General features: G+C 35.8%; 3 protein-coding genes across 3 annotated transcripts in view; 2 read left to right on the forward strand and 1 right to left on the reverse strand.

Annotated features, from left to right (window-relative positions):
* Positions 1–15051: 15051 nt before the first annotated feature.
* On the forward strand, positions 15052–29519 carry LOC129277787 (suppressor of SWI4 1 homolog). Its single transcript, XM_064110414.1, has 13 exons — positions 15052–15150; positions 16553–16720; positions 17618–17719; positions 18196–18246; positions 20363–20533; positions 21026–21102; positions 22017–22124; positions 23381–23504; positions 23900–23978; positions 25029–25083; positions 25865–25939; positions 26853–27004; positions 27687–29519. Exons 1-13 carry the CDS (start codon positions 15136–15138, stop codon positions 28010–28012), a joined length of 1503 nt encoding a protein of 500 aa, XP_063966484.1. The 5' UTR covers positions 15052–15135; the 3' UTR covers positions 28013–29519.
* A 3789-nt stretch (positions 29520–33308) lies between these two features.
* On the forward strand, positions 33309–60054 carry LOC129277788 (long-chain fatty acid transport protein 1-like). The gene is made up of 12 exons (XM_064110749.1): positions 33309–33615; positions 37102–37210; positions 38190–38469; positions 42420–42575; positions 43431–43500; positions 49815–50016; positions 51016–51165; positions 51613–51799; positions 52192–52329; positions 52982–53146; positions 54165–54311; positions 55010–60054. Exons 1-12 carry the CDS (start codon positions 33392–33394, stop codon positions 55165–55167), a joined length of 1986 nt encoding a protein of 661 aa, XP_063966819.1. The 5' UTR covers positions 33309–33391; the 3' UTR covers positions 55168–60054.
* Positions 60055–71004: 10950 nt separating this feature from the next.
* LOC129277789 (L-fucono-1,5-lactonase-like) overlaps positions 71005–72089 on the reverse strand; it is a 13644-nt gene continuing 12559 nt past the window's right edge. The window contains exon 7 of the mRNA XM_054913959.2: positions 71005–71390. Coding sequence (XP_054769934.2) covers positions 71187–71390 — 204 coding nt within the window. The 3' untranslated portion in view covers positions 71005–71186. The remainder of the gene's footprint in view (positions 71391–72089) is intronic.

A 72089-nucleotide genomic window follows, 5' to 3' on the forward strand; every position in this document is an offset into this window, starting at 1 on the left:
TATGGAATCGCCTTATTATACATTATAATGGCATGACTTAGTGTGATATACTTATTTTGACCGGAGAGGGGAGGGGTGCGGGGGTATATACTTGCAGAGGTGCCGGTCCATTTTTAAGATTGGGATGAAGGTCAATTGTAAAACAAAACAAACAAAAAATCGTTTTGGGCGCAAAGTTCAGATTTATTTTATGTCTTAAGTTATGCTAAAGTAAATGTTTTATAGTGCTGTCCACCTGTCCACTGCTTTTTAAAACATATGGGCCTATTGCATTGCATATTTCTTCAGACTTTCAAAATTATTGGGGGTCATATCGATATGTTTGCCCCACTCCCAAATATTTTCATTGGAGGTGATCGCCCTTGCCCCAACCCCCGCAGGGTCGACGCCTTTGGGTCTCTGTTTCACTCCTCTGCCATCATGTCGATATTTTCGCTATAGTATCAGGTTTAAACCTCGTGATGGTGATGGATGATGCTCGTAGATGGGTCGTAAATGGATCGTGTGGTCTATAGTATTTAGAGCATTGGACTCATAACCGTATAAGGTCGAATTCGAATTCCCGCTCTGCCATTTATTGTCTCCACTTTGTTAAAAATACCCGAAAGTAATTGCTGACGTATACGATCATCCACATCTGATTAACTATCAAGACGCAAAAATGCTTCATAGGTATAATACCAGCTTGACATTATACCAGCAAAAAGCTGTACGTCCTGTCCTACTGGAGTTACCATCACAGAAACAGAAAATAAAATTCTGCTCACCACAGAGGAGCAGAAACGTGAAATCATTATTTAGCATGTTTACTTCATGATTTATGGTAACATGGTAGTTTACATTTATTTTCTACTTAAAAATGCCATCAACTGCAAATTCATTTTACCTGTTCCCAGTGCAGCAAATAACGGATAAGTTTTATTTTAAAGGAAATTAGTATGCTAGTGAGGTTCGAATTCGTGAACCTAAATATTAAGGCGAGACTCATTTCATTTTCCATTCATTTTTACCACTGCTCCATAAAATTCTGAAAACACGAAGTGAATATAATTTAATTAAGTCAGTAGATTTAAAGAGTAAAATAAAAAACAATAATCAAGGTTGATTTTTTTTCCCGATTTTTTTTTTATATTTAACTTTTCTTCCTTTACTTTTTTGTTTTGTTTTCATAAAATATATTTTGATCCCATCTCCCCGCCATATTGTCCTTCAATTTTCTTTCCGCTATTAACAGCACAGTTGCTCACACGAAAATCACAATTAATTTTTCGATAGCTAAATTACATTGCCGCCATCACATTTTGCTCTGGTTTTTATGAGTTTTGGGTACATTTTCTATCGCAGAATACTAAGGAAATCTTGATTGTCTAGGCCCCGTCTTACAAAGAGTTGCGATTGATCCGATCAACCACAACTATGGAAAGTCAGCAAAGTCAACATCTAAAATGCATGTTTGTGCAAAATATTTCATAGATAAGATACATATTCATACATTCATCATTTCCTTGAAAATTCAGTGTGGTTCTTTTTCTTTACAAAGGACACTGTATCATGACATCAATGGATTTTCATACAGTTGAAGTTGATCGGATCAATCGTAACTCTTTGTTTTTTTTTAAACGGGCCCCAGATCTATAATGTAAGTAATAAGATCCCGGAATCAGATCACCACCCCCCCCTTATACTTCAATAGGTGGCGACGTGAATTTTCTATAAAAACATTCAGAAGGAAATCCAGAATTAAATTAGGCCTAGTTGATATATTTTTCTTTTCTTATTTTCTATGTTTTCCCATATCTATTTCCTTTCGTAACCAAGTGGTAAAGGAGTAATTTTACGTTTACACGTGTCAATTTTCTAAGATAATGGGGTCATCGCATCGACGAGCGCGCCCATTGGGATGTCATGTACTTAAGGCCATGTCTCGTTAGTATGACATGAAAGTCATCCAGACTATTGTCAAACTTGCCTAATGGTTTTTACTCTGATTATATTTGTGGCCGGAGGCTAATGGGAAATGGTAATGCGTAGAAATATGAGCCTTCTAGCGGCCATCGTGGGTAGATAAAGAGACGAGGGTATACGTGCTTTCAAAGGTCGAACTCATCATCATCATCACTATCGTCATTATCTTAATCATCGTGTCACCATCATCAAAATAATAATTAACATCATCACCATGATAATAATAATCATCATCATCAACATCATCATCCATCATAACTGTCATCATCATCATAGTAATAATTAATATCATCATCATCATAATCTTCATCAGTGGCGTACCGTGGGTCACGGCATTGGGGGGGGGGGGGGCACCAGCAAAAATTTCAAGTCATTTAGGAAGCGCGCGAAGCGTGCTCAGTTGCCAGGTATACTGACCTAATAGAGACATTTTAAGGACATGCAGTGCCATTAAACGAATATGTATCTCACTGATTTAATGCGAGCGCGAAGCGCGAGCTGAAAGTTTTTGATATTCAGACCTAAAAAGGGACATTACACTCTTAAAAACGTTGGGCAACATACGGTCCACACAACAATTGGTTAAAACATTATCCAACTCTGGGTAGTTTTCAACCAATACTGTGTAGTTTTCACCAAAAGCACACATTATTGGTTTAAAGCTACTCAGAATTTGATAAAGTTTTAACCAATTGTTGTGTGGACCGTATGTTGCCCAACGTTTTTAAGAGTGTATAAGCAAATTTTTTGTAATCATGATACGTACCTGCCTCGCTAAACAAACAATGCGAGCGCGAAGCGCGAGATGAATTTTTTTTTATTTATTGACCCCAAACAGGGAAATTTTGTATTTTAGGAATCCATTAAGAGTATACATATCTCAACATAGTCATCTAATGCTAGTGCCATCCTATGCTGATTTTGTTAGAATTACATCTAAACACATTTAGCACTTTGTGTAGACATGGTAATCATGATTATTATACGCATCTCACTAATCAAGTGCGAGCTGAAAATTTAGGAAATTCAGACCTGAAGAGGGGCATTCCAAGGCTTATTTGCAGGAATTCACTAAGACTGTACGTATTTCACTAACCAAATGATGCGAGCGCGAAGCGCGAGCTGAAAATTTTTGATATTGAGATCAGAAAAATGGGCACTTTAAGGACTGATTTTAGGAATTCATGAAGAGCAGAAATCTTACCAATCAACTAATGCGAACATTAGCACAGACAGGAAATGTTTTATATTAAGACCTTAAATCGGGCAATCACTTTAAGTAGTCATGAAAAAGAAGCAAATGTCACTACATGATAAATAACTCGAATTGCGAGGAAATATATTTGGTGTACAGTATATTGATTTGAAAACGGGAGGTTTTAGTACAACAGGACTATATATCTCGTTAAACAGTCTATGCGAGCACCAGGAACAATAAAGACATAGGCCCTGAGCAAATAATGTTTCATAAAGTTATGAAAAAATGCTACTTATGTAATATAACATAATTATAACATAATATAACATTTATAATGAACATAATTTCTTCTTTCCCCACTACGTTTCTCTTCCTTTCTCCCTCTTTTTCTCCTTTTCCCCGTTTTTTTTTTTTTTTTTTGGCCAGCCGATTGGGGGGGCACGTGCCCCCCCATGCCCCCCCCCCCGTAGTTACGCCACTGATCTTCATCATCACCAGCATCATCTTTATCATCCTCCTCCTCATCATCATCGTCATCATCCTCTTCCTCGTCACCATCACTTCCATCATCATCATTATTTTCATCACCCTCCTCCTCATCATCATCATCCTCATCATCATCATTTTCACCATCATGATTGTCATCATGAAATCATCTTTTACGAAGCGTTAGCTGTGGCGACAAAATATATTTGTTAATACTTGTTAGTCCTGAAAATCAGAACTTTGAATTCTTCCTCCAATCCCATATTTTCTTCAGCCCATTCGTTTTTTTTTACTGATCATTATAGGGATATCCACTCTCAAAAGGGTTAGTCAAAGTAACCAATTTATGGTTAATATAGCATTTTTGTTCCAAGCAATACATTTTTTTGGAAGGTATAATCCAGGCCACCCCTATACCTGAAAATTTGGGGGAGGAGTTATAGAGTACCGAATCGATGTCGTCAGTTGTCATGGTATCATGGCGGCCTGGTTCTAAACAAATGAACCCGCCGAATGAAAGCGTGTGTTTCTCATAGGAGAAAATGGCTGCTATCAGAATTTGATCGCTTGCAACCTATTTTTCAGACGAGCCAAAATAATTTGCAAAGTACAGACGATCGTCAGCTGCGACTCTGTTTAGAACCAGCCCGCCATGACGCCATGGCACTGACGTCACACTTCGGTACTCTATATCCCCCTAACCATCCCCGGGATCGACACCCATGAACACATTGGATATTTTGACCAACCCTTTTTTGAGAGTGTATAGTCTCACTGTAAATCTCACTGTAAAATTTGCATGGATTTCAAATAAACACATGATTGATATTAGCGACGAATCGAATTCTGCATTTTTTGTTATTCCAAATATTTATTTGTGAGATGATCTTTAAAAATGTAACATTAGATTTCATTTCTTCTTTCACTGTCGTTATATGATTGAAGATTATTTTGCCGTTGTGGTTGTAACTCTGATTGTTATATCATCATTTTATAGACCATCTTTTCGTATCCTGAACATAAATACTTCGATAAGGTTTTTGTAACTTATGAAATAACTTTTTTTATAATACCACATATCTATTATTTAGACTAACGTGACAAAAATCGTAAAAGTATGTAAAAATATCTGCCACTGCTATCATCCTGTCATCCGGTATACGTAATACAATAAAACTGGGATAGAAACTAAAATAATTGAATACAGTATGCGTCTTAAAAAGGCTTTGATTCCGTACGTCATTAAAACCAACGATCAATAGGCAAGTAAACTAGAAAATGTAGGAGTTATCATAGGCGGAAATCCCAGGGGGGACGTGTCCCCCTACCAAAAATAGTAGGGGGGACACAATATCAAATGTCCCCCCTACTATTTTTGGTCTTTTATGATGGAGAAAAATGCATCATTCACATTCGAAATAATACGTGTATTTTGGACTAAATGACCTTACATTTTGGGCGAAAACCTTTGTTTTTTTGCTTGTCAAATTTTCCAGAGTGAATAAAATAAGATGAGGGGAAAACTTGGAAAATAAAAAGAATCTTTCATGTCACTATATAAAATTTTCGCTCGCGGTTCGCGCTCGCATTGCCTGTTAGGTGATTTTTCAATATGGAGCTTAAATATCATGTTTGGAAGTCAATATACATTATACATTTCACCTCGGAAATCAAACTTTCATTATTTTGTGTGATTTACAAACGGATTTTTAAAAAGTGATCTGTAAAAGTTACAGCTTTTATGGTCTGAATATTGACATTTTCTACTCGCACTAAGCGCTCGCAAAATTCGATTTATTCAGTACCTATTATTTTTGTGTATTCCATTTAGTTTGAAAATATCCTTTTTCAAGTCTGATTGTCAAAACGTAGCAGATAGTGCTACTCGTATTTTGATTGGCGATTTATGTATGTCTCAATATTGATTTTCATGATAGTTTATCAAAGATTTTGGCTCGCGATTTGCGCTCGCATTGATGGTTAAAATGTTTTAACTGATGCATTCTATTCCTAATTACAAAAGTGCTTGAAATGTCCAGTTTTCAGGCCATAATATCATCAAATTTCTCGCCCGCTTTATGCATTAATAAATAAGATATCAATTTAATTATTAAATTGTCCCTTTTGTTTCATCTTGCGCTTAGTAAGAGGAATAGGAAGATAGTCATCATTTTCATATGACTTGTCCTAAGGATGGCCCGGTCCTATGTCAAAACTCAAATAATAATGAAAAATATCAGCTCTTTATTAAGTGTGATCCATATCCACCTCACAATTTTCCTACAAAGTGCTTGAAATATATAGCTGAAATTGACTCTTTTTTTCAGATCGGAATATCAAATAGTTTAAGCTCGCGCTTCGCGCTCGCTGGTAGATGTGTAAAATGCCGAGATTCTAGGTCTAAATCTGAAACACGCTCATGTTTATTCAGATATTCAATTTGGTCTCTATTTAAATCATTATCCAGTTTCAGATCACAATATCATAAATTTTCTGCTCGCGCTTTGTGCTCGCATTATTAATGTAGAAAGATTCCCTATTACTCATCCTTTTCATGATTTACAAAACATGAGTAGAGTGTCCCGTTTTTAGGTCTAAATCTCGCTCAATTTTTCTGCTCAAGCTTTGTTTACATCAATTGTTTAGTTATACAGCTACCCTGTTCACGATTAGAAAAATTGATTAAAATTTTCGATTCTTTTTGAAAAAATGTCAAAAATTTTCAGCTCGCGATTCGCGCTAGCATTGATTGTTGAAATGTAACGTCTTCATGGCTAAGTGCAAGCAGTCCTTAACAAGTATCCTTTCGATCAATTCAAATTAAACGTATATGAACATTTTCCGGCTGCATTTTGCACTCGCTTTATTAATGTAAGGACCGGGTGTAAGAAAGACCCCAATTACTCATCCTTTTCATGATTTCCAAAACATGAACAGAGTGTCTCGTTCTTAGGTCAAAATCTCAATTAAACCTTCCGCTCGTGCTTCGCGTTCGCATCAATTATTGTTTAGTTATATACCTATCATATGTTTAAGTTACAAAAAGTGCTTAGAATTTCCAGTCTTTAGGTAAAAATTTCAAAAAATTTCAGCTCGCGCTTCGCGCTCGCATTATTTGATTGTTGAAATATGTAACGTCTTTATGGCTAATTGCAAGCAGTCTTTAACAGGTACCTTTTCCATCAGTTAACCTCTGCTCGCACTTCGCGGTCGTAGTAAATATTTAGTTGTATATACATCTTTTTCAGGATAACAAACATTGCCCAGAATGTTCAAATTTTAGGGAAAAAATACATAAATTTTCCAAAAAAAATTTGCTCGCGCTTCGCGCTCGCATTATATAAATAAGGACAATGATATCATATATTTATGTTGATTTATAAGGATAAAGCTAAAAAGTGACCATGAGGACTACTCCTTCAATGAAACAGACAAAAATTACCTTCGAGCTGCCGATTAACATATGACTGAAAATGTCCCCCCCCCTCCTATTGGCGAAGGCTGGATCAGCCCCGGCCTGTTGTCCCCCCCCCTACCTTTCGGGATAGATTTCCGCCCATGCCCATGGGAGTTATTAAAGAGAATGATATATGATTATACTGAAGAATAACAAATAAAGATCATCATCATTTTGGATACTCGTTCTGTCCCTTGTCTTGGAAGTGATCTTGATAAATTATTGTATGATTGATTATGGGAACAAGAAAAATACAAAAGAATTTATGGCACCAACAATAAAAGCATTACTCCGATCCATCCGTTACAAGCATGAATATTATTGATGTAGATAGGATGTGTATATAGGCCCTATATGATTAAGAGAGGATTTAAGAGATTATTAACACAGGATCGACCAGAACATCAATATGGACAGAAAATTGTTATCAGAGATCCATCTCTAAACGAAATTGTTCTTACCTATTCTTCTTGTCTGTTACTAATTTTCTGATCATGCTAACAAATTTTCCCAACACCTGTCCAAATCCAATGGAATGAATAAACTCCTCAAAAAAAGTTTGGAAATCTGAATTGATCGATAATCCCTTCTCGGTTTTAGTGAATATGAATGTGTGATTGATACCAATAAATATATTATTCAATTTACTTTAAAATGATACCCTACATGATATGATTATGGTTCACATGGAGGTGCAGTGCCTTGAAATGTGGGGCAGGGTCAATATTCAAAAGATGCAAAATGACACAATATTGAAAGTCACTGTTCTTTTTTTCCGCGGTGATGAGTGAGTTTCTCAGCGGTTTCTCTTGTTTTCATGCACCTTATAGTCTAGGATAGAAGGGGTCGAACCTTGTTTTTTTATATATACAATGTTTTTTGATGGTTTCTTGTCAATTCGAGGGTGCTGATTCCGAATCTGAATGATGCCACTCGTGTAACTTTGAGCATTTTCTGCAAATTGGCAAAATCCAATATGGCCGCCAAAATATCCAAATTACCCATGAAAATCATAAAATTGTCCACACATTGGCTATAAAGTACATGCAATTGTGCTGCCGGAGTGAAATAATATCTGAAAAATTTATTTTTGTCAAAATACTTATTTTCTTGATATCAAAATGGCCGCCATCATAGACCCCTGTACAACATGAATGGGGAAAATTAATTTTTACAAACTTGAGCACTGAAAATGCAAGTAATTATAATCTATGAGTGAAGCAATGTCTGAAAACATGATTGCTAACGATATATATAATTTGTTATGTCAGTTATGTGATAAATCCTGTATTTTGATATTCAAAATGGCCTCCAAAAGCCCTAACAATATTATGTACAATGTGAATGGTGACAAAAAAATCACAAGAGTGAGCACTAAAATGCATTTTGTTAAGATAAACGAGTGGAATACTGACTAAAAACATTATTAACGAAATTTATTATTTAACATGCCATGTATGTGATAAACCCTGTATTTTGATATTTAATATGGCCGCCAAAGGCCCTAGAATTATGATCTACGATGTGAGAGAGGACAAAAACAATCACAATGTGAGCACTAAAACGCATTTTTTTGTGGTAAATTAGTGGGATACTGTCTTCAAATATAATTTGCAACGAAATATATTATTAAGGGTTTCATATTTGTGTTAAATATTGCATTTTCACTTTCAAAATGGCCACCAAAAGACATTGACTGTATTATGTACAATCGATCTGGGAAACCAATTTTCACAGGAGTCAGCACCATAACATGCATATAATTGTAATTTAAGAGTAAAATATTGTCTGAAAACATAATTTTTAACAAGATATATCATTCATTCTGCCAGGTAGGTGATAAATAATGTATTTTGAAAGTCAAAATGGCCGCTACAGGCCCTAACGGTAGGCCTATTATGTACTTTGTGAATGGGAACATATAATTTTAACAGAATTTGGCTTTGCTTGACTAAAATGGTGTTGCATGTATGGGTGAAAATATGATTTCTAACCAAATAGATCATTTCTTATGTTATTTGGGTGATAAATGCTATATTCAAAATTCAAAATGGCTGCAATATGTTTTTTTTTTTTGGAAATTATCTTTCCCCATTCAAATTTTACATATTAAGATAAGGGACTATGAAGGCGGCCATTTTTCATTTTTAAAAGGCAGCATTCATCACCTTTATGACACAAGCTATGATATATTTCGTTAGAAATCATTGGGTTTAGACAATACTTAACACTTATATCAAAATTAAGCCATTTTCGTAGTAGAAATTCTGTCAAAATTAGCTGTCCCCAGTTACAATGTACATACTACTTTTGGCTATTGCATCAATTTTGAATTTTAAAGTAAGGCCTTTATTACCTTCTTAACCATTATGTGATGTATTTAGTCAGAAATCATGTTCAAGACCAAATTTTACCTATACATCACATAGTTACGTGCGTTTTTGGTTCTCATTCTGGTGATTATTAGTTTCCCTATACGCATGTTACAGAATTTATAAGGGCTTGTGCGTCCGTTTTGAAAGTCGAAATACAGTATTTATCACCTACATGGGAGAGGAAATGTTATATTTAAAAAAAAATCACGTTTTCAAACAATATTTTCCTTATACAACAGAATTATATGGATTTCATAGTCAGGCAAATCCTAATTCTTTCAAAAGTAATTGTCCCCATTTACATTGTAGATAATACTGTAAGGGCCCATAGGGGCCATTTTGAATTTTATAATACAGCATTTATCTCATACATGAAAAAGGAAATGATATGTTTCGCTAGAAAACATGTTTTTAGACAATATTTCACTCGTAGATTACAATTACATTCATTTTACTGTTTTTAATCTTGTGAAAATTAGTTTCTTCATTCGCTTTGTTCATAATACAGATAGGGCCTATGGCAGCCATTTTGAATGTCAAAATGCAGCATAATTACCGAAATTGCAAGGGAAATTATATGTTTCGTTAGAAATCCTTGTTGTCAGACAGTGTTTCACCAATATTTCGCAGTTATTGGCATTTTAAAGTCAAACAAATTCAAAGGTTTTGAAAATTATTTGTCCCCTTTTATAATGGGTCTATGACAGTCATTTTGAATATCATAATACAGCATTTATCACATTAGATAGTATACAAATGACATAGTTTTGTTAATAGTCATGTTTTCAGACAGTAGTCCACTCGCAGGTCACAATCATATGCAATAATAGTGCTCTTGTTAAAAAAAAAATCCCCATTCATATTCCACATAATAAGGTATACAGGGGTTATGGCGGCCATTTTGAATATCAATAAAATAAATATTTTATCAAATATCGCTTTTACAACGGGTATTTCACTTCTGCACAACAACTACATGCATTTTATAGCTAATGTGTGGGCAATTCTATGATTTTCATGGGTAATTTGCATTTTTTGGCGGCCATATTGGATTTTGCCAATTTGCGGAAAATGCTCAAGGTTACAAGAGTGGCATCATTCAGATTTGGAATCAGCACCCTCGAATTGACAAGAAACCATCAAAAATCATTGTATATCTAAAAAAACAAGGTTCGACCCCTTCTCTATGGGGCCTATCATGGACTATTAACATGGAATCAAACACACCTCCGCACGAGCAAACACATAACAAAGCATGGGTATTTCAAACCATGTTATCTCACAGAACCATCACTACATAGCACTGGCGTAAATCCGTGTTGATGGGTGGGGGGGATGACTGAAATATTTTGGCTTTTTTTTTGCAATCATGTTTTTAGATATGCAAGGAATTGTCATTGATACACAGTGGCGTACCGTGGGTCACGGCATTGGGGAGGGGGGCACCAGCAAAATGTTAGCGGACAGTTATTCTGACCTAATAGAGACATTTTCTGGACAATGTCATTAAACGGATATGCATCTCACTGATCAAATAATGCGAGCGCGAAGCGCGAGCTAAATTTTTTTTATATTCACACCTAAAAAGAGACATTATAATCAAATTTGTGTAATCATGATAGGTACCTGTCTCGCTAAACAATACGAGCGCGAAGCGCGAGCTGAAGTTTTCGTATATTTTGACCCCAAACAGCGAGATTTTGAGGAATATATTTTAGGAATCCATTAAGAGTATGCATATCTCACCATAGTCATCTAATGCGAGTGCCAAGCGCTTGCTGGTTTATAAGAATTACATCTGAACACATGAAACACTTTTTGTAGTCATTGCAATCATGATTATCATACGCATCTCACTAATCAAATATTACGAGCGCGAAGCGCGAGCTGAAAATTTAGATAATAACCTGAAGTGGGGCATTCTAGGGTTTCTTTGTAGGAATTAATTAGGACCATACGTATTTCAATATCCAATGATGCGAGCGCGAAGCGCGAGCTGAAAATTTTTGATATTCAGATCAGAAGAAGGGACATTTTAAGGACTGATTTTAGGAATTCATGAAGAGCAGACCAATCCACTAACGCGAACGTAATCACGGACAGGAAATGTTTCATATATACGAAGACCTTAACATGGGGCAATCACTTTTTGAGTCATGAAAAAGAAGCATATGTCACTACATCAAACAATGATAACTCAAGTGCTAGGAAATATATTTGGTTTATATTGACTTGAAAACGGGATGTTTCGGTACAACAGGATTATATATCTCGTTAACAGACAATGCAAGCACCAGGAACAATGAATACGTAGGCCCTGGGCAAATTATGTTTCATGAAGTTATGATAAAAATGTTTCTTATGTAATGTAACATAACATAATTATAATATAACATTATAATGAATAATATTTTCTTCTTTCCCACTATACGCTTCTCTTCCTTTCTCCCTCTTTTCTCCTTTTCCCCGGTTTTTTTTTTGGTCAGCCGATTGGGGGGGGGGGGGGCACGTGCCCCCCATGCCCCCCCCCCCGTAGTTACGCCACTGTTTGTCCATATGGCAAATACCCCTCCAATATAATCTTTTTTACCCCATGATGGTTTAATGGTTTTATTAGAGATTACATTAAAAAAGAATTGACATTCCATCTTAATTCCTTCCCAAAGACCCCAACATTGATGAATTGCAAGAAACGGGAGTTTCTCTTCAATGTTATTATAAGGACATAAGTATTTCGTTTGGAAATGGTGAACTGGCTCTTTATTTACATTTTATGATTCAATAATATTGTTTTATTTGTTAAGCGGTATTTCAGGAAGAATTTTCACCAATAAAACAATTATCTCTTGTGATTTTTTTTTCATTTCTTTCGTAAAAAGTGGGGGGGATGTTTGTACAGGCCATCCCCCCCTCCTCGAAAAGTGGGGGGGATATATCCCCCCCCCCCCATCCCCCCGGGATTTACGCCAGTGCTACATAGATCACAACAAAACATCCAAAATGAAGAAGCAGGGGCTTGATTTGAATGGATTTTCATCTCTATTGACACAGACAAAAGAATCGTGTTCTTTAATGACCCTTCATGACTATTTCTGCTCGTTTTGCAGCTTTTCAATTCAGACCTCATCCAACACTTTTGAATCCTGCTCTTTGATGGCATGATCATAACAAGCATGGTATCATTTTAAAGAGGATTAAATAATCTTTTGAATGATATCAAATATGCATTGTGTAAAATTGGAAGTTGGGAGAAATTAATAGCCAAACTCGGATTTCAAAACTTTTTTTGAGGGGTTTAATTTCTATCGCGTTTTTTGCATTGAAATCCCATCATGTACCTAAACTATATACAATTATTTCATTAAAAAAAACCTTTCGGGTGCGTATTAATCCCTGTTGGTATGGATTGACTCAGGTGGGGCGCCGGGATATTGTGATGGGGGGGGGGGGCAAGATCACTAACCCCCTTAAAGGTGATTTGATTAAAAAAGTAATAATATGCGTCGTAAAGATTTGCACGACCAATGTCTCTCTTTCTCTCTCTGTTCTATCTCTTCTTTCCTTTTCCTTTTCCCCCTCTATTTTTGTTATTTTCGCTTTTTGTGTAAAATCACAAGTCGCCCCTGTATAAACCTACGTGATCTTGTATTCCAACTTTTTGGACTGGATAAATAGTCAGATGAAATGGTAACTGTTTATATCGTTTAAGAAACCTCTCCCTACCATCGAACAAGTTTTGAAACATAATTATATCCACTGCACCCCCCCCCCCCAAAAAAAAAATGTACTTTTAACATATTGACGTCATTTGGCATTTTGAGCTATACATCCACACTCTCTTGACGTTCCATCGAGTATTTTTTGACGGGACAGTTATGTCCACAGCCAAGAAAAAATGCACTTTTTAACATGCATTGATATATCGACGTCATTATGAGTTGTACACATTTTTAGCTATACATCAACACTCTGTGTGCGTTCCTATTGGCGTCAGCGCATATATAGGATTATTATCTTTGTTTGTTTTTTCAAAGGGACATTCATTGTTGTGTCCCCCCAACAACAACAACAACAAAATATATATATATACATGTATATATATATATATATATATATATATAATCATCCGCGCGCTGACGACCATTATGCGTTCCATCAAGTAATTTTCGGGACCGTCATGGGGCATAATTATCTCTACGGCCAAGAACAAACCACTGATCTCTGTGGAACAAAGATGTGAAAAATGCACCTTTGAACATAATTATCGACGTCTTTGAGGTATAAACATTTTTAGCTTAGTACATTCGTACTCTCTGAGCTTAAGTTCACTCGCATGACTCCAGAGATCGATGTCTGGCTTCTAAATATTTTCACCACGTAATTTGCCCTGATAATTGCTTTCGTTCTCGTATCACGCTCGATAATTTTTTTTTTGACGGAAACTCCAATTTGTGTTTGGAATTCATTATATGCGTGGCTACCTCGCAGATTTTTTGAAACACAAATTATTTGAAAAAGAAATTATTTTGATCGACTGAATACCCGGAATAGAAAGCGAAATCAGTTACAAAAAAACAATTTAAGAAAGCACTTATTTGACATCCGAATGAAATTACGTCGACCTCGAATACAAGCAAGCTTATAATCTTTTTTATTTCTATGTAGAATTTTTCAAATTATTTTGTTTTGTCTAAATATGCATGAATGTATACTTATTTCCGTTTTTTGAAGAGACTATATTGGTGATAAAATGAAGTCCTCTAATGGAATGTACGAAATACTACATTTCGGGTAAAGAAAAACATCCTAGAATTATGAATATATTAGATCAAAAGATGACTGATATGGATAAGCAAAAACATATCGTTACAAGATAACATAAACACGTCTCTGTTCATTGGGAACAAAATTAATGGCAATCACAAAAACCTTCTTTATTTTGCTAAAAATGAGGAAAAGTGTTCCCTAGTTAACAATATTATGTCGTTCAAAATCCTCGATTTATTTTAGTTTTCAACAAGACATATCTTTGCTTGATAAAATATGATTTTAAAAATGCTATTTTCGATATTATTTAAACTAATTGTTGTCTTTTTGACACTATAAAGCCAGTGGCCTAATTCACCAAACTATTTGGGATGCACTGCATGGCGTCTGTGACAAAATTCCCAATTACGCGAGCGAAGCGAGTGATCAAATACTTTGACCCATTTGAAGTGAAAATCTAAATTTTTGATATTATTTTGACGTAATTTTCTGAAAATTATATCACATCTTTAGTATCCCGAACTAATTTGACTTTCCTTTCCTTTTTTTTGGGGGGGGGGTGCGGGGGGGGGGTGCGGCCGTGTCTTGGTGGTAAATTAGGACCCCTAAGCCCCCATCTGTACGCCAGTGATAACATCATTTGTAATATAAATCATTAAACCAAATAGTAATGTTCACGTAACTGTTATATGTAAACGGCATAGACGTGAATATTGATATTTTGTTTTCATAATACAGTCATCATGTCATGATTTAGTTTCCTCGGTGAATAGGAAAGCCTTTGACAAGCACCCCCTCTATCGGTAAATACATTGAAGGCGCAGGCCGAATTGCCCGAAAAAACGTGTGCAGTGACTGAATGGTTTTGCATCAAGACGAATATCATCATGGCCCGTAAAAAGGTAATGAGATATGGATAGGTATAGACTAAGTTGCCGACAAGATCTAAGTAAATTACTATTGTTGATTTCTCTGGCTTGTCTATGCTATAATTGAGATGATGAAATGGTGGTCTAGCATATAGGCCTAGTTATTTTTCAACATAGTCCCGTGTATTGTAAACTGCGTGTGTTGCCTTCTTACAGTAAGTTTTGTTTGTGAGCAGGGGTTTAATTAAAAGAAATAATGATTCAAAGCCCTTAGTCTCTTAGAATAAATTTGCATGTCACGCCCAAGCCCATTGACTATATTATACGAATGCATATGCCCTAATTAACATGGATATGCAATTGCAAATGAAAAAGAAAAGTGTTTCACTGCACTTCTTCAGAGCCGGACTCGAGGACAAAACGACGCAAATGCAGTTTCGCAACGGCCAACTTGGAGCAAATTTCCCCACGAGAAATTTTTTGCAAATGTCATGGCAAGTCTCTCAGTCACATTTCAAGGTCAATAGTCAAATAGACAAACAACTTTCCCAAATATCACGATCGGGAACAGCTGTATTTCGGCTGCGATCTTCATGATCTTGATGATGTTTATCTTCTGAATTATCTGTCAGACATTGCCAATCATGCTTCGCTTGGCTTCATTATTGTAATTTTGACATGGACTGAAGTTAGCTACCAAAAGATTTGTCTACGGCAGCTCACCCGTTTGTTAGCATGATTTTGGTTGCTAACTTCAGTCCATGTCAAAATTACGATGAAGTTGTAGACTAGATCTATATGATATATTACGTCATTCATTAAAACCAGTGTTTTGGCTCAGTAGAGCATCCACACAACCAGGAGGTCCGGAGTTCAAACCCCTGCCGCGTCAGACCAAAAGATGTAAACAGATGGGAATTGCTGCTACCCTGTTTGGCGTTCAACATTTAAGGGATAGAGCAACGTCGATCTGGCGCTGTACAATCAATTGGGCAAAATGAATATTTCAGAATATTTCTACTCTCTGGTTTCTATTTTGAACAATAAATGGATTGGTGTTCTTTCGCCCTCTCTCACCCGCTGCATTTATACCAATTGGTCCAGCAGTGTATACATTCCAGATCCAGATGGTGTCATAATAGTTTGAAATTGTATGACTAGAGTTTTACATATATCAGTATAATATTTGTATTTCATCATCTACTTATATCGTCTCCAAAGACAAATGGCCCTATTTGATCGATGATACAATGTACCAATATGCTGTTGAAAGAGCAACTTAATAGTAAGAACAATACATGTATGTATTCAAATAAATGTCAATTTCTAGCTGCATCAGTTTTTGACAATATTTTCATTGTTCATACAATGCTTATTTGGCTTTGCTTTAGTTTTTATTTATTTATTTCATTTTTTTTTTGCTCCTGAATTGCAGAGCAAATCTAAAAAGGCAGCCCAGAGGAAGCAAAACTTAGCAGAGAATGATTACGGGAAAGCTCCACATACGTTTGTCTTCAATCGAGGTAGGGTCGGGAAGAATGGACTCCAGCTTATGCTTGATACAAGACAAGTGATGGAGCCCTTTACCGCATCAAGTCTTCGGGTAAGTCTCGACACTCTGTCTTGGACAAGTCAATTACACAGAAAACTACCTATTAAACAAAGGCGTTGGTTCGTGTTATGGGCCCATTTTTTTAAACACAAAGCATGGCGATCAATAGTGCAGTTGATTTGTACCATTATTACACATAAATATCATTTGCAGTTAATCATATAAATCAACCCTGCTATTATTTGGTGAGCTTTGTGTTACGGTACCATATTAATTTATTTGGTGCTACAGTGTAAGCCTATTTGTGTTTAAAATGAATATCTTTTTGAAAAAGAGGAAATTACTGGGTCCCTCTGTGTTTGAGCCATGGATTGAAGTTGATGGTACACATGTTTTATTTTTTTTTTTACTGGAGATAATTCTCTCACATAAACATTTTCTTGTACAAAAAAGTAACACATACAAACATGCTGGGCTAGCACATTGAGTGCCTAGATGGTGTGCGTGCTCAAAGTCTGGACCATTATCGATTCCCTCAAATCTGATTATTTCTAGTTATCATCCTTGATTTTGTAATTGTAAGTTATTATTTTTAAAAAGTTATTTGTATGTTCGTGCAGGATTATTGTCTCAGATGTTTAAGTAAACTGATTCTTTTTTATCAGCACCTTAGGCCTACTTGTTTACTCTTCAGATTATTCTGTAAATCCACTTTCCATAATGTACTATTTTGATTACTGAGACAAATGATAGATTGTGGAGGCATTTTGATTTTTCCATCTTTCATTCAGCAAAACACTTTAAACTGTATTGAAAGAATTTTTTCCTGGAAATATTTACATAACATTTGAAGTAGTTTAGAAAATATTGACTTTTAAGTCTTATATGTGTTTTATCATCTTGAACATTGAATATGTTCACCTGTTACCACCATGTTTATTTTCAAAGGCTCGAAAGAAGAACACTCTCAAAGACTTTGTAGGAGTAGCAGGTCCTCTTGGTGTCTCTCACTTTATGTCCTACACAAAAACAGATTCAGCGATTCACATGGTGAGTACTGTATGTCCAGCCCTATATCCAAGTCCACCCTCCACCTCAAAACTCACAATATGTCAAAATGAATTTTGAAATTTGTATTGAGTTTGAAAAAGCAGATTTTAAGCTTTAAAATGGTATGTAGCTCGTCAAAATTGATCAGCAACAACCCACCTAAATTTTAGTTAAGAAGAATTTCAGTGAGAGCTTCAAAGAAAAAACAACAACTAAGATTTAAAGTTTGGGTGCATTCTAGATGAAACTTCTGTGCAGTCCAGGAAAGGTGTAAAAGAAACTCTTGTATCTCATTTTTGGTTGAACAAATCTTAATTTTGACAGGATAGGGAAAAAGAGATACAATTTCTGATTAGGTATTTTTCAAATTGGGTTTTTGGAGACCAATATTATCTTGGCTTATTACATACACAAAACAAGTTATTTCATTTGCAAAATGTTTATTGACTCTAATTATCTTTTTATTTGCATTACAGAGAATAATGAGGCTTCCCAGAGGGCCGACATTGACCTTCAAAGTCCACAAGGTGAGAAATGAATGTAGGAATATATGATTCTACAAACAGCCTACTTTACCCTACATTCATTTTAATTATTTGATCACCCCTTTTTAGCTGGTAATCAGCTGATTTAGCTTCACACAGCTTGCTGTAGGAGTTTTATCAAAGTAACACTCAATGAATATTTTGGATTTAACTTGCCTTATTATTATTGGGCACATTTTTAAAGTGGTACTCTGGCTGAAAACAATGATATCTAACTAAAATTCAATAAGCAAATTCCTGAGAATTTTATCAAAATCTTGTAAACAAATATTGATGTTACTGATTTTCAAAACATGGCAATATTTTGTTCACCAAAATAATGCAGACCTCTCAAATGTTATAACTTTGTGATTCCTTGTCCAATATTGATAAAATTTTCAGCAATTTGCTCTTTGAATTTTATTTAGATGTAATTGTTTTCAGCCTGGAGTGTCCCTGTTACAAACAAACACACAATAACCGCACCTTATCACTATCACAGGTCAATTGGACTCCATTGCATAAAAGTTTATCATTATGATATTACTTTTCCATGTAATGGTAAAACTCCCATGGAATCCTTGATTTTGATTGGTTGTTGAGCATTGTTACCATGATAGTTATCATTGAATGGCAAAGTTACCATTATAGTGACTTATTGTGCAATGGGGTCCCAGACCCAAGCATTTACTATGCCTTCAGCTCATGCACACAAACTAAGCACTATCAGCATAAATGATCCGGCCAAGCTTTTGGAATATGAAACGCCAGATTTGACAATAATCAGCGATAGTATTGATCAGTGCCGGTATTCAATTCAATACAATAATTCAGAATTTTGAGTATTTTACTCAGAATTTTGCTTAAGTAAAATACTTATCCATCTTTGGTATTCAATTGCATTTTTTGGCGAAGTATTTTGCTTAAATCTAAGTCAGCAGCCCACCAGACGTAAGTCTGGCTTACGTGCAGTTTGCATATATGATACACGCAGTCAAGAATACATTCTGCGCACAGATGAATACAATCATTGTGCGTTATTTGGCTCATACTTTATGTCACAGTGGTTGTTAGTAAGTATTTTGCTTAAATTTGGCTTGATAAAGTAAAATACTTTGATGTGATCTGAATACAAGTTTGATCATTTTGCTTAGCCAAGTAAAATACTTACAAAATCAATACTTTCACTTGAATACGGCCCAGATCTTGTATAATAACTAGGGCCGATTCCTAAGGCTGTTTGGTAAGTTATTCATGTCTTTGTGCCCGACTGGTGACCCTCTCTTGAGCTGAATAATCCCACTTTTTCTGAATATGCACCTAAGAACATGTTCCAGTAATGTATAAAAGCAGGGAATAATTCTCCTGGGTCCCGTCTGACAAAGAGTTGCAGTTGATCAAATCAAGGGCAATATGGAAAGCCAACAACGTCAACATCTAAAATGCATGTTTCTTCAAAAGATTTTCTAGATTTGCTGTATATTCAATCATACATTCATTGTTTTCTTGAAAGTTCAGTGTGCTCCTACAAAGGACATTTTGCAAATTTCCTGTAAATAATTATGACATTGATGGATTTCCATACAGTTTAGAGGTTGAATCATAAATCTTTGTAAGATGGGGCCCTGGTATCACATCGCAATTTGCTCCACTTTTTTTTTTTAAGACTGCTACACAAAAAGTCTTTAATGTATCAGATTTTACATAGTATTATACAGGACATAGTTCAGAGCTTTCCTCTTATGATAAAAAAAATGCTAATCAAATTTGATTAGCAAAATTATGCCCTGTTAAAGTCTTGCATAACTTTTACGAGGCCTATATCATTATCAAGCCACGATGGCAGTCTCCTGCATTCCTCTACATTATCATTTTGTTCAATGAATAATACATTTTTAAAATATTTATTTTCATTGCTTATATTACAACCATTGTATTATTCATTTGTCATATATTTATTACCTTAGTATATGTATCATGTTATATACTCATCTCTAATGTGAATGCAGAAATAAAATTAAATCAAATCAAACTGTTTTTTATGGAAACACCATCTTGTTTGCCCAAATTATTATTAATTTATATTTTTAAAATTCTTCTTTTCTCACTCCTCCTACAGTATACCTTAGCTAAGGATGTTGTATCGTCGTTACGGAGACCCAGTATGTACGCATCACAGTTCCTTCATCATCCTCTACTAATCCTCAACAACTTCAACGGCAACGAACTCCGCTTCAAGCTCATGACGACCATGTTCCAGAACATGTTTCCATCCATCAATGTCAACAATGTGAGTAGTTTCTTTTCATGCATCTCAGGGATTCATCTCACCAAGATAAGCAACGGAAAGTGTGGTTGATATTCGTGATGGGTTGCACATTGAACTCAATGCAATCAATCGTTAAAAAAAATGTTCTACAAACGATTGCTCAGCGAGGTGTTATGAAGCCCAAGTTGTATTCTTGGCTCACATTGGTGGTCTAGATTCTTCTTTTTTATATAAAGAAAATCATTGTTCTGTTCTGTGGGTATGTGTCACATAAAAAGATTTTATTCTGGCTAAGGAATCAATGTATTGCTTGACTCTTCTGGGGGGGAGGTGGTTATGGGATTTAAATGTGGCTTAATTAAAAAAAATCACACTTAAATTTCTCAGTTTTCTGTGGCAAATAACATATCACCATGTTAGTCAGATACATTTCATGGGACATACACTACTGTGTATTGGCACATTGGCATTAAATCATTGTAAGTAGACACATCATTTCTCTTCCTCCCGTAGGTTCATCTCAATGACATTAGACGGTGTGTTCTGCTCAACTACAATTCTCAGACCAAACGGATAGAGTTCAGACACTAGTAAGTATGAGTGATCTTTGCAAGCTATTATTATAAACTCTAAACTCTGGCACATCTTGGCCCCGTCTTACAAAGAGCTGCAATTGATCCATTCCAGCTCAACTTTGGAAATCCATCAATGTCATTATCATCATCAACATCATCATTACTAGTATCATTATTATTAATTTGATTATTATTATTATTTATATTATTATTATTATGAATTTTTTTATTATCATTATTAATATTAGTATTATTATGATGATGATGATGGTAGTTATGATAATAAAAATGGTGGTAATAATAATAATGATAATAAAAATGATGATAATATGATAAGTAGACAAATGTCAGAAATATGCATTATAAATTTTGGGTTTGCTGGCTTTCCATAGCTGTAATTGATCAGATCAATATCATTTTGTTGTAAGAAAGGGCCCAGAGATGTGTACTGTCACACCAACTAAAACTGACTCGATATGGACCGATGGTATGTCATTGATACTAACCTAATTGATTTGGCGTCAGACTGGTTTTAATCTGAAGTGAAACTATGGATAGCCAATAGTGATATAAATCTAGTTCAATTTGTATGGCTGAGTTTATTGTAATCATCCATTTAATGCAGTTAGGCAGTGATTGTTCTGGTCATAAAAGATGAAATGCAATCCTTGATCCACCATAAACACGCAGAGATGCAATCACCTCACTGCTTGTAACGCTTTGTACATGCTTTCATGCTTTGCCGTAGATTACCATTCATGTTAAATTGTACAATTGAGTACCATATATATTATATATATAGCGTCTTTTTTTCTATATGAATGTCTCATAGTAATTTGGAATGTGACATTAGTTGAATATTAAAACACAGAAGTCTATTGTAAGATCTGGGGATTTTTTTAATTGATAAGATTTTTTTTCTTCTTCAGTTCCATCAAAGCTGTACCTATGGGGATGAGCCGTAGCACCAAGAAGCTTCTCCAGAGTAAAGTTCCTAATCTAGGACGGTACGAGGATGTTAGTGACTTCTTCCTAAAGTAAGTATATGACATAAGAACATCAGTAGGATTTTATAATATTTAGCAGGATATGAGTGGGGAAAGTAACACTAAATAGGATTTCTCCCCTAAAATTAGATTTTAAAACTTGTAAGAGTGATGATTTTTTTGGTATGTTTTTCAAAATTTTAAAGAAAAATGAGTGTTTTCGGTTAGAAGATGAAAAGAAACAAAAGGATTTTTCACAGTTAAGGTTTGCAGCCCTGTATGTGATAAAAGATAATCAGTGGTAAAGCACCGGTCATGCACTCCAAGGTCCTGGGTTCAAATCCTGCTCAGGACAGTCTGATTCTCTCACACTCTTTGTCTAGGATAAAAAAGAAATCAAATATCAATTATAAATTTTCATTCAAAATATGATCCACAAATGTATTTTTGTGCAGTTGCTGTAAGGAAATATATTGATCGCATTTGCCACACTCTACCCAAGTGAGGTAAATGGGTACATGGCAGGATTTGTTTTTCCTGAAATACTGAAAATGCCTTACTTGCAGCTATGCTGAAGCCAGGATAATGATTGTGGAGTACCACAAGTGTTGTATCTGAATGGCTACATGCTTATTAGTGTATATCCACAATGCAAGTTCCTATTTTCACTATTTTCAATTATGGGGTATGCGGTATAAAATCCCAATTGTAAAATTTTGCAGGAAGATCAGCACAGATTTTGAAGCCTAGAATATAAATAATGAATTTGTAGCCTGCCATAAATTGCATCTTCATGGATTGTGGAGTTTTTGAACTTCTCCCTAATAATTATTTGAAATTGGCTCGAAGTTTTACTGTTTTGTTCTAATAATTATTTCTGTATCTAAAGTCATCTCCATACCATGTTCAGGGGGGTCGATTGCATTTTCTCAGGTGACAGTTGCTACATCTCGAAGTCATCTTGCGATACTTTGCCTCAAACCTAACCGGTGGCATACAGATGGGGGGGGGGCTCTCCCCCCCCCCCCAATTTTTAACGACCAAGAAAAAAAAGAGAAAGAGAAAAGGGTGAAATATATTATTTTCTGAATATTATGTCAAAATCTATCACCAAATTGGAATTTTGTAATAAAGAAGTCAAAAGTTTTCTTGCTCACAACTTTTTATAAATTTTGCGCGATACGCCATATCAGGCCCCCTCAAAATTTGTGGCTCATTGCGCAATTGAATCTAACCCTTATCCTTTTCCCTATAGTATTATGTTATGATAATTGAGTGTTAATTATCAGCACCCTTTCTTTGTGTAGCACTGGTAATTTGTCAGAGAGCGAGGCTGAGATGGATGGAGAGCACAACGAGGTGACTCTACCCCAGAGGTTAGCCAGCCGAGGCAACCTTGACAATCAGAAAAGTGCTATTAGGTTGATAGAGGTAAGACAATGCTACTAACAAGTCTAGTATATGTGTGTAACAATGGCAATGATGATGGTGATGAAAAAGGTGATGATTATCATGATGATGATGAGAATGATGGTGATGATGGTGCTGCTGATGATGATGATGATGATGATGATGATGATGATGATGATGATGTTCATATCAGGTCTTTTCTTTGCATATGATTAAAAGAATTGCATCCATAGCACCACAATTTCCTGTATCTACCAATTCATTAGTTAGCTTACAGTAACTGATCATCTCGCATAGCAGTTGATATTTTGTTGGGTATGACATCAGTTATCAGGATAGATTTAATTCATATCATAACAACAAATCAGTTATTGGTGAACTGAATCGAATTCATGCACGGTATTTTGATTCCTCAGATTGGTCCGCGACTACAACTTGGTCTCATTAAGATAGAGGAAGGTCTATGTGAAGGAGAGGTACTCTATCACGAATCCAGTGAGTAATTTTATTTTCAATTTCACATCTTTTCATGTATAGGAATACTCGAGCAATGCCATCACAAAAAAATAGCATTTAAAATAGCATGCATCGATGGAGCATGATAAGAAACATCTAAAACCCATATTTTAATTGGAATTAGCTGTGGAGACCTAGCATGTGCACCACATTCTTCAAAGACTGCTACGCAAAAAGTCTTTTGAGCATCAGATTGGTACGCAATATTATTCCCTCTCACAATGACTTTGCCATTTGGTTTGGTGGAATTTGTTTTATCTACCAATTTGGTCCGACTGTCATTTGGTTCAGCAATTTCTGACACACTGGAGAGTGGTGTTGCCATTAAAAGTATGTTCCTCACAGAAGGCCGTTGTGATAGCACTGGGATATATAATAATAATACCCAGTATTTATAACACGCTTTTCCCAAATGCCCCAAAGCGCTTACAATTTCAAATTCATACAACCAAACAAATACAGAATGCCATACATATAAAATGAAGGCAATTGCCTAGCACAAACAAGTTTATAGGGACTTCTTAAAAGACTCAACTGTTGGGGATTGTCTTAATGTGAGAGGGAGTTTGTTCCATTCCATTTAGGATGCAACAGTGAAGGTTCTATCTCCGGTCTGTTTTCGTTTAGTTGGACATGTGAATTTAAGTGGGACTTGAGAGGATCTAGTTCTTCTAACTGGGACATAAATTTCTAAACAAATAAGACAAATAATTTGTGGCTTGGTTTTTGAGTGATTTGTGTACCAAACCAAAAGAAGTAGCTTGAAAATTATCCGTCGCCTAATAGGGAGCCAGTGTAAATTATGTACATTATCATCTTCAGTGATATTTCTAAGGATATAAAAATTTATTAGAAATGTAACCATATCCATGTAGAATCAAATCCTCACCAATGGTGTGTTATAAGTTCTACTTTAAGTATCTACAATGGTACAATTGGAATATAAATAGTAGATCAATTCTCGTACTCTGTTTTATATTTTCACGTGTTTCCCTAATGTTTTAAGTCTTGTTATGATTTATTTTCTAGTAACAAAAACCAAGGAGGAAATTTCAGCAGCCAGGCAGGTGAAATTCAGGAAGAAGTAAGTTAATGAATGTTAATGTTATGATGATGATGATGGCGATGATGGTGGTAGTGATGGTAATAATTATGATGATGATGATGATGGTGTTGATGATGATGGTGATGATGATGGTAGTGATGGTAATGATAATGATGATGATGATGATGGTGATGATGATGGTAGTGATGGTAATAATTATGATGGTGGTGGTGATGATGGTGATGATGATGATGATGATGGTGATGATGATGGTGATGATGGTGATGATGATGGTGATGATGATGGTGATGATGCTGCTGTTGCTGCTGATGGTGATGATGGTGATGATGATGATGATGATGATGATGATGGTGATAATGGTGGTGATAATGACGACGATGACAGGAGTGGTTTATGGTACACCATGTGGTGAGTCCTAGAAGGAATAAAAAAATCAGATAGAGGTAGAATTGAAATAGAGAGCCAAGAAAGTGGAAGGTGGGAAAGTAGAGTATTCTTTTCTGAAATAAGTGTAGTCATGAAGAGGACTGTGAACCAGAAAAGTTGAGAGACTTGAGTACTTGGAGAGACGAGAAGAGGCTGGCTTGAGTTGGCGAATTGAGTTAGCCAGGAGAGAATGATGTTGTTTGTAATAATTGATGATGGTGATCATGATGATGATAATAACATTGATCTTGGTGATTATGATTATGTTGATTATGATAATAATTATGATAATAGATGATGATTCATTCATTTTGTAAAATTGCTTCATCTTTCCATTAATCATTTCCTCTCCCGATGTTCTTTCTTATTTTAGGATTGAAAAGATCAAGAGAAAAAAGCAACAAGAGGCAAACATAGCCAAGAAAAAGAAGGAGAATGAAGAAAACAAGTGAGTATTATAAAAACAGAACCCTTATCAGAAAATGGTCATAAAACTACTTAATGCTGAAAATATGCATTTTTTAATGGATGCATGATGCTAAATCAAGCTCTTTTCATGATTATTGGGGGTATTTTTAAAAGAAATTTGATGAATTATTGCATTCTTTTGTTGTGTATTATGTTCCAATTTTTGCGTCAACATACTCTGGTCATACCCTTCTCAGAGTCGTTTCTATGCCAGAACCTGAAGTTAATCTTTACTTTATTTCTTCCAAGTTTCTGAATCATTTGCTTACATATTAAATGCAGAGCTGCCAAGTAGTACTGCATTTCCGTAATTATTACTGAAAATGAGAAAGAATAGTGGTGGTTTCATGCAAATTTTCTAAAATGATTTCTAAAATCTCAGTTTATGTGTTGTCCTATGGTATTTCTGTGAAAATACTGATTTCCTTACAAAATACTGATTTTCAGCATTTGAAATACTGAAATGTTCTTGATCAGGTTGGCATCTCTGATAATGATGTTTGAATTCCTAGAACTTGGTTGACATGAGTCCACCATCTGTAGGTGGTTGCCACAGTCGTGCTTGTTCTCACAATAATTTCATTGACCCAATAAACAAAAATAAATGTATGTTGTACATTGTACATTGGACTTTCTCTTGTAGTTGGCTTCTTGCATTTGTATATTTTGAAATCATTGAACCCAGTGGGTGCCTCATATAGCTTTTCGTAAAATTACACACGACTGGAACATATTCTTAGGTCCTATGTCAATTACAGAGGGATATATCACCTAGCGCAAGAAAGGGTCACCAGTCATTGGTAACTTATAGTTTTATAAAACGCCCTCTAGTGTTCATTCAATCGGCCCACATAATTTGAGGTCTGTGAACTATATCTCTTGCAATCCCACAGGGCACGCTCTATCGAAGGGATGAAGAGGAAGTATGGGAAAGAGACCAAGGATGGGAAGAATGTAGGAGAAGAAGAGGATGGAGCAAAGAAGGAAGAGGAGGATGATGATAGGGAGTATTACAGAGAAGCAGTAGGAGAAGAACCAGATGCAGGTTTGTGAACTGTTCTATATCGGATTCAAAATGAGGGTGCTGTTTAATAATAATAATAATAGTAAATGATAATGATAATAGTATCAATAATGATAGTAGTAATAGTAATAATGATAATAGTAATTATAATAATTATAATAATAATAATAATAGTAGTAGTAGAAGTAGTAGTAGTAGTAATAATAATAATAAGAAGAAGAAGAAGAAGAGGAGGATGAATAAGAAGAAGATGAGGAGGAGGAAGAAGAAGAAGAAAAATGGTAATGATAATAATAATAATGGTAATGATAATAATAATGATAATAATTATAATAATAATGATAATGATATTAATAATAATAAAAGATAATAATAATATGATATAATATATTATCAAAATCATCATCTAGGGTATTTGTATAGGGCATGTATCAACCTTAAGTGCTCAAGGAACTCTGATACTACACCGGCTAAGCTAGGCTACTGGTGCTCACAGCTATTTGAGGAATTACTTCCTTCGGTACCCATTTACTTCACCTGGGTAGAGTGCAGCACATTCTAAATCATTTTCTTGCTGAAGGAAATTACGCCATGGCTTGGATTCATTCCACAACCTTTCGTTTCAAACTTACCATTTTTATGTACTGATGAAATAAAAATCTCACCTATGTAACAAGTATATTTTGTTTAAATGATACCGTAGGTATGTTTCCAAGAAAGCGATCGAAATCTTCCCAGGGAACCAGAGGTAGGGGCACCAACAAGCGGCAGAAGTTTGGATCCCAAGATCGGAGTAGAGGAGATTCAAGGGAACGAGGAGATGGAGGACGAGGAGGAGGAGCAAGAAGGGGAGAGAGAGGAGGGAGAAGAGGAGGAGGCAGAGGAGGGAGCAGGGGTGGAAGAGGAGGTCATCGTGAATCAGGAGCCAGTAAAGGAAACGGATCCTTCAAACCCAAATTCAGTGCAAGAACTCGGGCTGCAAGATCTAGAGGAGGAAGAGGGCAGAAGAGGTCATTTTCAAAGCGCTAAATGGATGGAGAAAATGAACACTAAATTGGTCTACGATTTAGGCCAAAATAATTTTGTCTTCCTCGATATTTAATACACAGATATTTGGACTGGCCATATGAGGGTAGGAACTTTATGAAAGGTGCAAACTGATATGCCTGCTTGATTTATCGTGTAATGAATTGTCGGAAATATGACTGGAAAATATTCTTAATATGAAACACTCGGCAAGAGTGTTGATTTTCATGAGACTCTTGTGGGAGAACAATTGGTATGATTATCTAGCCACTAGAAACATTTGGTGATTTCAAGTTAATAGTTGATGTTGGTATCGAATTTGATTACTAATCTAGCCTTTACACAAATTTCTGGTTTATTAAAAATGATACCTTGTATATCATTGATAGTTTAACACCTTGTGAGGTCAATCCCTACCCCAGTGTCGTTTCAGGTGTGGTGTTGTGGCTGGTGCTAGGTAGTATTGCCTCGATTCTCAGCACCCCCCACTGAACTTGAAATCGACAACCTCTACAGATATCTATCTTTGATCATCATCATCATCATCCAAGAGATTTATAAAAGTACAATGTGTGCATCCAGAACAGTGTAATTGATAAATATCCTAGATCCATGGCCGAAGATAATAGAGTACCGAAGTGTGACGTCATCAATTTTCACTTTTTGCATTTCAGCATTTTTTATGCCATATTTTGGTAGAGCATGATGGAAAAGCCCCACTTCCAAAATTAGATGTGAATCGGTCCATGGAGGCCTGAGATATGACCTCATGAATACATAATTAGCCCCATTGAAGGCAATGTATTATTGGCCTGGTTCTAAAAGTAAGGAACCAAACCAATAATACGTTGATTTCAGTGGAGCTAATTATGTAATCATGAGGTCATATCTCGGGCCCCCATAGACCAATTCGCACCAAATTTTGGTTGTAGAGGTATTTCATCATGCTCTACCAAAATATGGTATAAAAAATTCTGAAATACAAAAAAAAAAATTTGTTACGTCATCACTTCGGTACTCTATATGGAGTTCAGAATATATGCCTATGAAATAACCACTTTATCTCAAGGATTTATGTATCTACAGTAGCTATTATACAAAGATTCTACACCACCCAGCAAGTTGTTGGTGTCGTCTCATAGTACAAACTTCAATACGTAGATTTTCCCATGAGGCCGGGGGTCCACGAGTCCAAGGATCACGCTTGTCTTACATCAAAATTATTTTCAGCTTTGCCTAATCTTATAAATCTTCCTATCGGGTTTCAAAACATTCCTGAAGGTGCACAGTTGACTTTTACGTGGTTAAAATGACTACAGTATTTTCTAGAATGTATGTTTCATTTTACATTGACGATCAGGCTAAGCGGAAACTCTTGATGTTGGCCTCCTAGTATTGTTGCATTGTGACTTTCATTGTCTCATTTGGTTACACTTCGTAATTCCGAAGGTTCTTTATTCCGAAGGTTCGTAATTCCGAAACACGTAAATTGCCTATACCTCGTTCGTTAATCCGAAAACGTAAAAGGGTTCGTTAATCCGAACATTTGTGGCGTTATTCCGAAGGTTCGATAATCCGAAAACGAAATAAGATTCGATGTTCCGAAGGTTCGTTAATCCGAAAACGGAATAAGGTTCGTTGTTCCGAAGGTTCGTTAGTCCGAAAACGAAATCAGGTTCGTTAATCATTTCGTTTTTGGACTAACGAACCTCATTTCGTTTTCGGATTAACGAACCTTCGGAATTACGAACCTCACTTCGTTTTCGGACTAACGAACCTTCGGAATTTAAATTACGAACCTCATTTCGTTTTCGGACTAACGAACCTTCGGAAATACGAACCTTCGGAATAACGAACCTTCGGAATATTCGAACCTTCGGAAAAACAAAGCTTCAGAATTACGAATGTATGCGGTCTCATTTTTGTGTAATGACTGTTAGGGCTCCTCCTACATTGTGTAGTTTCTAAATCAGACCGATTGAAATTAGACCAAGACACTGTAAGACTTCTTTTAGGACAGACAATGCATAGACATACATGAAAGGTCAAGTCCACCTGAACACAAACTCAATTTGAATGAATAGTATACAAATAATGAATGTTCATGAGTGCAATGGACAGAATACTTCATGAGGTGAAAGATGAAAATGATCCAATCAACGAGGCGTTGCCGAGTTGAATGGGTCATTCTTTTCATCTTCCACGAATGAAGTATTCATTCTGTCCATTGCATGAATGGAAAGAACATTCATTATTTGGTTTAGATGACACCTAAAAATTGATTCTTTTTCATATGAAATTCATGAATTTTGATGCAAAATATGGTCATGCAGTGGGGGCTCGGCCTGCTGATTATCGCATACATAAAACATACACGCTTCAAACACAAGTGGTTTTGTGGTGCTTGCTGCGCTGTCTCGATGTGCGCGTGCAATGGACAAAATCGTATGGATCCAAAATTGCACTGTTGATGACGTCATTGTACAATGGGCTTAATGATTACGAATCAAATAACAAGGATCTATCAAGGTGTCATATAAAGGTAGATAAAAAGGGCACAGCCCTAAAAATATCAAATATTTTATTTTTTCTCCAACAATGTAAAACTTGGTTGATTACTCATGGAGCATGTTACGTCATCAGTATCCAAAGAGTTCAGTTTATTTGATCAATGAAGAGCTTCTTTATCACCAAAGCTATAAAAAGTGGGATATTTTATACTACATTTATTGAAATACAAAAGAAATACTGAGTGTATCTTATTACAAACAAGCCAAGATATACATACAACTATACTGTCAGAATAAGAGAAACTTTAAAATATTTTAATTTTCTGATTTTACATCCAATTGTGATAAAATTGTCATTGTTATACTTTTTTTCTTTCTTTATTCATTCGAATCAACTTGTTGTTGGCGTGGATTTGACCTGTACTGAATGTTATCTGTAATTGCTTAGATACTACATGTATGTTTTGATAACTGGATGATCATGTGTGTGATTATTTCAGAAAATTTATTATTGTCCTTGTCTATTTCTTTTTTCACAAGGCACTCCATTGATTCCAAAGATACCAAGATTTTTAAACTAATAATAATAATAACATAGGTATATTTACCCGGTGTAGCCACTTCAGTTCTAAAACTGTTCTCCCAGCAGGCCCTGCTATTATTACCCTGGCTTTAGCTGGGCTGCATAGGCGCTCAAGCATTCAAGGAATTTCTTCCTACCCCTGCAAGTTAATATACAATCATCACACTTCTATGTATGTGATATATCTTTTTTTTCCTGCTATTTTGACAACAAACTATTGTTCAGGGTGAAGTTCCCCTTTAAATGCTAAAATCTTTGCTCTGTGATGTGTCACATAGAACTGTCCCATGTATCATATTATATGCCAGTAATTATTGATTTTGAGGTTATTAAAAAAATGTAATCTTGTATTCTCTTTGGACTTTTTTTACAAGGTGATTTATTCATTTTTGAAATGTCAAGATACCTCAAGTACTACTATTTTCTTTTTATCCCTCTGTTGTAACGTTTTCCTTCTAAGAAATTAAAAGATATATGATGAGTATCGCCAATCTGTAAAAGATGCTTAAATCTCATTTTTTTCTGTCATGAGTATTTTCCATATTCTGAAAATGCACCCCTTAACAAGTATTGGCATATGAAACCCTATACCCTTAACAAGTATTGGAAACAAATACTATTGGCAAGTATTCCCAGAACTGAGCCCCTAAACGAGTACAGCGATGTATTTTCCATATTCTGAAAATGCACCCCTTAACAAGTATTGCAAACAAAACATTACTCTTAGCAAGTATTCCCTGAAATGATCCCCTAAACAAGTACAGAGATATTTTATTGTTATGTCACGCGTCCGTCGGTTTTACCTTTAGACACCATTATTTTGGTTTAGTACGGCCCCACCTTCCACACCTCGCGCAAATCGGACTCTAAACACGTAGTGTTGGGGGAAAAAGGACATCCTTTATAAAACATTTTCATTTTTTTTATCATCCCCGCATATTTGACCCTAAACACGTATATTTTTCGGAGCGAAATAGATACCCTTTTTTCAATATTTTTGTGTTTTTGACACCCTTATAACGTTACGTACGTAACGTGCCCTATCTTGAAAAAGACATCCTTTTTACGTGTTTTTTTGGTCGCGCATGGTATCCACTCGTCAATGTAAGTGGCCCCCCCCCCCCCCCCCCCCGGGTTGAAGATTTCTTTTCCATATTCAAATTCAAATATTCAAACATACAAGATACAATACATCATATGAGATATATGACAGCCCAAATCACCCGTAAATTTCCCCAAAATGCATGCGTTGGGGTGATCATTCTTTCTGTCTGTCACAAGCAATATTCAAGATTTAGAAATCAATATTCTGACTATGGCAGAACAATGATATTTGCTTTCACTGCATAATTGCTTGTTACCCCTTAAAATGAAAAAAAAATAGCCCCAAAGAAAATTCTGCGGCGATTGCACCATTGTGAAAAAAAAAGATATACCCCTGAAATTATTTCCTACCGGCCTAGTTGGTGATTTGCAGCAGGCGCAGATCCAGCCAGGTTAGATACAATAGTTGGGGGGTTTTTTGGGGGGATTGGGTATTTTACAAAAACAATATGCCCCCAAAATGGTATAGTGTGTCTAATCTGGCTGGGTCCGCGTCTGACTTAATTGCTGCTCAATATATGCTGCAATCCAACAAATGGGAATGAGAGAGAGGCCGAATTAAAAAGAGGGGAGGGAGAGAAAGACGGGATCATAGGTTTTTTTGGAGCATGAGAAAGAGAAGGGAGGGGTGCAATATAATAGGCTGCTGTAGCTGTTGGAGCTGATGATGGGCCATCTTCTTCTTCTTCTTATATTGGTTTGAGTGGCGATTAGTCATATTTGACTATTGTCGCCATTGACTCTATTAATAAAAAATCTCACTTCTCACATAATGATATTATTACCAATATGATGTATACATATATGAAATATTATTCTTGTGTATCCTTCTAATATGAAAAAGGATAATTATGGTATGTACAAAAGTTTGTCGTAACTCTTGTCAAATTGGTATATAAACAAATCTTCACCAAAACAAACCGCTATCTTCAGCTCAGTTCCAACTAGTTGCATTTGCGCTTGCCCTGCCCTTTCAAAGATGCAATCATACCGGTCAGCACATCAGCAGCATCGAGTCAACACATTACGGTGTCCTTGATGAAAAAGCGCCATCTCGATCTCGCGCGCAGAATTCGGCACCGGTAAAACAAACACAAATCGATCGGAAATTACGTCTACTTCGTTTCCTCACAGATAACGGATTCTTTTCTTTTACTTTTGAGAACGGTACTATTCAGCGGGCGGATGCTGTTCAAGGCGGCTAGAGTTTTGAGAGCGGTAATCGAATATCTTCCCAGTGTAAAAATGGTGGTCAAACTCGCCCTGTTCGGCGGACTGGCTGCGGTTCTTCGCGGATACGCCTCCCTTGACTGGTGGCTTGTCTTGGCACTAATTTTCGTTGTCTACCTCGTGACCGGTGGATGGGATTTTGTGTATGTTGCCATTGTCACCTTTCCAAGAGATTTCAAGTAAGCCACATCAGAAGTTGGGAACTAATTGCTACAATATCCAGCACACGTGTCAATTTAGCCTAGAGGACTTCGTGATGATATTTTTTTGTGATTTTGATATAGGCCTACATCACGGAGCCCAAGGCTAAGCAAAGCCAAAAAAAAGTGAAAAGGTCAGAAGGTGTAGCCAGGCCAGGATCAGGATTTAATTTTGGAGGGGGCGTTAAATCTTGCAATACTCCTGGCTTCATACCGGTACTCGTCTTGTCCTGGCTTGGATTAGAATAGGGATTCATAATGAAATAGAAAAGGAATAGCAACATTTATGCATGTATCCAATGTTCCCTCATTTTCACATTGTTTTTTTTTTTACTAGTTTGACTTTTTTTTTTTTACATCTGATTTTATTGAAATTTTCAGCATTAGCTTGGTTTTTCTCCTCTCATTCAAACAATTTTTTTGTGAGGGCGAACTTACCCTTTTTGTTCTGTAGGGTGGTTTATTTTATCATTTTCTTATCTTTTACCCTTTAACATTAATATTGTCATGATTGTGTTTTCTTCTCCAGCTGTCTTACAAATACAATTCTGTTCAGTCTAAACTTAGTTCATTTGCATTTCTTTTCAGCACTTGCAGTCTGAACTGAGGTTATGAGTTAAATGATATTCAGTCGCCATTCATTTTTCTCATTGAATACATTTTCTCTGATTCTCTTTTACCGGTATCATCTTCATTCCTTCTTCATTCATGTGTTAACTCATTCCATCCATCACCTCTACTCCTCAGTTTCTGCCAAAGTATTTTATCACCTTCAGTCTCTCTTTTCTTTTCTCATTGGTTTTTCTTACAAATTGTGTTCATTTTGGTTCTTGATTATAATTCAAATACCTGGTATATAGCCTAACTATATGTTAAAGGGGAATCCAACCCAAATAAAAACTTGTTTTTATAAGAAAAAGAAAAATCAGACAAGTTGATAGGTGAAAGTTTGAACAATATTGGACAAACAACAAGAAAGTTATGATTTTTTTAAAGTTTTTTTTTTTTAAGTTGTAAATATTGGTAATCACTATACTCATGGAGACTTCAAATTGGCCGCATATGGGATGTCATAGTGATGTAAGGCAAGGACTACTCTTCCATCAACTCTTCCATGTACTCCAATACATATTATGGCTAAAATGTCATTTTTCCCAAAAGTTTATTTCAAATTGTATTTTTTTTTCATGAGGACATAAAACAATATATACTACCTGGGTTATATTTAGATTACTGCCCTAGGGGAATGGGTACTTAGGAGAAAACCAAAAATCCCTGATAATAAAGTACATGGCCTATGGGAAAGTTGTCCTTGCCCCTTGTCATAAATTACTTACCCAGTTGCCAATTTGAAATCTACATACTATTAGTGTCTTTTTAGTGATCTCAATTTTAAAGCAGCTATAACTTTCTTATTGCTTGTCCGATTTCTTTCAAACTTTCACTATTCTGTTTGGTTTATTTTTCTCCTTCCCAACACAACGTTTTATTTTCCAAGAAAATCATATATTTCACTTGTACGAATATAAGTAAAATCATCAATGGATTAAAAAAAAAAAAAAAAAAATCATGATTAAGCTTAAGTTATATTGTTACATTACATGTAGGTGCGCAGACATGGGGGCCCTCTTTATATACTTCAAAAGCTGGTGGTAACTGTCGGCCTACTGCTCTTGTTTATAGTGAATAGACTGTAAGATATGATTACACTAACCCATGAAGTTTATGGGGAAACATTGTACATGTACATTTAGGGTGAAGTAATAAAAAACTTACCATGGGGCAACTTTTTGAGCCAACTATCTTTGCTAAAATTGTTGGACCCTATCAACATTTCAGGGGCTCTTATTGGACCCTATCAACATTTCAGGGGCTCTTAAATGTCCATGGCTTTCAGGGGAATTTCAAGAGCGACTTAGCCCTGAGCCCATACATGTGTATTTTTTTTCTCCATGTACATTCACATTTGGTAAAGGGTACTCCAGCTTGGAACCACTAAAAATTGAAGGGAGTAAAATTTAGTAGAATAATGAAAAAGTGACCAAAATCGGAGGAAAAGAAACTTGGATCAAGAATGTGAATTTTAAATCTTATGTTTGTGTGCATGTTAATTGATTAAGCAGCACCCATGCATGTGCACAGAAAGTTTGACATCCAAGATTGATGTTATCCAGCAGGAAACCAACATAATATTTCTAATGGTTTCAAATCCTTTTTATTGGTTTCTATTGGTTTTTATTGTCTCACCTGCATAGCAGAGTGAGACTATAGGCGCCGCTTTTCCGACGGCGGCGGCGGCGTCAACACCAAATCTTAACCTGAGGTTAAGTTTTTGAAATGACAGCATAACTTAGAAAGTATATGGACCTAGTTCATGAAACTTGGCCATAAGGTTAATCAAGTATTACTGAACATCCTGCCTGAGTTTCATGTCACATGACCAAGGTCAAAGGTCATTTAGGGTCAATGAACTTAGACCATCTTGGGGGAATCAACATCAAAATCTTAACCTAAGGTTAAGTTTTTGAAATGTCATCATAACTTAGAAAATATATGGACCTAGTTCATGAAACTTATACATAAGGTTAATCAAGTATCACTGAACATCCTGCATGAGTTTCACATCACATGACCAAGGTCAAAGGTCATTTAGGGTCAATGAACTTTGGCCGAATTGGGGGTATCTGTTGAATTACCATCATAACTTTGAAAGTTTATGGATCTGATTCATGAAACTTGGACATAATAGTAATCAAGTATTACTGAACATCCTGTGCAAGTTTCAGGTCACATGATCAAGGTCAAAGGTCATGTAAGGTCAAAGAACTTTGGCCACGTTGGGGGTATTTGTTGAATTGCCATCATATCTCTATAAGTGTATTGGTCTAGTTCATAAAACGTGGAAATAAGAGTAACCAAGTATCACTGAACATCTTGTGCGAGTTATAGTAGTTTTCAAAATCAGCACTGCTGCTATATTGAATCGCGTGATGCAGGTGAGACGGCCAGAGGCATTCCACTTGTTTTCTTTATTATGGTTTCTACCATTTTAGATTCAATTTCTGTTTCCATATGAATTCTAATTATTTTTAGGTATTGGTTTCCATCAATTTATGATTTATCTTGGCTGGGCTGTTATAACCCAGTATCTCAAAACAAAAAAAAAATTAGCCTAGAAAAAGCTGTATTTCAGATATAGGGCATTGGTGAAAATCTTATATTGTATGAAAACCTCCTGATACCTGTCAAGAACTCTTTCTCGGCAAAACAAGACTGAGTACCAATTATCTCCCAAATCCATCTTATTCTGAGCTGTCATTCAAATATTTTACTTTTGAGATACAAGGTTTTAACAGCCCGCAGACGTTATATAATATTTCATAATGGTTTCTATCAATTTCTATTGGTATCTTAATAGTCTCTATTTTACAATGGTTTACTCTTATTACCCTCTTTTTCTTCCAGGGGCTTGATAACTTTGATCAAACTGAACTCATACCTCCGCAGTAAAATACGTAACAATCACATGACCCATGACGTTTTCAGAGAGAATGCTGAACGCAACCCAGACAAGGTGAATATTTCATTTTTTTTTAAAGAATAATGATAAAGTGTTTTTAATTACACTTTTCATCATATTGAATCATTATGTATACTTTTTAAAGTATTTCAAGGGTATATATATGTATGTCAACTCATGTGTTGACTTGGTTTTTATTGAAGCAGAAATATGATTGGAAATGTCTGAAAGTGTGAAGGAATTCTCATTGAAAATGTGAAAGTTATGAAATGGCTTGTAATGTTAAAATGAATAGTCAAATGAACTGACCCCCCCCCCCCAAAAAAAAAGTCTGTTCCTTTAAAAAACATTTTGTTTTATCATGCATTCATGCGACTTCTCAAGTCCAGTGTCGTGAAATTAATGAAAATACAGTAATTATTTCTTGTACAGACTATTGAAGGAAGGAAAATGAAATGATTATATATATCCCAACTATAGGAAATAATTTTGGAAGCTTGTTGTAACTTTTCAACAACAGGTAATTTTGTTTTCACCCAGTATGCATTATGCAGTAGACATGTGTTAATAGCAGACTTCCTGGTGGTCCTTTAATTTTGATAATGAACACAACTGTGAAAGAAAAGTTTAGGCCTATGTACTTATGTAATACAATGAAATAATAATTAATTGATAACTTAATCATAACTGGAACATGTGTGAAGCATCCAGTCACATGCAAGTGTGCTTTGGACTAGTGGGAAGTTGCAGGTGGTGTCTTTAAAGCTACATGTATATTTAGACTGAGCAATGTGCGGAGTGTTTTTTGCATAGCATATTTTATTTGTCTGTTAATGACATTGGTGCTTGACAAACATTGCTCAAACAGTATATATATAGATTTGTAGGTGATAACAATGTTTAATCACAAGAAATATGCCTACACTGTAAAATAGCTTGTTTTTTATTCAATGATAGTAGACAGATTTAATAAGCATAACAGATTTTTTATAAACAAGTATGCAAACTACAACTGTTTTGTTTTTGTTTACAGCTTGCTCTGCTATTGGACGACCAAAAATGGACCCTGCGAGACCTTGAAAAGTACAGCAATGCGGTGGCCAACCTTTACTTCGAACGGGGCTACCAGAAAGGCGACACGGTCGCCCTGCTCATGGACAACCGTCCAGAGTTTGTCGGTCTGTGGCTAGGACTGTCAAAGATTGGCGTCGTGTCTGCTTTCATCAATCACAACCTTCGGAGGGACGGGTTGGCTCACTGCATCAATGTTGCCAACTCAAAGGCTCTCATTTTCGCTGCTGAACTCTCAGAGGGTAAGGTTTGCCGTCTACGTGGGCATTTTAGTTTTTCAGTCATGATTGATTCATTTTTCCTTTTTTGAAGTATTCTTTCTTGACTATGGTCTCATGCCTCAAGCTAAATTGATTCTAGCATTGGAACAGGGGATTTGTCAGTGTAGCTTCTCTTCTACCAATTTTGATTGTGATTTTTTTATTCATTTATTTTTTGGGGAGATATTGAATAAATTTACAGTTACACATGCATGTACATCAGCCGTACGTGATCTGAAATACTGTATAAGAAAACATAATTCTTTGGGGAAAAAATCTGTATGAGAAGTAGTTCTAAAGGTCAGAATCATGGAAGAAGTTTTCAATTGACACCAATTAACTTATCAGAGTATTATTGACAGAAAGAATTAACCTACATATCGGCTAGGTACTTTGGATTAAAGATATTGCATGAGAATAGTTAAGCAGACAGCACATAATCTTCAGTTTGCCATCCAAATAGTAAATAGTGTATCGATGGAACCGGCTGTGATTTGTAATGATAGCATCACATTATCTATAGATGTAATTTATCTTGTATCACATAGATATGGGATTAAACATTCCCTTTTTTGTCCAATATCAAACTTACAATTCATAGTGATTTTAATGGTCAAGGCATATTTTTAAAGATGGTTTTAATTGTTGCCATGATCATAGTATTTTGTAAAAAGCAAGCTCGTGGATCACATCGTTTCTTCAGTTCTGTTTGGTTCGATGCAGCATTTCAGGCTTCTAATCCAGCAATCTGGGTTCGAGTCCTTATAAAAGGAGAATGAAACTCTTGGAGCAAGTTAGCTTTTGTGAAAGCAGAAAAATCAAAGAATAAGATCAACAAAAGTTTGAGTAAAATAGGACTAGCAATAGAAGAGTTATGAGCATTTGAATGTCGAGATCAGTAATGCTATGGAGATCCTCCCATTGGCAATGCGACCAAGATCTATAATGTCACAGATGAACAAGTCTCCCCTTTTGGACGCTGAAAATATACCCCAAAACATCTCTTTTTGCTCATTCTAATCATATGACAAACAATTCATCAATGATATAATGTTGTGAAACCTCTGTACTTGTCCTCTCTTAAAGGAGAATGAAACTCTTGGAGCAAGTTAGCTTTTGTGAAATCAGAAAAATCAAAGAATAAGATCAACAAAAGTTTGAGTAAAATAGGACTAGCAATAGAAGAGTTATGAGCATTTGAATGTCGAGATCACTAATGCTATGGAGATCCTCCTATTGGCAATGCGACCAAGATCTATGGTGTCACAGATGAACAACTCTCCCCTTTTGGACGCTGAAAATATACCCCAAAACATCTCTTTTTGCTCATTCTAATCATATGACAAACGATTCATCAATGATATAATGTTGTGAAACCTCTGTACTTGTCCTCTCATAAAGAGAACACCTCACCTTGTGATAGACTCTATAAAAGTGAGAATATAAATGAAATAAGTACTAAAGTAATGAGGGAGTTGTACGTGTGTGACATCACAGATCTTGGTCGCATTGCCAATGGGAGGATCTACATGGCATTAGTGATCTCAATATTCAAATGCTCATAACTTTCTTATTATTCATTCAATCTTCCTCAAACTTTCAACAATATGTTTCTTTGATTTTTCTCTTTGATATGGATTCAGCTGGTTTCAAGGGTTTCATTCTCCTTTAAAGAGAACACCTCACATTGTGATAGACTCTATAAAAGTGAGAATATAAGTGAAATAAGTACTAAAGTAATGAGGGAGTTGTACATGTGTGACATCACAGATCCTGGTCGCATTGCCAATGGGAGGATCTACATGGCATTAGTGATCTCAATATTCAAATGCTCATAACTTTCTTATTATTCATTCAATCTTCCTCAAACTTTCAACAATATGTTTCTTTGATTTTTCTCTTTGATATGGATTTAGCTGGTTTCAAGGGTTTCATTCTCCTTTAAGTCATTGTGCTTGTATAGATGAATCCCCAGAGCTGCCAACTATTAAGAAAAAAGTCATAAATATTAGGATTTTCATATCAAATTATGCCATTATACTTTGACCTTAATTCTTACTCTTTTTCGGGCAAATAATTATGTTAACATTTAAAACCATAGAGTAATACATAGGGCAGTGGTGAACTTGTCTGAAGGCAGCCAATAATGCTCATTATTTGCATGATCTTTGTTACAATGTACATGTACATCCCTATGAATGTTATCTTTAATAGATTCTGACTTGATCTTGTGGTTTTCTTTCCTCTTCGATTTACCAGTGATTATTGCAAAAGAGGAAGAACCAGAGATGATTCTGAATCTGAAACCTTACTTGAGGAATCTGTGTTTTATATTACCTCTTCATCGAAATTTATAATACCACGTGACACATGAAATTATGACTTATGTGTCAAAATTATGACTTTTGTGCTTCTAGATTACTACTTTTTACTTTAAAAGGTTGGCAGCTCTCTATCCTTTATCAATGCTTATATTAAGTACCAGGTCCCTGGGAGAGCTCTTATAAGATATGGACTCCTGGTTGTTATTGAAAAATGATGAGTAGGCCTATTCAAGTTTTCTTCAAGCTGTATAAATTAGCTATCACTAAATTATTAATGGAGATATGTGTACCAAAAAAGCACATTTTCAGAAAAGAATTCAAACATGATATTAATTTAAGCTGAGCCGTGATAAAGGAATTGTTTAGCTGTAAATACTGCACAGTGTTTATATTGTGTTGACTACATGTATTACTATTGTTGTAATTATCTCTGCCATAGCAGTAAATGTCTTTGGAAAAACAGGAGTCAAGATTCGTCCCTTTGAACCCATATGAGGTAAATGGGCATTTGGCAGGAAGTTATTCCTGGCCACAAATGGTGCACTGTAAAAGGCTACCAGGCTATTAAAGCTAGGGTAAAGATAGCCAAAGTCCTTTTTTTATTTGGAAGTGCCTACAGTAGAGATGTTAAGGGGCCAATCCTCTATCACGATCTGAAACCCCGATCCGTCCCGATCATTAGATCGGCGGAGAGCGGGATAGGAATCGGTTGAAATCGGGAGCAGCATAATAACAACGTTGTGAAGATGGGGTAACAGCAGGAGCATTTTATTCAGATCGGCGTGATCGGCTAAAAATTTTGAACATGTTCAAAATTTCATACCGATCTTCCCGATCAGAAAACATGCATTTTGAATCATGAAAGGCGTAAGCAATACGGCACGCAGTCGTGGGATATGCGTAATCAGGTCTTTCCTGGCGTACTAACAGTGGCATGCGGACGTAATTAATCCCATCGGATAATTGTTATTACTGCAAATTATATTTTGCCGACTCCCGGTAAAAGGGTTCATTTTTCCCCGATCATGCCCGACCTGAAGGTTTGTCAAATCGTAGCAACATCGGCATAGTGGAACGGAGGCTTTAGATTTTAGCATGTTGTGTGCCATACAACAACAGGGGCCTGCGTTATCAAGACTAGTATGCTCTACATGTTGCCAAAGGAATAGGAGACACATAGCCCCCCCCCCCCCCTACCTCAGTTATACAATATTTTGAAATACAAATAGAGGCCTGTTTTGTAAAGACATGTATGCTCTTCATGTTGCCAAAGGAAATAGGAGATACATAACCCCCCCCCCCCCCCATTATAAAAATTTTTGAAATACAAACTGGGGCCTGCTTTATAAAGACTTGTATGCTCTAGATGATGCTAAGGGAATTAAGAGTCGCACCCCCCCCCCCTTTAAAATATAAATTTTTAAAAGGGAAGAAATTTGCCATTATTGAAAGTTCCATGGAAACCTTGATCGTGATTGGCTGCTGAGACCTGTTACCATAGTAGTTGCCATGGTGGCAATATTTCAATAGTTGTAGCTCTTTATCAAAAAAGGCCTTGATTATTGTTTTTTATCGTCATCGTTTTTTATATTTTTAATTTGCTTGCAGCGGTGCGAGAAGTCCAGCCGTCTCTGAAGAACGTTGAATGCTTCACCACCGGACCTCTTACGGAGACACTCTCCTTCACCTGTCAAAATGTGGACTCGTTGATCAAAGCAACATCCAGTCTACCTCCACCAATCATACCAGGAAGAAATCTAAAAGGTGAATAAGAATGAAATCATCATCGGTGACCGGCCACCCCAAAACCAGTAATAAGTCATCAGGGAACTTTCCTATGATGAAAAATGGCTAGACACCAATTTGGTCTATAAAGATAAATACCTGTTGTGGTAACGATCTAAAAATGTGTTGGAACAGAATCCAACTTAATTACCACCAATGTGTTTGTAATATGTGCCTAATAGCTCTGGAAGAAAATGCGTCGTTGTTGAGAAATGAGCAAAATAAGCACCGAATTCCATCAAATGTCGGGTATTGTGTTCCAAGCAATATTATTACACTGTCCCACATATAATTTTCTTTGTTAGTGATCATCAGAATTATCGAATTTGAGCTATTAAGATTTCATGATTTTACAGAAATAAAGATTAATGTACGAGATCTAGATGTATAGTAATAGTTTGACAATTAACCTTGATTTAATTTTAAAAGACTTTCATGAAATAATTGTTTGCTGCAACTACTGTCTTTTACCTTTAAAAATTAAAATTTAGAAAATTTGCTCATCTGAAAGAGTAATTCTTCTTCTCCATTCTGTCAAAATTATGTTAAGTTTGATAAAAGACACGTTACATTATTTCTTTTACATTTTTTGTTTGTTTCTGGGCTACTTGGAAGTTTCACCACTAATGCACAGTGTGCATATCTCATGCAAATCAGATTCCCATCAGCTGAGTTGCAATCTGATCTTTCCGAATTATATTCTTCAAGTTGAATTGAAGTTCATATTTAAATAGAACATTAATTGGTTTGCGTCTTGCTAAGCAATTTCAAGAACAAGTAGGCCTATACAAATATGCTAATAGACCTACTCCTCTTTACTGTCTTGTATTACAGATATTGTCTTCTACATTTATACATCTGGGACAACAGGACTGCCTAAAGCGGCTGTGATTACACACTCAAGGTAAAAGAAATCTGTCAATAATCTGTAGCTGTTTATTTTATAACAGGATGGATGATTGGTCCACAGAGCATCGTAAGATGTTTATTTAACTTCCACATAAAGAACGCAAGAATCTACAATCCGAGGGCCAGATTACATCCAGCTTAAGCAAGCAAAAACAAAGCAACAATACACGATCAGGAGCTATAGTAAACAGTTGATAGTACTATGGAATCATCATCAAACAACTTTATATCGATTCTTTGATATTCATCACTGTGACACGACACACAAGGCCCCAAGCATAATTGGTTGTAGAAATTTATTGTGGACTGTGATCAGTTGTTACTCTAATGTACAGTGTGGAAGAAACCATCAATGTCGGCTAACTGCTAGCTGGGGATAGTATGCAAGCACTCTGTCAAATTAAATCATAGGCGTAAATATTCATATCTGAATGATACGCGCCTTAGAACCCAAGATAACAACAACATGTATGTTGGTAGAGCCAGCTACAGTACATAGTGAATCTAGTCTCACTACTTCAGACTCTGCATTATGCACTATGTGAAATGGCAAAAACCAAGGGTCTGTGACAGCAGACTAAGCTGGGGGTGCCAAAGGATGAAATGGTGATGATGCTGAGTAATATTATTTGTACAGTGCGTCCCAGAAAAAAGGAAACCGGGATTTTCACATCCTTTTCCCTCAAAGGCACATTAATTATGATATTTCATTTACATCACCATACAATGCAATTATTTCTCTACATTTTAATACCTAATATGTGACAAACACTTCACGCATTAATGAGCATGAAAAATTGGACAAGATTGGTTCGTGATACGACAATCGTGTTTATTCGACGATTGACTCATTAGCATTTCTTTTGTATTCTTTGTGAAGTTTTTCACTCTGATCCCTGAAATGAGAGTTGATTTAGAATCACACATGAGTTTCTGCGCAAATGTGTTCTGATAGCCCTCAATATTTTTTGTTTGAAACCAGCCATTCATGAATGATTTGCTAAGATGTCGGTCTCAAATTAAAGATGAGATTCCACTCTTTACAATAGGTATCAAATTCATAGTAAAAACATGTTTTAGATTTATATAGGAAAACGGGTTTTCCTTTTTGTGGGATGCACTGTATAGTCTCACTATACATAAACATGAAACCAAAGCTACCCGGTAGTTCCCCCCTAAATCAAAATGGCGTAACTCTTTAACAAAGGTATGTTTTGAAGCAAAATTTATAGAAATATTCCTTCACTTCTAGATGGAAGTGATCCCTCAGTTTTAGATGGAAGTGTTCCCTGACTCTCCCCCCCTATTCAACTTCTGAATGAATCTGTCTAGTTATTCCAACATAAATTTGATATTATATATTTGATCCTTTCATAGCTCTGAATTGGACATACCTAACTGAAGTTTTACATGTAAATTACTTATTCAGTCAGTTTTATATTAGAAAAATGTTTGGATGATCACGTTATTTAGTGTATAGGGGAGGAAGACCCTCGGGTCACAGTTATCAGGCTAGCTTCTCCCAGACCCTGGCAGCTAAAGCTACATGTAACCACACACGGTTCTGTTTTTATTCTTACGGGTGTTTCATAAGTCTGTATATAAGTTTGAGCGACTTTGCGAATGACTGGTGATCCTTTCTTGTCCTTAATGATATGCACCAGATTTCCATTGGTGTTGCTTTAGTTAAGGTCACTGGTTGTTTGTAAAGTTGCTCAAAACTGATGAGACACCCAGCAAGATACATGTCATAAAATAGGCTGTTATTCAATGTTTACCTTCTTTTGTGCAATTTTTAATTCAAACTATAAAATAAATATACTTTGCCCATTTTTATATGTCTCGTTAAATTTCTTTGCCTTGGTGACTCCAGTAGTGCCATTCACTTTGGAAACTCTCCAGCCAAAGTATATACAGTTGAGGCCAGAAGTTTACATACACCCAGGAAATTCAAAGAAAAGTTGACACTTGCCAAACATTGTAAAATTTACTGTATCTTATAAAATATTTGTGCTATCATGACGAATTTGATATCAAACAAATGAGTATGTCCTGCCCCTTCATCATGCTTTGTCATCAGGAGCTGACAAATATTTAGGTGTCACTTTTTCCCCAAAAATCTTCATATTTCTATAGACAAATTGAAAATATAAACGTGACAAAAACATTTCATATTTGTGCTAGTTACTTCTTAACACAAACATTTCAGATTACACTTTTTTTTAGGTCATTTTTCCTCCGACGAAGATTCTGCTAGGATCGAAAGCTTAGGCCCCTTTTGACTTTCTAATTCTCTTTTTTTTAAGTGGTGACATATCATGATAGAAAGCGTAATATACATGTAAATCATAGATTTGACATTTATTAATTTCTATGATACGATGTTTGAAAATATAATAACAAACAATAGAATACATATGGCACGAATATTACTTTTTTTCTTCAAAGAAAATTCCACCTGAAATAAACTTTAATCCTAACGGCATCTCAATCATGTGAAAGAGCTTAATACGATATTTTATTTGATACCAAATTCGTCATGGTAGTTCATATTTCTGAAGATATACTAAATTTTGCAATGTTTGGCAAGCAAACAAATTTCACTGAATTCCATGGGTATATGTAAACTATTAGCCTCAACTGTATATTGTTCAGTCATCACTTCATAAATATGAATAATACTAGCCTTGTAAAAAACCCTTGTCTGACTGAAGAAGCTTTTAACATGAATCAGACAAAATTGGGTGAAGGTTCACTAAAATTTGGCCAGGGCCCCGTCTCTCTAAAAATGCATGTTTGTTCAAAAAAAATTCTAGGTATGATGTATATTCATAAATACATTGATTTCTTGACAATTTGGTGTGTTTGCCTTTGTTTACAAAGGACATTTTACAAATTTCCTGTAGAAAAAATTATGACACTAATGGATTTCCATAGAGTTACAATTTATTGAGTTACTATTGATTGGATCAGTTGTTACTCTCAGAGCCCCGTCTTACAAAGAGTTACAATTGATCCGATCAATCACAACTACATGTATGGACGGCCAGCAACGTCAACATCTATTATGCATGTTTGTTCAAAATATATTATGATGTATAATATTCAAGCATTCATTGTTTTCTTGAAAATTTACTGTGCTTCTCTTTGTTTACAAATGACATTGTGCAAATTGTGCAAATTTCCTGTAGAAAAAATTATGGTATGGATGGATTTCCAGAGAGTTATGTGTGATTGGATCAATCGTAACTCTTTGTGAGACAGGGCCCAGTTGTAAAAAGTAGCTCAGTGATCAATCGCTAAGCATTATGTTCACATGACCCTTGTATACTATTTATTAACATCAAGATGTCATTCACCTAGCGTATAGATTAAATTCTTTGGTATTACAAACTCCATTGGTCAGGTAGATACTGGTAATTGTGTCTGATAGTTTAATCTTTTGAATATTGACTTTTCTGAATGTGCAGACTCCTTGACTCTTTATAGCGGTAGGTTAATAGTGTCACCACTGAAAAGCCTTCATATTGGTCTTTAATACCTAATAAAGTAACATTGTTATTTAAATTTTCATGAATATGCAAATCCTTACCCAAGAAGTTTGTAACCTTGACAATATACATATTGTGGTAATTAGCACAGAATTTATATATATATATATATGTGTGTGTGTGTGTGTGTGTGTATAACGATATTACATTCCGTGTGTTGGATACGGGTGAGCCAAAAAGACAAAGAGGTATAATGCATTGCAATTCCAACAAAGTTCATTTCCAAGTAATATCCAAATTTTTGACACAAACCTCACGTCTTTGTCAGGGATACAAGCTTACAGTGACAAGATATTGAAATAATATATGCATTCATGATTATGGTAGTCATGGAAACGCGCACGTTAAAAAAGCATCACCATCATAATGAAAGCATACTTTAGGCGCAGGCTGTAAATATTGTGTAAGTGAGAAAATTGTTCTGTCATAATCACTTGATATTGACTCAACCACAATCGTGAATATGCATGAAAAAGATAATCGATAAAGGCCTATCATGAAACTAATTCAAGATAAAAGGAGGTGACAATGACCTCTAATATTACCCTATCTTGAAATCAAGTGTTAATATTTTTGAAGGAGAGTTAAATGAGTGCTAGGCAAGAAAGAATAATATTACCTAAACTAGTAACAAAGTACATTGATAGCGAGGTAAGATGATTATTGTGGATTAACTCATGAAATATTCCTGAAATTATTTGTAAAAATTGTATTTGTCCAGCCAAGAGAGATCTCGATTTACATGTAGGCCATACTGAATACTTCTGCTATGAATAATGGCTCGAAGCTCAGCGAGTTTCCTCTCATCTGCCGATTTATAACCTCCTCTGAAAAGAATGATTTTGAGATCATTGATAGAGTGATTTTCTTTGTTGAAGTGCTCGACTACCTTAACACTTGATTTCGAGATAGAGTGATATTAGAGGTCATTGCCACCTCCTTGTATCTTGAATTAGTTTCATAATAGGCCTTTAATTGATTGTCTTATTCTTTTCATGCATGGTTGTGGTTGCGTCATTATCAAGTGATTATGACACAATAATTTTCTCACTTACGCAATTATGTTTACAGCCTGCGCCTTAAGTATGCTTATTATTATTTTGATGATGCTTTTTAACCTGCACGTTTCCATGACTACCGTAATCATGAATGCATCTATTATCTCAATATCTTGTCACTGTGAGTTTTGTATCCCTGACAAAGACGCGAGCTTTGCGTCGAAAATTTGGATAGTACTTGGAAATGAACTTTATTGGAACTGCAATGCATTACCTATTTTGTCTCTTATGTATATATATACGTTGGATTTACTTTTTTTTTTTTTTTTTTTTTTTTCGAACAAACAAGTGCACACCTAGTTACCAATAATGCATATAGCATTTCCATTTATTTGAAAGCAGGATAAAAGAGCATTGTAGATTAAATGCCTTGCTCACGGGCATAGGGTGCCGCGGCCGGGGATCGAACCCCGGACTTTCCATGTATAGCCAGGCGCCTTAGACCACTCGGCCACGGCACCTCCACGTGGGATTTACGTCGAAAATTTGGACTTGGAAATAAACTCTGTTGGGACTAGTATAATGCATTTCCTCTTTGCCTCTTTTATCTCATCTATGTCCAACACGCGAAATGTAATATCGTCATATATATATATATATAGGGGAGACCGGGGTTAGTTGGAACACGGGGTAAGTTGAAACATTGTAATTTTCTTTAACGTCTTTAAATAAATTTCTGCAATACTGCCCTCAATTTATTGTCATTATCAACAGCCATCCACCCTATTACCGACAACACATGTGCAACAAGCCTGGTGAAGTTAGAAAGGAATTTTTTTTTGTTTCACCTTCTGAGTAATTTTTTTCTCTTTCAGAAATGTTGTATTATCTATAAAAAAAAGACATAAGAAATTATATTTTTTGCAATTGTGGGTGGATATTTGTTATATGTGAAAATTGATACTCTCACCAAAAATTAGCATTCTACTAGCTTAATGAATAGAGTTAAAGGAAAAACATACAAAAAAAATTAAGGGCAAATTTCATATGCTTATTTGCATAATTAATTAATGAAAAAATATAAAAAATTAATTTTTGTCTTGTATATTTGATGCAGAAGTACATGAAATTGCTGATAGTACACTTAATTGCATGTAAAATCAAACGCACCCAAATATGCGGAATTCTACTACACAGTCTGCTTGCGTGAGTGGCTGTATAATAGAAAACATAAAGTTCAACAAATCCACAGTTAAAATATTTTGAACTTGAAAAAAATAAAGCAAATAGGCTAAAACCATGTAATATTACAGTTTTAAGTAGTTTTAGTATAATTCTTGATTGACCATGCAGTGTTCCAACTTACCCCATACCATGTTCCAACTTACCCCGCATTGGGGTAAGTTGGAACGTTTGCGATGGTCTTGTTCAAGGTGGATTTTTTCAGTAACCATAATAGAGTTAAACATTTTATGGGGTAAATTTGAAGCCCTTAGATATATGCTTCAAGCTGATATATTGATTGTTTCTCGCATAAAATCTATTTGGATTTTACAGCCATTTTTGTCAAAATTGTTTCAACTAACCCCGGTCTCCCCTATATATGTATATATATGCTGTTAATAAATTCAAGTCTTGTAATGGTAGTAGCAGACATGAGACTGGCCAGATTTAGGACTTGAGGTGGTGCTATTACATGTACCGCTGCTGATTCGGATCTGCTTTTTAATAATATACTACATATTTCCTATGTCTTCCAGGTTATTGTTCATGGCTAAGAGTATCTCAGAGTCTTTCAACATCACTGGTGATGACACCATCTACTGTGCTCTTCCGCTCTACCACTCTGCAGCAGGATGCCTCGGTGTTGGCCAGCTCATCATCAACGGAACGACCATGTCCATGAGGGCCAAGTTCTCTGCCTCGAATTTCTGGAAAGACTGCATCAGATACAATGCAACAGTAAGTATGAGAAATAAAAGAAATATAATGTTTCAATTTATAACTGAACTCCTATCCTGTAAAACAATTTAATCAAATTGCATTTTGTATATTTAAAAAACTTCTTTTTGCATTTTTGTTGTTTCAGGATTGAAGATTTTCATTCTGTTTTCATACATGTAAACAAATTAACAAATACAATTATATTCTTGTACATTAAATTAAATAAAATGTAATAGTAATTATCATACCAAACTTTGAAAATGTGCTTGAAATAAAGCATATGTGTGTAACAGGATCCAATGATAAGCAAAGCTTGTAGCATATGGTTCCATCTGATAATTGCAATAAAAAAAAGTTAGTTGAGTAGGTTTGACTTGGCAAAGGAAATCCCATGTATCCATAATAGAGATCAAATTACAAAGTAAAGCAGTTGATTCATTCTGGTTTAACCATGAGTAGCCACATGTGAAATTCTGTCCATGCCATAACCTGTCTATTTCTTATAGTTACATGATATCTGGATTATACTGTAATTGTCTAGAATACAATAGAGTACCGAAGAGATGACATCTGTTGCAATGGCGGCCTGGTTCTAAACAAATGAACCCGCCGAATGAAAGCATGTGTTTCTCATAGGAGAAAATGGCTGCTATCGGAATTTGATCGCTTGCAACCTGTTTTTCAGATGAGCCAAAGTCATTTGCATGAACAGATGTGTACAGACGATCGTCAGCTGCGACTCTGTTTAGAACCAGCCCGCCATGACACCGTGGCAACTGACGTCACACTTCGGTACTCTATAATCATTCGCAAAACTGGTTTCAATAGTTTTAGAATCACAGATGTTGATTAGTCAGTCATTAACTGCTAGAAATTTGTGCCAAACAGGGCTATCATTAGAGAGGCAACTGACTTAAACCATAGGTTAATGTCTGCATTTGTGAATATTATCTGTTTGTGAATGAAGAAGGGTAACATATGACCTCCATTTTAATTGATATTTCAATTCTATTTCAGGTAACACAGTATATTGGAGAGATCTGCCGGTATCTATACGCCCAACCCCACAAACCGGAGGAAACCAAACATCAAGTCAGATTAGCTATGGGAAATGGTCTCCGCCCAGAGCTTTGGAATGAGTTCAAAGATAGATTTAACATTGCAAGGGTAGGTCATATGCCCTGCTTTCAGATTGGCGTCCAAGTGAATTTGTGCCTTTTGAGTGAAGTGTTCTTTGAGGGATTTGGAGGAAAGTGCAACCTTTGGTTGGGTGCAGTTGTTTTTTATTTGGGTTCTAAGTAGGGGAATACTTTGATTTTCAGGAACAATAACAAATTGCCAAATAATCCCAAAATAAAAAAAAAACACTGTTCTAATTAAGACTCTCAAAACAGCCATTTTAGGTTTGTTTGGTCCATCTACTTTTTTTTCCATAGAAAAAAGTATACTCGATCAAGAAATGATAAAAACTCAAATGTGACAATAACGATCAAAACAATACTGTACATGTATGTCCTACTGGAAATCACACAGTGCAAGTTTTTGAGGACTTTGCCTAGCCTGGTCATATATTCCCTTGACAAATAGATCACAACTTATTCATAATCACTGCAGATTGGTGAATTCTACGGAGCCACGGAAGGCAACGGTAACATCGCCAATATGACCGGTCAACCCGGAGCAGTAGGGTTCAACTCCATGATCGCACCCTGGGCCTATCCTGTGTTCTTGATCAAGATCGACCCTGAGACTGGGGATATCATCAGGAACTCGAGAGGACTTTGCCTGAGGGCAAAACCAGGTGAGGAAGGCATGGGGAGGTCTTGGCACTTTGTAGTGGTCCTGATGATGCCGCCAGCCTCTTGTTCCGAGGGTCGTGGGCTAAAATCCGTTTTCCTTCTGCAAGAAATTCATCCATGATGTGCCGCACCCAACCCAGGTGGGGTAAATGGGGAAATGGAAGGAAATACAAGTGACCGGTTAATCATGCACAAGTAGGCCCATTGGTCATTGCCATTGTATTCTCAACTCACATATTCAAATACGGGACTCTATATAAATCACATTTTGATACAGACATTGCAGAAGTATTTGGACTTCTGCATTGTATTGTATTATATTGTATTGTATTGTATTGTATGTAATAAACCAAAATTAAACTGAAATATACTTCTATTTTTTTTATGTACCTAGGTGAACCAGGTCAGTTGGTTGGTAAGATTCGTAAAGGGGATCCAGTCAGAGAGTTCCATGGCTATGCAGATCGTCAAGCTAACAGCAAGAAGGTTGTATATGACGTACTAAAGAAAGGAGATTCTGCATTCTTGTCGGGTACGTGAAATGCAAAATACCATTATGAATGCCAAACAAGTGTTAAGAAGCAAAGAATAACTATGTAAATCAAATACTGATTTGAAAAGGTTATTTACAATAGTGTAGAGTTTTATATAGTTAGAAGAAACACTGATAAAATGCAGTTCAAGTACTTGTATGTCGTTGATCAGTTCTGAATATTATTTAAATTTTAGGATGTGCCTTTTCAAGCTCAATAAAAATCTTAAAATTCATTTAGTGTGACCCATTGTTGGATTTAGCGATGGCAGGTCACATAAAGCAGTTCATAATATTAATAATATTAATAATAATACTCGTATTTTAGAAATGCAATTCACATTTGTATCATTGCCCTTTGCAAAAAGTAACATTGAATACGATAGAAGATAACATTGACTTAGTTATTAAACCATACAACAAAAATAAATCTTGCATTAAAGAACTGAGACCTCGGTTGTTTCTTGAAAGTAGGGGTACTGATTATTTTCACGAATACTTTTTGGTATGTTGTTCCAAATGTTGGGGGCTGCTAGTCCAAAGCGTTTGCTCACAAGTGTGAAGAGGAATCTAGGTTTAACTAATTGGGTCTTATCAACTGATGATCGGAGTTTATCCTTACACAATATATCTGTCATCTTTCTATTGATAGGAGATGTATTGATCATGGACAAGTTTGGATATTTCTATTTCCGTGATCGTTCCGGGGATACGTTTCGATGGAAGGGAGAGAACGTGTCAACGACAGAGGTGGAAACGATCATTAGCAAGACGATAGGACTCAACGACACTGTAGTTTATGGTGTTGAAGTACCAGGTATGGTGATTAAAAGCCATTTAACCATTATTCCAGTTTTTGGAAAAAATGCTGAGGTTGTTATGAGCTATCACATTCTTTATGATATTTAGAGAGAATACCATAGGAAAACATTGTCCACTTTTAGGTATTGTTCTTGGTACTCCATAACATTCACAAAGCAAAAAAATAAAAAATTTGAAATGGTTGGTCTGGCATTTTATGTATGGTCCCATAGATTCATATCTGTGTGCAGTGCTTGTGACTTTGACAGAATCAATGAAATCCAGTTTATTTTCATGATTTCACTCAGTATCAATTAGTACAAATTCTTAGATATATAATAATAAATTTTAAAGATCAAATTTAATCAGTTTCATACTGAAGACCTGGGGTCCGTAACACAAAGCTTAGCAATCATAGAAAAAAATTGTATGATTGATTGCATCTACTAGGATGTACAATCAATCGTAAAAATCAAGCTTAAGATAAATTGCTAACTTTTGTGTAACAGGACCCAGGGGCCCTGTTGCAGAAAGACTTAAAATCAAACACAACTCTAAAAATCAAACACATCTTGATTTTTCAACCAATCAGAAGTGCCGCATCCTAGACTTGCGCTTGATAGTTTGACTTGCGTTTAATCATAACTCTTTCTGCAATGGCTCCAGAACTGAAATCTATCCTCAAGCCTTTGCCTATAGTATTTTTTTATAAACCTACTATAGAATTAAGAATAAGAATAGAACTTGTTTCATGAGCTGTAGTTGCAAATAAACATTTTAAACTGATTTCTTCTACGCTGGTTTTATTCCTTTCAAGGCAAGTCCGCCATTGATAAGATTTCAATTTCTGTATATAGTGATGGCTGAAAAAATTAAAACAAAACAGGTGATATTGTCCCAAAGTAGAAAAAAAATGATTATATGTTTCTCTTTCTGTTTCTCTCTCTCCAAATCTCTCTCTTTTCTGTCTCTATCACCATCTCTCCTCTTCTCTGTCTGTTTCTCTGTATCCTTTTTCTGTCTCTCTCATCAAGGATCTGAGGGTCGTGCTGGTATGGCAGCTATAGTAGATCCCAATGGGTCTCTCAACATTCCAGATCTATACACATTACTCAAAGGCAACCTGCCAGGTTATGCTATCCCTCTCTTCATCCGTATAGTCACAAAGGTGGATACTACAGGTACGTAACCCTTTACATTTTCAACTACCAATGCCCTCCCCTTCTCCCTCCCCCTCTCCCTTCCCCTCCCCCTTTCCCATGAGGTGAGAAATAAAAAAATTGCTAAATCATTAAAGGTCAAGTCCATCCCAGAGAAATGTTGATTTGAATAAATAGAGAAAAATCACACAAGCATTATGCTGAAAATTTCATCAAAATCGGATGTAAAATAAGAAAGTTATGACATATTAAAGTTTCGCTTATTTTCCACAAAACAGCGATATGCACAACTCAGTGACATGCAAATGACACAGTCGATGGTGTCCCTCACTATTTCTGATCCGATTTTGATGAAATTTTCAGTGTTATGCTTGTTGGATATTTTTTCTTTTTATTCGAATCAACTTTTTGTTGGGGTGGACTTGGAATTTTGTAATGCAATCAAACAAATTTATGCTTAATCAAAGTAGAAAAGAAGAATGGAAAAGACCACAATAGAAGTTGATATTGGAAAAGCATTTTTTAGCAGATTTTGTATTGTACAATGGCTTCATAATGAAATAGCTGGAGGAAAGATTTATCAAAATCTATACAAAAATTGTTTTGAGTTATGATATCAATATATTATTTCTCTTTTTTTTTTATTGTATCAATTTTGTCATTTTTTGCAGCCTGTATTTCAGTGACCAGATAACTTTCCATTCCACTTTCTTGTTTAGGAACCTATAAACTCAAGAAAGTCGAGATCAGAAAGGAAGCATATGACATCAACACCGTCAAGGATAGGTTATACTACTTGAATGTCAGGGCGGGGCGCTATGAAGAACTTACCCCCTCAGCACATCAGGACATCAAGTCCGGTAAAATCAGGTTATGATGAGAGTTGAGCTCTTAAGAGGTTTTTAGGAGTCAGTACAAACCTTGCATATATGTTTTTTTTTATGCAGTATCTAATTTAGTATAAATTGCCACTTGGTCTACACCCGCTTGGTCTAATTTCCATTTGTTCTCATCCCACATGGTCTAATCCTAGTTCTTCTATATCCAGTTACCTATTAACCATTTAGTGTAATCGCCATTCAGCCTATTTACCATTTTGTCTAATTTCCAGTTGGGGTATATTCACTTCGTCAAATATCCACTTGGCCTAACAACCAATAGTCTATGTGATTAGATGAAACTGTTCATGAGCCAAGTTTTCATTTTACAAAGTGCAAAATGATAAGTAGACGAAATGGAAATTAGGCCATCTTGACAATAGACTATAAGGAGAATTAGACCAAGTTATAGTTGACCTATTTTTGTCTAATTTCCAGTTGGGCTATATTCCCTTTGTCGAATATCCTGTTGGTCTAATACCCAATTGTCTATGTGATTGGAAGAAACTGTTCATGAGCCAAGTTTTCATTTGACGAAGTGCAAATGATAAGTAGAGGAAATGGATATTGCACCATCTTGGCATTGGACTAAAAGGAGAATTAGACCAAGTTATGGTTGACCAAATGGTAATTAGACCAACTTGTTTGTAGACCAATCAGGTTTAGCCATGATGGTGTTTGACAATCTGAGAAGTAGATTACTTGTAGATCAAGTAGATTGTTGATTTGGTCAGTACCTGAATTGTGTAACGTGATTGCAATAGTTATTTTGATTATTATGTTGATCCACTTTGAAAGAATTATTTGGTTTATCCATGATTGTGTTAGATCATTTGTCAGTAGACAAATTTTATCCAATACGTTGAATTGGTCAGTACGTAAATTGTGTAATATGATTGCAATACTTATTTTGATTATTATGTTGATCTACTTTTCTAAAATTATTTTACATTAAGAATTTGTTTAGATACCAAGTTACTTTTTGCAGTTTAAATTTTTAGTAAGTCATTTCCTCCTGGAACCAGGTCGTCCCTGTATAAAGTGTATTGGAATTACATCATTCAGTAGCAAGTGAGTTAGCAAAGGGTTTCAGAAATTGGTGTCATTTTATTTTGATCAGTACACCCTTAGTGCTTTCAAATTGGCGATTGCAGTGCAAGAAATTTTTGTATGATCGAATCAGAATGTTAAATTGATATATGTGGCAAGTGTTACCATTTGCTGCACTGTTTTATTTGTTTCCATTTAGAGTTTTCCATAATTATTATAACTTTACAAATTATTTAGTATAATAAAAGGACTACTTTAACCTCAAACTATAGTAGCCACCTTGGTACACAATTTGTGGTTACTTTGCCATTATAATAAAGACCTTATGCTTGTGATGTCGTAATCTCATAGCGCCCTCATGCAGAGGATATAGGAATATGCATAAAAAGAGTTGTCAGAGATGTGCCAGCTGCAGATCACCAACACATTCAAGGCAATGAGTTTAGCCTCTGAAATATCATCAACGCATAAGGTCTATGACCATGGAAACCTTCATTTTGATAGGGTATGGAGTCTCACTATCATAATGGTAAAGTACCCCAAGTTTTCATCAAACAGGACCTTTACTAAAAGGTCTGAATTCAAGTTCTTATTGTAAAATACCACAATCCTAACATGCTTTACTTTCGTATATATTGTGTATTAGCACCTTCAAGACTAAATAACCAGTTTCTTGATCCAAAATGTATATATTTAGCTTTGTAGCAATCTAAATCAATGTAAAAAAAATTAGTGTGCTATAGAAATCATGATGATTTGATTGATCACTTTGATTGAGTTACATATTTTTGTCTCGCTTGCATAGTAGAGCGAGATTATAGGCGCCGCTTTTCCGACGGCGGTGGTGGCGGCGGCAGCAGCATCACAACATGGAAATCTTAACCAAGGTTAAGTTAAGGAACTGATTACCTCTATGCTGGTTTTCGTCTCACCTGCGAAGCAGAGTGAGATTATAGGCACCGCTTTTCCGACGGCGGCGGCGTCAACACCAAATCTTTACTGAAGGTTAAGTTTTTGAAATGACAGCATAACTTAGAAATTATATGGCCCTAGTTCATGAAACTTAGCCATAAGGTTTATGAAGTTTCTCTGAACATCCTGGGTGAGTTTCAGTTCACATAACTAAGGTAAATGGTCATTTGGGGTCAATAAACTTAAACCATGTTGGGAGAATCAACATTGAAATCTTAACCAAGGTTAAGACTTTGAAATGTCGACTTTGAGAGTTTATGGACCTAGTTCATGAAACTTTGATATAGGGTAATGGTGTATCACTGATCATTCTGCCTGAGTTTCGGCAGGTCACATGACCAAGGTCAAAGGTCATTTATGGTTAATTAACATATTTTATTATCATAGGAATGATGTTTTTGTCTCGCCTGAAAGAAGTTCAGCAAAGACCTAGTAATCACTTTTCCTGTTGGTCTGATAGTCTGTTGGTCTATTATCTTTCACAAAAATGTTGAAGTTTTTTTTTTCAACTTGCTCTCATTTCTTTATTTTTGCATCAATTATGATCTTTGGGTAATGCTGCATGTGACCCCATGAGAATAATGGGGTCAAAGGTATTTTAGAGGTCAAAAGGTCAAATGATATGAGGTCATGTCCATCCAAGTTTATGTTCAATTTTCTCTCATTTCTACATGTACCTGCCCTCTACATATTCAGTGATGATAAATACGTGATACTCATCCGTGTATGAGCCCATGAAGTTTTCTATGTTTTGGTGTGCGATTCTTTGGTGACTAGCTGCTTCTTCCAAGATCACCCTGTCTGCCCGCTTTCCTTTTGTCATCCTTATTTTCTTCACCGCAATTGAATTGCTGAAAGTTGCTGTCTTTTCCTTGACATTCACATATGCAGTTTGCGTGGATATGTCAAGTACCAAATCTTCAGACTTACTTTACTTTCATTCTTGGGATGTGTTGTGGAGTGGGAAATCAGACCTGACAGACTCTGATATTCTCACAACTTGAAGCTTGTTGGACTCTCTTGAAATATGCTTAAGTTCACCACCTTCCACTTGAAGGAATGCCTTTAAAGTGCAGTGGTACAAGCCGGGTTGATTTACTTGCATTACGCAGCCACCGCAGTAAACCAGCTCCCCATCGCAAAAGAATTCAGTGATGATAAGTATGTGATACTCATCCATGTATGTGCCCATGAAGTTTACTGTTTTGGTGTGCGGTTATTTGGTGACTAGCTGTTTCTTTCAAGATCAGCCTGTCTGGCCGCTTTTTTTTTTCGTCATCCTTATTTTCTTCACGTCTACAGCAGCTCCTTTCATTGTGCTTTGAATACTTCCCCATAAGAGCCGTGGTTGATTGGGTCTTTGAAGTCTAAGGTTACTCTTATTCTTTGATGTGTTGAGGAGTTGGAAATTAGACGTGGCAGACTCTGATATTCTCACAACTTGAAGCTTGTTGGACTCTCTTGAAATATGCTTAAGTTCGCCACCTTCCACTTGAAGGAATGCCTTTAAAGTGCAGTGGTACAAGCCGGGTTGATTTACTTGCATTACGCAGCCACCAGAGTAAAACCGGCTCCCCGTCACAGAACCATTCATATGACACTCCATCTTTGTTGTGATGATGGAATACTACCCCGCGAATCAGTTTTCCCTCTTCATACCCCCACAGTTCATCTGGATGGTGAAATCACTAGGTATGGGTCTGAATTGACAAGAAGTCAAAATATAGTTCCTGAAAATATATTCAAATCGTGATATATCCATTAAAAAGAGTATTTTGACAACTTTGAATAAGTTGACCTTTCATAAGTGATATTGACAAACGCCTTTTACCATCCTTTATTATTCCAGACACCTTGTATCCATTTCGGAGAAGATCGCAAACTTCATTTTCTTGGCTGTAGCTTTCATCATTGGGATCTGTGTACATACATTGTAACCATGTGCCGACATGACCACTGTACTTAGACTGGCCATCCTTAGAATATGAGATGTTCAGTAAATTTTGAGGCATGCATACCTCTCCTCGAATTACAGGGTAAAGTCCTGACTTGTGCGAAATACATCTGTGGGGGTGATGTCGCCCATTCTCTTCTCCAGACAGACCCGTGTTCCTCCGTTGTGGTTGATGCCTTAGAGCACTGAACAGAAATCTCCATTTCGGGGGATGATGTCTCACTTTCAGTCGGGACAGACTCTAGATATCTTGGCAGATACTGATGCCCTCGCAGTGGCCCTCATTTTTTAAGTGGCTGCTTCTTTTTCCTTAGTCTTAACAGATTTGTGTTTCTCAGTCATGGTTGTTGCATTTGATTGTGTATCAGTGGCCTTCATCATTGTTGAGAGGTACCATCTCAATTACAATTATGCCGCTCGGCTTTTCTCTCTCATAGGCTTCTCCCACTGATTGCGTCAATGGAGTTTCAGTCATACTGAAATCGCACAGATCAATATCAAGATCTTCCAGTCTTACGCCCTTCTTGGCGATCACGGGATGCATCATTTAGCTTGACAAATGTCTTACCATCCTTTGATATTCCAGGCACCTCGTATCCATTTTGGAGAGGATAGCATACACCATATTCTTTTTTTTTCAATTCAATTCATTTATTTTCAATTCCGATAAAAAGAAATGTACAGAGAAATGCATGTGGGCATAATAACAGATTGTCAATACAAAAAAGAGACATTCTAAAGAAATACATGTAAACATGCTTATATTTCATTAAGTGATACAGAGATTTCAAGGAAAGGATGGAATTGAGGAATACTGCAAAAAAACATTCAGTTTTTGTCGAGGCAGTAATCCTACAAGAGAAAGTCATAGAACTGAAGAATTAAAAACATTTTTAGAAAGGAATATGAGAAGAAAATTGAAATACATTAAAATACATAAATAGATACATTCAAATACATTGGAATACACATAAATACATTACAAATACAAAGCAAGGATTTTTTTCATATAATCAATAATCCTAATAGTGAGATAAAAGATACAATTTGAGTCTTCGTTTGAATACATTTGGAGAAGGGGAAACTAGAATGGATGAGGGAAGGGAGTTCCAGAAAGATGGGCCCGAGTGCCTTATGGATTGTAACATGAACTCTTTATTGACTTTACCAACACGGAATTTAGAACTTCTTGTATCATAAGAGTGAATACTACTATATTTCTTGCCTGTAGCTTTCATCATTGGGGTCTACTTACATACATTGTGACCTTGATAAAGTGTAAGTGTGCCAACATGACCACTGTACTTAGACTAGCCATCCTTAGAATATGAGATGTTCAGTAATTTTTGAGACATGCAGACCTCTCCTCGAATTACAGGGTAAAGTCCTGACTTGTGTGAAATACATCTGTGGGGGTGATGTTGCCCGTTCTCTTCTCTGAACAGACCCTTGTTCATTTATTGTGGTTGATGCATTGGAGTACTGAACAGAAATCTCCATTCGGGGGATGATGTCTTTCGGTCAGGACAGACTAAAAAAAATTGGCAGATACTGATGCCCACGCAGTGGCCTTCATTTTTGAAGTGGCTGCTTCTTTTTCCTTAGTCTTGACAGATTTGTGTTCCTCAGTCATGGTTGTTGCATTTGATTTTGTATCACAGGCCTTCATCATTGTTGAGAGGTACCATCTCAGTTATGCTATTTGGCTTTTCTCTCTCATAGGCTTCTTCCATTCATAGCGTCGTTGGGGTTCTGAAATCACACAGATAAATATCAAGATCTTCCAGTCTTATGCTCTTCTTGGCGATCATGTGATGCATCATTTGGCTTGACAAACGTCTTACCGTTCTTTGATATTCCGGACACCTTTTATCCCTTTTGGAAAGGATCACATACTTCATTTTCTTGGCTGTAGCTTTCATCATTGGGATCTGTGTACATACATTGTGACCATGTGCCGACATGACCACTGTACTTAGACTAGCCATCCTTAGAATATGAGATGTTCAGTAATTTTTGAGACATGCATACCTCTCCTCGAATTACAGGGTAAAGTCCTGACTTGTGCGAAATACATCTGTGGGGGTGATGTCGCCCATTCTCTTCTCCGGACAGACCCGTGTTCCTCCGTTTGCGGTTGATGCATTAGAGTACTGAACAGAAGTCTTGATTTCGGGGGATGATGTCTCTCTTTCAGTCAGGACAGACTCAAATATCTTGGCAGATACTGATGCCCACGCAGTGGCCTTCCTTTTTTAAGTGGCTGCTTCTTTTTCCTTGGTCTTGACAGATTTGTGTTCCTCAGTCTTGGCTGTTGCATTCGATTGTGTATCAGAGGCCTTCATCATTGTCGAGAGGTACCATCTCAATTATGCTATTTGGCTTTTCTCTCTCATAGGCTTCTTCCACTCATAGCGTCATTGGGGTGTCAGTCATACTGAAATCACACAGATTAATATGAAGATCTTCCAGTCTTATGCCCTTTTTAGATATGCTTGCAAGAAAGAATAAGTTTGTAGCATGTTCTGTGAAGTCACCAGCGACTGCAGTTTTGGCAACATTGACTTTCCTGGTTCCGCCCCCAGTCTGTTTATGAACTTGTTGGCCGTTGGCAGATACTGATACCCTCACAGTGGCCTTCATTTTTGAAGTGGCTGCTTTTTCCTTAGTCTTGACAGATTTGTGTTCCTCAGTCATGGGTGTTGCATTTGATTTTGTATCAGAGGCCTTCATCATTGTTGAGAGGTACCATCTCAATTATGCCGCTTGGCTTTTCTCTCTCATAGGCTTCTTCCACTCATAGCGTCATTGGGGTGTCAGTCATACTGAAATCACACAGATTAATATGAAGATCTTCCAGTCTTATGCCCTTTTTGGATATGCTTGCAGGAAAGAATAAGTTTGTGACATGTTCTGTGAAGTCACTAGCGACTGCCGTTTTGGCAACATTGACTTTCCTGGTTCCGCCCCCAGTCTGTTTATGCACTTGTGGGCCGTTATGGATCCAAACAAGTTCTTTTATTTTGGTTTCGTTTCCTGCGATCTTGTTGCCCCACATTGAATTTAGCTTGCGTGTGTTTTGTGGCTCCTCTTCCCTAACGAAAGTGCAGGGGATTGTATCTTCATTCGAAGAGGTGGAACTTGCCTCACCGCCTCCCTTGCTTCAACTGCCATCTCTTCACCACGGCGCGATTGATCCTTCTCTCTTTTTCTTCTTTCCTTTACTTCCTTGTTCTTTACATAACCACTGGACGCTTCTGTCAGTGGAATTGACAGACACTGGGTCGAAGAGTTTCTCAGTTTTTATAGTGCCTCTTCATCCGGGCCATAGATTCGCTCTCATATGTTCACGTTTTAGAGTCAGAGGAACGTTGTGGGCCGACCGCAAGTGCATATTGATATGCCCCTATCGTGGTTATGAACTGTCATAACTACGGGCATTGTCATTTTTTGTCTCTCCTGTACAAAGGTTTGGCAGAGACCTAGTGATCACTTTTCCTGTTGGTTTTTTGATCTGTTACAAAAATGTTAAAGTTTTTGTTCAACTTGCTTTCATTTCTTTATTTCCTGCAGCAATTATGTTCATACTTGACACATATATATGATCCTTGGGTAATACCACATGTAAGCCCATGAGAATGATGGGGTCAAGAGGTCAAATGATATAAGGTCATGTTCATCCTTTTTCAAAGTTTTTGTTCAACTTGCTGTCATTTCTTTATTTCCACATCAATTTTGATCACACTTGGTACAAATGATCCATTGGTAATACCACGTGTGTTTTGTTGATGATAATAGGTCAAAGGCCATATATGGTCAATAGATCATATTGCACATTTTATTGATCGCGAAATCAGGCGAGACTTGTGGCTCATGAACCACCTTGTTTGAGAATATTCAATAGTTGTTTACAAAGTCAGCACTGCTGCTGTATTTAATCGCGTAATCAGGCAAGACTGCCACAGGCGTTCCACTTGTTTTGTTTTTATTTCAGATAAAAAACAGTAAGGGATAATGGTTATGTCATTGGATGTCCATCGTGGCCCATGTTGTGAATTCTGGTCCCTTCAACACAAGGCTGGGCAATCGATCGTGGGACTGATTTCCATGATCGAGTACATTGACCATGGCTTATACCTCAGTCACATTTCCCCTATGGCGGCCGTACTGCGAGTCGAAAACAGCAGTTTTAACATTTTTCGTACCAGCTACATTATAGTTTGAATAAAAACGATTAAAACAGCTGTTTTAGACTCGCCATGGGGGGAATGTGACTGAGGCATTATGATATTGGCCCCATGATCAATTGATAAGTTTTATGTGACTGGCCTGGTGTGTGATTCATAAAGCTGTTCATAAGTTAAGAGCGATTATAAGAATGACTGGTGATCCTTTCTTGTGGTAAAGGGTATATTCTTTGGCGATGGTTAACAGGCAAGAAAGGTTCTCCAGTCGTTCTTGAAGTCACTCTTAACTTTCAAACAGCTTTATGAAACGGCCCCCAGGTTCAAATTTTAATTATGGTGTACATTTGTGGGTAACTACACATTTCTTATCGTTGTTTGCACTTTTCAAGCTTCAAGACATTCCAGGTACAAGTTAAGATTTTTGAGATAAGTATTATTGCTTTGAAATCAGGGGTGAATTAAAAAGGATTGCAAGCAAATGACAGGTCACTTTTACATGTATAATATTTAAAACTTAGCATGTACCCATTTTAAAATCTAAAGAAAAAATATGTATCTTGTTAATTTTTACTTTTGAATTTCTATTTTGGTGATCATGTATGATAAAAATTGTGAAAATGAATGTGAACAAAATGTTTGCTGTACTTAATCTTTATGTTAGAGGCGATATTATATTCATAAAAGATTATAGAAACAAATTTATATTTTTCTAACTGCTGCTCAGCGCCTTGGATATTTGGATGTGATGCTAACGTTAAGGAAATACAATTATCAAATGACGATGAACCCACTTTTAAGTGGCAGTTTGATTTTCAAATGCAATACAGTACTAATACAGGATTTCTTGACCTTGATTTATTTTCTTGTTTTACATAGATATTGAAGGTTTCTATCAAGAAGGGGGTTGCATGTTTTAACGCCTATTTTCATAATTATATTGATTTTTTTGTATTGTGCCTGGAAGTGAAAAGTATAAGATCACATAAATGTCTAGTTTATATGCCAAGGTATGTGGCAATAAACTTGTTATAGTGTATCAGCGCCATAAATCAACATAATTCAACATTGTTTTGGTGAATACAATTGACAATTTGTTTAGGTTAGACATTTGGGGATTTTTGATACACGTTGGTTATTGTGTGGATTTGAAGTAAGTGTGTTATTTTTGTTATTGTTCTTTTTTTCAATACTTGCAAGAGTGAGAAGAAGTGTTCATATCATTTGCTAAACTCATTTCGTAATTTGTATTAGATAAAACTCCAAGATATTTATAATACATTTATGACATGTAGAAATAGATACCGTTTTGATAGTGTGAGAAAGTCATAACAAGGAATAGAGAGACAAAAATAATGCAATAGATTACAAAATATGATTGTATTAAAAGAGGTTTTATATACAAGGACAGGAACAAGGGGGCTATATTAGAACACCGATTCGTTTCCTGCAGCTTTATAAGTTTGAAATATCATTTTTACAGATCAACGATAAGATGGGTATGCTAGAAAATTTAAACCACAAAAAAGCAGAGTATGAAAGAAGTCAAAATATACAGCTCCAATTCCTGATACTATAATAAGCCCATGATATCTCAAATGAAATTTTCATAACTTTGCATAAGTTTACCTTTCATAATTCAAACATTAGCTCAAAAACTATGAGACAAGTTTATACAGGAGTAATGTCTATTTTCTAAGTCACATTTTTCCTATAGAAAATGTTATGTTTTTTTTTTTAGTCTCAAGATATTTAAATTGGGCAAATATAAGCGGTACATCTCAATTTTCCCCACATTGATAATGAATTATGTGGGCCCTGTTACATAAAGCTTAGCAATTGATCATGGGGCTGTTTTCTATGATTGATCATATTGTATAATCAAACGTAGAAATTAGTCACATGATCAATGGCAAAGATTTATGTAACTGGGGCCCAGTTATACCTTGGTCACATTTGTTCCACGGCGGCCGTATGGCGAGTCGAAACAGCCGTTTTAACATTATTTTTTGTACCAGCTACATATAGGTGGTTTGAATAAAAATGAATAAAACGACTGTTTTTCGACTCACCGTACGGCCGCCGTAGAACAAATGTGACCAAGTTATGAGTTGCAAGATACCCAAGATATGCATAATGGTATTTACTTTTAAGTACATGCATGTAATATAGTGATGCCCTGGTTACAGGTGCAATCACTCTTGCATGCATATGATAAATGCACATGTTCCACTTCCTGGGGAGTATTGTGTTCCAGCAAGTCACTGTGTGAGGTGCTCCTGGCGATACCTGTAACCCATATGGTTTTCTCTTTTTTAAATGAATCTTAGAGCCTCTTCTGTATTATTACTGACATAAATGATTAGAGCATTACAGGTTCAATCACTCTTGCCTGCATGTAATGAACGCACATGTTCATTTTCCTGAGGAGTATTGTGTGAGGTGCTCTCGATGATACATGTAACCCATACAGTTTCCTCTGTTGTAACGAATCTAGCCTCCTCTTCTATTCTTTATACTGCCATAAATGATCCGGTAGTGATTACGATGTGTGCTTTGTTTCTGCTCAAATTGTTATTACTTTGTTGTTTATTCCTCTGTTCTTTCAACTATTAAAGAAGGATTACGTGTGTTTCCATATATTGTGCCTATCAACTCAGAAATGTGGTGTGACATGATTGTAGTAAATACACGTTGTTCCATCAAATCTTAGATTTAAGTTTCTTTCGATTTTTCTTTTTCAAAAAAGTGTCTTTTCGGCATGACCATTGAGTAATGGTTCCTCATGAAGTAATTAATGTAGGTTGTTTGTTCTTCACAAATTGCAAAGAATTGACCTGCTGTTTATTAAAAAATTGAAAATGTCAAATTTTAAGTCTTGAAATCTGATTCCTCATTCAATGTCATTATTTGTAAAAAAGGAAATGTATGAATGCGTTTATTGAGGATGGGGAAATTATATAAACTAGCATATAAACACAGACCAGAGTATGCCCTTAGGCAGTCACGTTGTAGTAGAAACGACCATGCCTTTCAAATCAGTCTATAATACACCCCCACCACATGTAAGGGTTCAGGGCAAGTCTACTCTTATCTAAAGGACATTAAATATATATATATATATACATGTATATGGAATTAGATTCTATTCTCACAAATTTCACCTCATAATATGACAAAAATAATGGTGAATTTACATACATGTATTCCACAAACTTTCACATAAGTTGAAATAACAGTTTTTCATACATCAAAAACAAACAAACATGTAATCAGGTTTATTTCAATACACCGGTATTGATAAATTCATATGATGAACTGTCACATACTTTCAGATAGTAATTTTATTACAAATTTATATGAATAAAACATGCTTAATATTTAGTATAAATAAAGCATGAATAAAGCTTCGGTATAACAATGACATTTTGATACATGTACAGATACACATTACAGTTATCCCATTAGATGAGACGAGTACCAAGAATACAATTGCCTAATTGCCCTTAATTTCATAATTGTCATTCAAACTTTTTTTTTTTAAGCAGAGCTAATGCTGATCTTTAAAATATTATTATATCTAAAAATGTTATACACAGTGTGTATAGCAAGGATGTGAATGTGTGAGTTACATATTATATACAAACACAATTCATTTTCATAACATGGCAAAAAATACCCCCCCCCACGCCCTTGAGAAAGATGACACATTTCTTAGAATTTGAGCAGGAGTGTGTTGAAGAGCTAAGTGTTATGCATATATTTTCTATGAATGGGTGTGTGCTTGTACCTTTGCACTTGTAAATTTGTGTGTATTATAGAGTTGAGGCCAAAAGGTTACATACACCCATGGAATTCAGTGAAATTTGTACACTTGGCAAACATTGTAAAATTTAATTTATCTTCAGAAATATAAATACTACCATGACAAATTTGGTATCAAATGAAAGAGCGTATTAAGCTCTTTTTCATTAATGGATGCCGTTGGTATCAAAGTATAGTTAAGGTGGAATTTTCTTTGAAGAAAAAAAGGAAATTTGTGCCAAATGTATTCTAATGTTATATTTTCAAACACCGTTTCATAAAATTATAAATGTCAAATCTATGATTAATATTACATTTTCTATCATATGTCACCACTGAACAAAAAAGTGTATAATGTTTGTGTTGAGAAGTAACTAGCACAAATATGAATTTTTTGGTAAAGTTTTTATTATTAATTTGTCTAAATAAATATGAAGATTTTTTGGGGGAAATGACACCTAAATATTTTTCAGCTCCTGGTGACAAAGCAATGTGATGAAGGGGCATGACATACTCGTATGTTTTATATCAAGTTTGTCATGATAGAACAGATATTTTATAAGATACAGTAAATTCTATGATGTTTGGCAAGTGTCAGCTTTCCTTTGAATTTCCTGGGTGTATGTAAACTTCTGGCCTCAACTGTATATACGTAATGCATTGACGCCGGTGCGCGCCGTCTCGAGAGGCTGAATCCCTTTCCTTGCATGCATTGGTGATTTGCAGCTAATCTCTGACAAATTTGTTTACGTGTATTCCTCTATCCTCTAACGGAGGGCGCTGTGAGATTATAACATCATATGCGTAAGGTCTACACAATGAGATATACAAATACATGGACATATCCATTATGATAATGTTCACACAAATTTTTTTTTGAATGGTCGTAACGATTAATGACCCTCATGTTGAACAATGAATAGCACACCTTATGAATAATGGTCATTATGACAATATCAATAGCAACCCACTCCTCTTCAAGACGAGTAGACATTTGATAATAGGACCTTACACATTATTACTAGACTAGCGGCCAGTAGGACTATAGCCCACTTACCCTTTCCATCTCCGTCAATGTACCTATTAAAGATAATACCAGTTGTGGTAACGATCTCAAAATGAGTTCGAACAGAATCCAATACAATGAACACCCAAGTGTTTGTATGTTTAAATAAAAAATATGTGCCAAATAGCTCTGGAAAAAGATGTGTAATTGCTGAAAAATGAGCAAAATAAGTACCGAATTCCATAATATGTCGGGTATTTTTCAAACCAATATCAATACACTGTTCCACATATGCTTTTTTGTGTTAGTGATCATCAGAATTATCGGTTTTCAGCTAAGATTTCATGATTTCACAATGATAAATTTTTTTCAATGTACCAGATCTAGATCTATGGTAATATGGTAGCATTTAAGCTTGGTTTTAAAGACTTTCACATGACATAATTGTTTGCTGCAACAACTTTCTTTTACCTTTGATTACACGAGAAACACCCAAACAGACAATTATTTAAACACAAAAAATTATATACTACATATACTCTGAGAATAGACAGTTACATTAAACAAAAATAAATCCTGGAGGCCGTTTCATAAAGCTGTTTGTAAGTTAAGAGCGACTTTAAGAACGACTGGTGATCCTTTGTGGTAAATGATGTTCACCATTATATGTTCATTGGTGATTATCGAGCGCGTAAGAAAGGTTCACCAGTCATTCTTAAAGTCGCTCTTAACTAACGAACAGCTTTATGAAACACCCACCTGATTATAAAAGTTAACCTGAGAATGATTCACACATGACATGTATACGCTTGAAAATGGAAAGACCTTTGTTCGTTGGGGGTACATTATTCCATTTAACTATAACACCAATCCGTACTCTATAAACTAAAGACTTCATATCATGGTATTGTACAGTACAGGCCTACAACTACGTATTGCATATGGGGATGATTACATATAACTATGGATGTGTGCAAAAAACATGGATTCACATTTTTGTAAAAAAATATAAAACACTTGTTAAAAACACGATAATATAAAACCACATATTGTTCAAGAAACTATACATTCTTGTTAACAGATTAAATATATCATTAATACAGATTTAATTACAATGTTTAACAGTATCATTAATTCCAGAAGGGAACACATCACATATATTTTTTACAAATACAGAATTTTATTTTGATGTAAAAGATTGTACAAACTAGAATGATATACGACTTTCTTGCTCATTCTTTTCTTGATTTCCATTGATTTCCAATCACTGGAAATGTTTCGAAAATGAGAAGAGTATAAAATGATATGAAATTATTATTATTATTTGTTTGGCATCACCTGTGCCTGGGAGGCAAAAAGCGAACTGAATCACTATGACCCGCATGTCTCTATTCCCGATATAACTGATTGGGAAATTTATGATTAACTCTTGTGGGCAAGCTCTCTGCAATGATTGATATTTCAGAATTATTTTAAACAAATTACAATATAATAAACTATATCCTATGTTCTTGTGTACAGATATTTCCCCAGGTAACGAGACAAGTTTTTCCCATTTAAAATTGTCTTTTAGTAATGCACGAAACCAGGCAAGTTGAATCGGTACACATATGATTTACAAAATAATTGAGCTTTAAAAAGTTAGATTTCATATTCGAGTGTTTAAAAACCAGCAAAGCATTCAGGGCAGTTTCAGTATGGGTTATCAAATATTTGATAGATTCTGGAAATGTTTCTTTAAAAAATTTAAGAATCTCTATATTCCTAATGACCTCTCAAAGCTATGTTCAATGCTTCATATTTAATCTACCTGTTGCCCAAAAGTTACAAATTCTTTCGCATGTAATATGATTGTTTGACTTGGCAAGTTTTGTTTAATCCTCAAAATGCATTTTAACTATGAAATTCATTAAATAGACAAGTTTGTTCTCTATGCAATAAAAATGAAAAAAATATAAAAATTTCAGTTAATTTATATACAAATCTGAACTGCATTGCCCTACATAGCATCAGTCTATGTAATATGAGCGGTGGAACATAAAAACAACAATCAATGGTACAATTAATCATAATTTTGAGTCTGTGGTTAACCATGTACAAACACAAACAATTATACACAACAATTGTATCGTTTCATAAACTGTACATGTAACAGGGCCACAGTATAGACCCAAACGCAGGTTCCATGACATCTGCTCCGGCGATAACTGCTCTGATGGAAAAGCTGCGTACTGAGTCAAACCTAAAACCTAACCTCCAAAAGTAAGTAAATCCTAATCATTATCTTTAGAGTATTCTGAACCAAAAACTCTTATACATTCCTTAATACTCTAACCCTACGCCATACGAGATATTAAGACTGGAGCAAATGTCGCTGGAGCATATGTTGTGTCACCCAACAGAAGGGGGGGGGGGCACTCAAATTATTTTTTGATGGGGGTGTGCCTCACAAAACTCTGAAATGGGGTTCTAAGGAACTGACTAAAAGGGTAAAATACGGGGTCTTCGGAACTAGATATATACCGATCAGTGTGAAAAACAGGGTCTACGGAACAGGATCGCGGCACTGCAAATACGTTGCACCATAGCGCTGTGCATGAACTCGCCATGCATAGAGCGGCTACAAGTTAATATGTAGGGAGTTGCGAAGCCGTACGTGCATCTCTCGCATGCTGTGCTCGCGCTGGACAATTTTGGTAGGGCTGGGGAACTGAGATGTCTCGTAACGGGGGTCTTGCGGGCGGGGCTGGGCGGCTTCTGAACTGAATTTTTGTCATTCGGAGTATCTAAGAACTGAAAATTAGGTCTGAAAAAGGGGGTCATCAAAGCGGCAGATCCCCGTACCACAAATATATGTGAGTGACCCCCTATTAAGAATTAACAAAGTTCCTTTTAATCATCAGAAGGGCATATTAAGATATTCTCTAGATACAATGAATAATATTGATAGAATGATTTACATCTTAATTCTACACTTCCAAAAATGATTTGTAAGTTCAATAATTATCTTGGCAGTGAAGCCAAATTCTGCCAGGCTCCCTTCTTAATCTACTCCAGAAGCGGAACCTTAACTTGATAAAAACGAACTGCATTTTCACCAAAGATCGCACCCCTCTCCTCCTCAGTGGTACAGTCCAGTAAGCATTCCATTAGCGCATCGTAAACCTGCTTGTAAGTGGCACCTACCATTTTGAAAACGGGGTAATCACTGCCGAAGATACAGCGCTGGGCACCAAAAGACTTTACACAGTGCTGAAATATGAGTGTCAAAACATAGGCTAATTAATCGACTAATTATTTTCTACTTTCATATTCAAGTGTTATGACATAAAGTTTTACATATTTTTGACAAGACATGGACATGCAAAGGAGAGTCAATGACGTACCTGAATCACTATTTTTTTTTTTATTGTTCAAATATAAAATATTTACAATTTTACAGATTTGACAATAAGGGCCATCTTGACTGAACCACAGTGCTGAAATATGAGTCAAAACATAGGTTAATTGACTAATTATTTTCTACATTCATATTCAAGTGTTATGACATTATAAAGTTTCACTTATTTTTAACAAGTCAGTGACATGCAAAGGAGAGAGTCAAGGACGTGCCTCACTCACTATTTTTTTTTTTTATTGCTTCAACTACTGTATACAATATTTACAATTTTACAGATTTGACAATAAGGGCCATCTTGAATGAACCACAAAATGTTTAACAAGGGAAATTCCACATGTTCAGAGAGGAATAAAACTTTGTTTCACAGGAAAACGAGAAATCAGCATATTTCATGTATAAAATACATCAGCAGTACCTCATTTGCATATCGACCACATAACTGTTTTGAGAAATTGAGGGAAACTCAAAAGATGTCACAACTTTCTTATTTTACATCAGATTTGATGAAATTTTCAGGGTTATGCTCGTTGGATTTTTCTATTTTTATTCAA

The sequence above is a fragment of the Lytechinus pictus genome, chromosome 15 (assembly GCF_037042905.1).
Source record: "Lytechinus pictus isolate F3 Inbred chromosome 15, Lp3.0, whole genome shotgun sequence".
NCBI classification, from domain to species: domain Eukaryota; kingdom Metazoa; phylum Echinodermata; class Echinoidea; order Temnopleuroida; family Toxopneustidae; genus Lytechinus; species Lytechinus pictus.

What these genes read in the sequence shown, in the direction of transcription:
- LOC129277787 (XM_064110414.1), top strand. An exon ending in CGGATAGAGTTCAGACACTA is followed by an intron (nt 21,103 to 22,016) that starts GTAAGTATGAGT and finishes TTTCTTCTTCAG; the next exon opens with TTCCATCAAAGCTGTACCTA. An exon ending in GGTACTCTATCACGAATCCA is followed by an intron (nt 23,979 to 25,028) that starts GTGAGTAATTTT and finishes TTTATTTTCTAG; the next exon opens with TAACAAAAACCAAGGAGGAA.
- LOC129277788 (XM_064110749.1), top strand. Translation starts at nt 33,392, where the DNA reads ATGCTGTTCAAGGCGGCTAGAGTTTTGAGAGCGGTAATCGAATATCTT. An exon ending in GCTGTGATTACACACTCAAG is followed by an intron (nt 43,501 to 49,814) that starts GTAAAAGAAATC and finishes TATGTCTTCCAG; the next exon opens with GTTATTGTTCATGGCTAAGA. An exon ending in GCATCAGATACAATGCAACA is followed by an intron (nt 50,017 to 51,015) that starts GTAAGTATGAGA and finishes ATTCTATTTCAG; the next exon opens with GTAACACAGTATATTGGAGA.